Source organism: Halichoeres trimaculatus, unplaced genomic scaffold (genome assembly GCF_033239565.1).
Source record: "Halichoeres trimaculatus isolate MK-OKI-2021-1 unplaced genomic scaffold, fHalTri1.1 fHalTri1_scaffold_13, whole genome shotgun sequence".
NCBI classification, from domain to species: domain Eukaryota; kingdom Metazoa; phylum Chordata; class Actinopteri; order Labriformes; family Labridae; genus Halichoeres; species Halichoeres trimaculatus.
The window spans coordinates 4,197,025-4,269,113 of NW_027437191.1; positions in this window are offsets into that span (position 1 = coordinate 4,197,025).

Below are 72,089 nucleotides of genomic sequence, written 5' to 3' on the forward strand. Positions count from 1 at the left end.
GGAAACACACTCCTTATTTCAAGGGCAGGACTACAGGAGGACTACGATCTCTGTGGTGTACAGCACCAAACATCTGAACCAGCTCTGATCGATAGTCTGAACGCTGGTGCTTACAGGTTATCAAACCTGGCTAACCATGGTCCTAAGAGACAATGCAATGCTTGATATAATTGCTTTTAATGACTTTGATATAAAAAATATATATATATATATTTTTTAAGTATTTATTTTCTTATTTGCTGATGTCTGTTGGTGTTAAGGGTATTCCACCACATTTTTTTATATGTTCTTCTTTCTTCTTTTTGTTGACTCACTCCTTCACTGAGATTAATATCCAGACAGCAAAAATGATTTAATCTCATATCTTATATCTGATATATATATATATATATATATATATATATATATATATATATATATATATATATATATATATATATATATATTTTTAGTGCGGGGCAAGTTAACGTGTTATTTTCGCGTTAACACGTTAATCTATTAACGCCGTTGAATATTTTATCGCACATTAGTGCATGTTGCTCACATGCTTTTATTTTGTAAATGTCTGTTGCTGACCGCGGCAGAACTGGAAGTGAAATTGGTGGAAAAACATGATGAGTAACCAAAAGAAGCATGGAGAAGAGGGGAAACTTAAAGGCGCTCGCCGCTTAGTGTATCAGTCCGCGCCCGGCGTGCCAGATATAAACGCAGGTAGTCTGCCAGGATGAAGGGACACGATGAGAACTAGAGCCTTATTCAGCGGTGTTTCTGTGTGAAAGTAACACGCTGAAAATTCTCTAAATAAAGCGTGAATGCAGACAGATATCAGATTTGTTCGGTGGAAGTCCGTTTATTTGTGTTTTTGGTCAAGTAAAAAATGGCCCCGTCTGAGTGCAGAGGAAACCGGCAGAGGAGCAGGGAGGGGGTGTTTGGTGCGAGCCCTGATGCCCTGACAGTGGCAATAAGCTTTAATTTTGTATTTACATTTTGTAAATTTGATTTGCACTAAATATGTGATTTAACTATTTCTGTATAACAAGTACTGATTTAGTGTTTGCATGACAGATGTTATGGCACTTTCGTTCATATGGCAGAACATTCCAATAAAAGTGCACTATGCACTGCTTTTGAATTCATTATTAGATATTGAATTTACAATGCAATTAATTATGATTAATCAGGGAAATCATGATTAATTACAATTAAAAGTTTTAATCTTTGCCCAGCCCTAATACATACATATATATTACCCATATCCCATAAAAATAACCAATAATTGGTCAAATGTTTCATGATCCAGAGGTTGAGTTAATGAAATAACCCAGCTTTTTTAAGTGTATTCCACTTACAGGTTTGTGCCCTCTTGCCACTGTGTCCAAATGCTGTCACAGTCTGAGCTCAAGCCCCCCCCCCCCCCCCCCCCCCAGTCTCCACTCAATCACAGGGCTTTGTCATACCTCCAATTACGAAAAAGAAATAAATGAAAAAATAGATTTAACAAAAATTTAAAAATATTGACCCAATGTGAAATTTGATTTCAAAAAATAGCTTTGATAGTTCATAAACCCTTTGAAGTCAATTTTTTAAATTAAAAATAGTGTGAAATGTCACTGAATGGATCGGAGACTCAAGCGCAGAACAACAGACACACAGCAGACCAGAAGATTCACAATAAAGAGTTCATTTACCAACAAAAGATCACAGTGAATAGGCACTGGCAGAAAACAATGACTGAGAAGACAGGGCAAAACAACAAATACTCTCTGAGGGGATCGACCTGCCAGGAGGGTTGAAGGCAACAACTGAAGACTACAAAAACTACATAACAGGAGGCTGAATACAACTCAAGGTCTACAGAGAACACTAACCCAGAGTAGGTAATAATAAGCTGGGGGGGTAAGACCAGGAAACAGGTGCTACATGACATAGTATTTAGACTAGCCAGGCTAACAAGCACAATACATTCACCAGCACTACAAAGACCTTTCCTCACTACAGAATAAGCTGGCCCAGAGAGACAGGGCGAACCTTGGCAGACTGTCTGAATAAGGGGAGAGCTTGAGGGAAGGCAGGCTGAGGAGGTGTGCAGCATGGCTGGAGTAACTTCAGAGTTGTTGAAGGATCTGGTGAAGATTCAGATGAGTCAGGCAGAGCTGGTCTGAGATCTGAGGCACAGGAAACAGGTGGTTAGTATCCAAAGTTGCAATAAAAGAGATAAGGTAGAGCACAAAGCTTGGTTAGCTGACTGTGGTGTACAACAGTCCGGCGGGCGGATTGGCAGAGGATTTCAGCTGCTTTACGGTTCTCTTCCTTTGTCCTATTAATCATCTCATGATGCTCCAAATGTTTTTAATGGCTGAGAAGTCAGAGCTGCAGACATGTCTGTTTGTCCCCTTCCTGAACCAGTTATCGTCTGGGTGGCAGTATGTGGTTCTTTTAGACTCTTTGTTCTGTTGAAGTGTTTACAAATTTGTGATCAAGTGATCACGTGCAGAAGAAATGACTCAAACACTCTAAAATCCAACGTAAACTCCAAAAAGTATTCTATCACAACCTATAGTACACCACCTGTAGCATCACATTTCTAGAAGGACGAGACTCGAGAGCCACCTGACTTGGCATGTTAGCACAAGCTAATCATGAGTATTTGACACATGCCTGATTAGAAGAAAGCTAACTCGCATTGCCAACTCTCGTGCTGCTCTCTAGGTGTGTGAAAACGAGTGCATGTCGAGCCAAGCCTCACCCTTATTTAGGAAAAATCTTTAACTGTGTGCTTCATTTCCCTTTAGTTGTGTTTTTCTTGCTCTGTGCTACGTCCGCTACGTCCGCTATCGTAACCGCCAGAAACAGCTTCTTCCATTCGCTATCATCAACAGGCAAAGCCACTTGCACACTGGGCAATCTGTGATTGGCTGTGGGAACCACGTCTTCTCTCTGCCCAGAAACGTCACAACACAACCAGAACATCAACATACAGGCAGAGGAGGGGGTTGAGGACGACACAAACACTGACACACAAAACCCACTTTTAAAGGCTGGCTTTCATGTGATGCCGTCATTCGTCTTTCTTTTTTTTTTTCTTTTTTTTTTTTTGTAGCTTGTCTCTATCTTACTTTTTTAAGTCTTCCCTTATTTATATGTTTTTATCTATTTATTCTATGTTATTATTGTTTTTGTTATTATGTTATTATTATCTATGTTATTATATTAGAATAGAATAGAATAGAAAATACTTTATTTATCCCCGAGGGGAAATTCAGGAGTCACCGCAGCATTTAAGAAAACAAAAGTAAGAAAGAGTATAGAAAGTGCAAAAAAAGTCCATAAGAAATTAGATGACGACATCCCGTCCACCACTCTCCAGTCCAGCCAGTCTCCACCTCCACAGGGTCCAGGACTGAGCCTCCCCAGCAGTCTGTTCAGTCTCTGTCTCCTGGATCCTGTCTGCTCACAGCAGGTGAAGCTCCTCCAATGTGGCGCCGGCGTCCGATGTCAGCTCCATCAGCCACATCCATGAACAGCACGATGCCGCTGGGTTAGCACAGCTAGCTCGTCCATCCCCCGGGGCTAGATCCCACATTCCCAACAACGATGGATGGAAGGACAGGTCCACGTCGTCACCTCCCAGCTCACATCCGAGAACCAGCACGTCGTCCTCACCTCCTCCTCCTCAGCTCGAGGGAAATCATCAAGCCCTACACTAGTTAGCATTGACATGCTACAGGCTGCTAACAGCTAATTTCGCATGTCAACAATGCAGCCATGGTTAAATGTAGGATCTCCAGACAAACACAGGAGAAAAAGTAGTAAAAATATCACTGAAGCCACAAAAAGTTTGGTGTCCGTGACCGACAATGAACCATACAAAGTGATGATCCACTCCAAATACAAAGATGACGAAAAAGAGACAAAAAATAACAAGAAACGGACAAAGACGAGAGAGCTGCTGCAACAGGCAGCTACTTGGGTAGCGCCTAGCAACGGAATATTATATATTATTATTATTATGTTATTCTTTTCTGTTGCTGGGCGCTGCCCAGGTAGCGGCCTGTTGCGGCGGCTGTCCGTTTCTGGTGGTTTTTTCGTCTCTTTTTCATGGTCTTTGTATTTGGAGTGGATCATCACTTTGTATGGTTCATTGTCGGTCACGGACACCAAACTTTTTGTGGCTTCGGCGATATTTTTACTACTTTTTCTCCTGTGTTTGTCTGGAGATCCTACATGTAACCATGGCTGCATTGTTTACTTGCGAAATTAGCTGTTAGCAGCCTGTAGCATGTCAATGCTAACTAGTGTAAGGCTTGATGATTTCCCTCGAGCTGAGGAGGAGGAGATGAGGGCGACGTGCTGGTTCTCGGATGTGAGCTGGGAGGTGACGACGTGGACCTGTCCTTCCATCCATCGTTGTTGGGAACGTGGGACCTAGCCCCACGACAAGCTAGCTGTGCTAACCCAGCGGCATCGTGCTGTTCACGGACATGGCTGACGGAGCTGACATCGGACGCCGGCCCCACATTGGAGGAGCTTCACCTGCTGTGAGCAGACAGGATCCAGGAGACAGAGACTGAACAGACTGCTGGGGAGGCTCAGTCCTGGACCCTGTGGAGGTGGAGACTGGCTGGGCTGGAGAGTGGTGGACAGGCTGTCGTCATCTATTTTCTTATGGACCTTTTTGCACTTTCTAGACACTTTCTTACTTTTGTTTTCTTAATTGCTGCGGTGACTCCCGAATTTCCCCTCGGGGATAAATAAAGTATTTTCTATATTCTATTCTATTCTATTATTCTAACATTATTGTAAATACCATCTTCTAATCCTGACTTTCACTTTTAATCTTTTCACTTATACCCTTTAGGCATTTGATTGTTTCATTTTTTGCTCATATCTTTGCTTAATTGTCATTATTCTTTCATTATTCTGTTCATATTTATTTTACAATTTTATATATTCATATTTGATGTCCTGATTTTGTTTTTAACTGCCTTTTATTACCCTTTCCGTTGCCTTTTCCTTCTTTCTCCTACTGAGTTTTATGTGTTTTTTAGCTTTTATTTCTGTCCTCATGGTCTAATTTTATGTTGTATGGTTCTTGTGTTGTCTTGGTCCCTGACTTTGCTTCCTGATGTCTACATGCATGGTCTCTTTCTGCTCAAGTGCCTCTAGAACTGTGTGTTTTGTTTTTGTGTTTCTGTGCTTTGTTGTTGTTTTGTGTTCTGTAAAAGCACTTTGTAAACTTTTGTATTTTAAAAGGTGCTATATAAGTAGAGTTATTTTTATTATTATTATTATTATTATTATTATTATTATTATTATTATGTATAGAGGCGTGTAGGAGATGATTGACATTTTATTTTTGAAGAAAACCCTGCAGACTCTACCTTATTTGAGATTGACCCTGTTTATTGCTGCTGTTAATTATGTCCAGCAGTTGACGGGGGTTGAGAGTTTTCATTTTTTGGAATTTTTTCATGACTATTTCATTGTTAACAGCTTCCTGTGCAGGAATTATTGCAAAAGTAATGAGAGATACAAAAGTTACACAATATGTTAAACCCTGTTATCTGTTGTGTTTGAAAGGACATTTTCCAAGTGTAGGCTGTTACAGTAATTGCAAATCTAGAATAAAGAATCAGAAAAACTTTTATAATGTATTTTTTTTTAATGTGAAAGTGAAAATTTAAATGTTATTTCCAACAACAGCCAGCTTTTTTTTTTTTCCTTTATAAAATAAACACCAGAGCAGCAGTCTGAAAGCAGAGTGTGTTTTCTGTGTGCAAAGGTTGGGCTGGGGATCTATGATGTTCAAAAAACATGAATAACAACAGACACACACAAACACACACAAACACACACACACACACACACACAAACACACACACACACACACACACACACACACACACACACGCACACACGCACACACACACACACGGCGTCCAGTCCACAGGCTCCCAGGAGGTCTGCTTTGCACACCGTGTCAAACGAGTGGAAAATCACTCCTCAGCCTGTCATCTGCTGAACGATGGATGCTGCTTAATTTGCATACATGCTCTCTGACAGCCTAATTTAACACGGCTCTGTAATTGTCACTAATTGTCAGCGTGTGACAGATCAGACAGGAGCCGAAAAGAGCACAATGAGATCACACACTCAGAGTATTATTACCCTAAAGAAAGGGGAAACAGGGGGGCAGAGACTCGGAGCACCCAGGAAACACACGAGCATGGCTTTGGTTCATTTTCAACTTTATTTTGTTTATTTGTATGTTTTTGTTATCTCACTCATTGTATTTTCTAAGTGTGAATGGCTGCACTGACAGCTCCCCTGGTCTTAATTCAGTGTCTTGATGGGTCAAATAAAGGGCAGAGAGGTGCTACAGTTAAAAACATGACATTTGTATGCTGGCTCCTGTAGATTTTTCCACATTTCTGTGGACAACAATAACAACAAATAAAAGTTCAAGGTTTCTGTATGCGAGTTCACTGTCTTTATGCTCAGTAATAAAGTCTCAAGGCCCATTCATACTCCCTTTCTGTACAAAAATGCATACATCACTGCCGTCACTGCTCTCATACTTCCTTGCCTCCTTTACATTGCCGTTGCTGTTAACCAATACATCCACCAGGGGGAGCAGCCCAGAGTGAAAAAAATTGTAACAACAACTTCAAAAAGAAAGATGGGGATTGTGGAGGAGGTATTTCTAATGTGCGGCTTGCATAAAAGACAAAAAATGGAGGCAGTGTAAGAGGCAGTGGTTAGTAAGGCCGTTAAATACACCATGAAAGCACTGCCATTGTTGTTTCTTCTTTGTGTCTCACTTACCTCAGGCTCACGCTAAATCCGGTGCGGGTCCAGTGCTGCTTCCGCATGTAATCAGTATCGTTAAACTCACTGTTGTAGGCTCACATTAGCCCTGCGCGGTGTGAGTCCCGTTGCGGGAGCCATACAGCACAACGGAAAGAATCCGCAAGAAGTTTATCTTTCCCAGACGCCAGAGAGGGTCTGCGTCAAGCTGAATGAAATATGACAAGCTATATAGACAGTGAATTGCTGGGTGGCATGAAGATCCGTTGTTTTTTAAAATAAAATCAGTGTACACACAAATGTAACTTGTCTCTACTTTGACAGCACAGTCGCGCTAGTAGTAAATGTAAACATTACATCACACCCGGTGACACGAGGTCGCATTTTGACAACAAGGGACGACGAGAGACTCATCCTTGAAGTGGAAAGTCATCCCATTTTATATGACACATCCCATACTATTGGATAAGGATAATACAGGAAAAGAAAAAAGTAACATTATTAAAAATAGTAATCATTCAAGGAATAAAGCTCACGCGCAAGTCCAGACAAGAACGTGAACCCACGTGAGCTTCTACTCTCGAAAGTGCCCTTTCCGCACCCAGCACTGGAGCCAGCCGCAGCCTCTATCTGGAGCTGATGTGAGTGGCAGCTTGCAGAAAATCCGCACAGTATCTGGACTTCAACCGTTCCGGAGCCAATGTGAGCTTGGCGTAAAGCTACGTAATGGGTGGTAACAGCAACACTGCCCCCATGGATTCTGGTGGTACTGCTCTGTTTGGTCCGTATCCCTAAGCTTTGTGGAAACATGAAGAAATACGGCCATAATGAACGCAGGGCACGGACAGAAGGCCCTGTCTGGATGCGTATTTAACCTTGAGTACAAATGGGCCTTCATTCAGCAAATACACACAGGGTTAGAGAGCCTCTCTACTCTTGTGTTGAGCTTGTTCCTATGAGTCCACCTCTTTTTAAATTAGTTATAATGATCTTAACACTCACTCTGCTTAATACTCCAATCATATTTATTCTTATTATCTCATTAACCCATGCAGTCCCACATCACCTCCTCTAAGTAACACAGTGAGACGGCATTAATAACTCTGACCAAATGTTGTTCATTATTGTAGCCGTCCTAATCTCCATTTGTAATGAGAGAGAAGCCCCAGGTGTATTAAAGAAGACAGTCATCCAATAAACAAAAACCTCCCTCCACAGGGTAATAAACAGCTTCAGGAGACAGCAGGAGTGACCCCTAAAGCTCAGTGGTCACATCCCCTCAAAAAACATCCCAGATATTTAACTGGGCTAATACTGGAGTATCACGCTAAATCCTATTAGCTTCAATGCTAATCCATGAAACCAATAAGCAGCTATTAAAAGGTCAGGTTTTCATTTGCCCAAATGAGATCCACCAATAACAGGATTACTGATTCCAAAACAGAGACCCTGAAACAGCTGGTGCACAGTGTGAATATTGATGAGTCAACAAACGCTCAGTCAAACATCAATAAAAGGTGAATTCTTTTGTTTGATTTGATTTTGTTGAATAAAATGCTCTGAAAGGCACTGACTCAGATCCAGATCCACAAAGAGCTCAAACATTGCACGTGACAGTTTAAAAAAATATTAGACAGGTGTTTATTTATTATTTCATTTTTATTTTAAATAATATTATCTAAAGTAAAATCGTCTCCAAAGAATAAAACTACAAGGTGGATGTAGAATTCTTTCCAGTGTTGAGAGTAGTGTTAAGTTTTTGCCAGTACTATTACTAAAACCTTCATCTCTCTCCCACTTCATGAATTTTAAAATAGCAAACTCAAAACCCAAACAAAAACATTTCAGTATTTTATTGTAGGCTACCTGTAGGCCTGTAGGCAGATATAAAAAAAAAAAAAAAAAAAAAAAACTTGACATCATCAGATCTTTTGATATCTAAGAAAAGATGCTGCAGACGTTTTATGTGTGGTGGCAGGTGTGTTTTTCTATGCTGCAGTCTGCTGGGGAAGCAATATATAGTACAAGGATGCCAGACGACTGGACAAACCGGTGAAAAGAGCTGGCACTGTGTCACTGAATCACTGGCAGCTGTGGAGGAGAGATATACACAGAAGAAAGAAGAGGTCATTCTAAATTACACTGATCATCCACGTCACAATTCCTTGGTGGACCAGAGAAACAGCGACAGTAGATGACTTGTCTCTCTGCGCTGCAGGACAGTGGGGCCATTTACACGACAAGGATTTTAGTATGAAACGCAAAAGTATTGTTGCGTTTCAGCCTCTTGTTGTCACGGAAGTGGGGTTTTAGCCAACCTAAAACGGAAGTTTTTGAAAAAGGCCTCTGAGGCGCCAGCGTCTTCTTCCCATGTAAACACCAAGCCAGAGATTTAAAGGAAATCGCTGATGTCATACTCTGCTTTGAGCATACACCATACACAACGCTATACAATATATATATATATATATATATATATATATATATATATATATATATATATATATATATATATATATATATATATATATATATATATATATATATATGGGCTTGACATTAACTTTTTTGCTCACTAGCCACAATTTTGCAGTTAGATAATTATGTTTATATATATATATATATATATATATATATATATATATATATATATATATATATATATATAATATATATATATATATATATATATATATATATATATATATATATATATATATATATATATATATATATATATATATATATATATATATGGGCTTGACATTAACTTTTTTGCTCACTAGCCACAGTTTTGCAGTTAGATAATTATGTTTATATATATATATATATATATATATATATATATATATATATATATATTTATATATATATATATATGGGCTTGACATTAACTTTTTTGCTCACTAGCCACAATTTTGCAGTTAGATAATTATGTTTAATGTGATTAAAGTGGATGATGACATACCAAAGTGTACTTGAAACAGATTTACAACCTTGTAAAATGTAAAAGACCCCTGAGCAAACTGAAATAAAGACTACATAAATCAGGTATTCAGCTCTGAAATGGTTGTGCTCCTTTAATATGAAAATATGCAGACTATTAAAGCAAAATAATAAAAGGAGAAGTTTATTATTGCAATTCATGAAGGTTGTGAAGGTTGAAGATAAATTGAAAAAATAAAAACCAAACTGGAAAATCTAGCTAGAAACACTGTCCGTTAAAGTATTTATTAACATCAGTATTTTTTTAGTAATAAATTTAGTACAATACTTTCTGGACTTTAAGTCACTCTGGAGTATAATCATAGATTTTTTTTGAAGTCGTATCAGTCAAAAAAAACGGCCATGAAGAGGAAAACAACAGATATAAGTCCAATGGACCATAAGTTGTATTTATTTAGAATGATTTGGGTTGTCTACAGTATTTTCAGAATGAACTTTTTACATATAACTTTGATAAATGATCGTACATTTGGAGGTTTACATATTGTTCCTTCAGCTCCTCATATCTGTGACCAGTTTCTATTCTCTATGTGCGCTCCTCTCCTCTCCTCCTCCCGTGCCCCAGGTAAGTGTTGCCGGTTAGAGTAGTGCAGTGTGAGCTAAAATAAGCTCCAATCCTCACAATGTCCTTACTTTAAAAAAAATTACGGAAGTTTTCGCGCTAGTTTGTGACTTGGATCCCAGAATCTATTTGCAATAAAGAGCAAAAAAGACGCAAGTGAACCTTTAAATCATGTTATCAGATGCTAAACACCGGGAGCTGTCACAGTGTCCAAGACGGAGGCTGGAGACAAGCGCGTCTGGGCACCTGTCAGCAAAAGACTTTGGGAATGGACCAATGAGCTAGCACTGTGTGCAGGCAGTGCTCATGGGAGTTGTAGTGTCATAGTCTCATACTGCAATGGTTTAGTATTTCAGATGCCATTTCAGAAAACTACAATTAAATAATTCAACCCGCCAAAGTGGCTGGTAGGAGTGATGATGTTACCCGCCACAGCTGGAATTCACCCGCATGTGGCGGGTTGGCGGGTGTTAATGTCAAGCCCTGTCTATATATATAACAAATTGCTTTGCTGAATAAACCTTCATTTTATTGAGGGACAGAGGTCATTAACCCATTTACAAAATGTTTACTGCAGTATTAGACTGAGTTAAAGTTAGTTTATTACCATAGATCCCTCTGTCTCTGTAATACGGATTGTTCCCTCCTTCAGCCAGAAACTCCATGAGGCTATGATCTAATAAATAATCCAGAAACATTCTGTGTTTGAGGGAGGGGATGAGACAGACTCCCACAGACTGAGCCTTTAGTTTCCTCATCACTCAGGCTTTGTGATGAATTACTGCTTTAAGAACCCATCATTGTTTAAAAGACAGAACAAAGACTTTGAAAAAAGTTGAGTGGGGAAATATGTAGGGAAGCAGTTAGAGACTTTGGCCTTCAGACACTAACTACATGACCCAGATCCTCCAAAGTGTACTGAAACCTTAAGGGTAGTGAAAGTGCCCCCCTAAAGTTCCTGTTTACATGAGACCAAACTGTATAAGTGATGACACTCAGGCTGAACTTTAGAGGGCTTTCAATGCCGTTACGGCCCCATATAATTAGCTATCTGTTCGTTCTCACACGTCCCTCAGAGACGCATGTATTTGCACCCATTCCCCAGATGACAGCCAGTGACTTTCTGCTTACAGGACGGTCACTGGGCCCAGCAGGACTACCTGCTGCCTTACATACCTACAATATATGACTGCACTATTCAGTGTCTTCAGTGATTCATCAGAGGGGAAGTGGCTGTGATGTTCGTCTCCAGAGACAGCTGAATCCTGTGCCAGAGAGCAGAGTGATAATTCACCTCTGAAGCCATTTTAGCACAATCTACATGGCCAGGCTGCAAAGATTGCTGTGTCCGTCTTTGGGTCCAACGCACCCAGACAATTACAAAGGTAAGCCATGCATATCAGTCATGCGCTGGCTTGAAATAAAGCCCAGACACCACTTCCCTCATAATGCGGCGGGGTAACCTTGTTTGGGAGATTGGAGACTGTGGCAGTTATTTATTCCTCATCAGCTCTAACTCATTATAGAGAGGTGTCACCTCTCATTTCGCAGAATCTCCATATTCTGTCTCACAATGATGAGAGTGGGCAGGGGGTCTCTGACTCATAGACAAACACAAAATATTTCATGTCCACTCATTAGATTTATTTCCTTTTCTTAAAGCAAGGTGGAACACAGCACTTAATGAAGCTAGCATAGGATATAAGATATGAAGTGAAGAAGAAAAAAGGTAGCATGAAAAATGGACACTGATTTAAGACTCTGGGCCTGATCAACCAAAGGTTAGCGTGTATAAAAACATGCAGACTTAATAGCCCATATAAAGCTGATTTACTAACCGGGTGCATCAGGAATCGCGTCTGTCAAAAGAGCAAAATAGCATGTGCAATCTATTTAGCGTGGTCGCCCTCATGATTTTGCAGAATATATGCAGATCATCAGAACGCACAAAATTCTGGGTGGAGGAGATGCAAATGTAAACATTTGGATGTGATTAATGTGTTTTATCAAACCTGAAACTGTTAGCCACTGTTAGCTGTTTTTGCGTCTATGTTAAGCCCGCTAGAAAGGCAGGTGCAAACTAGCACAGCGTTGGCCACAAACAGCTGTGGCAAGAAGGAGGCAGAGGTGCAACGACAGACAAGGGATAGTGAGAATCTTCTGTTTGCGTATCAACATAAATAGAGACATATCGTTTATCCAGCGATGCCATTTTTCAGCTGCTGGCTGATGGAAAATGTCGATTCGTCACATGAGGACAGATTAATGCAGCAGGACTGCAGATGCGAGCCAATCTGATTCAAAGCCATTTCTCATGAGCCCTTTCATCACTTCTTGACCATCCATGGGACCAAGCACCAAACCTGGGGGGGGGCAGAGCCTTCTCTGCTGCTGCCCCCACTTTTCTCCTTTGAAACTCACTCCCACTACTGTCATGTCTTTGGGTTAAACGATTTGTATATTTCATAAGATAAATAAGTTAGTTAAAAAGTTAGAAATATGTTTATTTCATGATGCAGTGTGTTAAAATGTTTTGAGTAGAATTGTCAGAGTGACACCTCTTCACCTGTGAGGATTGTTCGGTTTCCATGCAGAGTGAGTGCTCTGTACGTATATATCTAGGAAGAGGATCTTTGACGTTTCTCCGGTAAAAAAGTTAAGATAGGGAAACGGTTGACGTTAGGTCTGCGAATGACTCATAAGCACGCTGAATGTGTTCTAAACGTTTGAACCTTGGAAAACTTTCGTCTTTGTAAGTATCTGTGTGTTCAGAGACTTTAGTTTGAGGTCAGAATTATATCTTATTTGAAAGCTCAATGTTAACAGGTGATCATTGATACAGCTATCTATGTTGTGGTTAGCATAAATAAGCTAGCTATCGGTATTTTGTACAATGGCGCATAGTGCACAGTGTAATGCATATTTTTTCTGTATCTTGCAGTTACATTAATTATTTACTTCAAGAGACCTCCATAAAAGCAAGAAAAGAACGCCTTGTGTACGGAGGTCCGCTGGCTGTCTAGCTTCACATAGTCATGTGTCGTGAGGACAGCACAACTACTGTGACACAGCTAACCCATGGACTGTAAAAAATAAAAAAAATGTCATCTCATCATCTTGCTCAGCTCAAAGTGAGATCTCTACAAAAACTGCTCCCCCTGGTGGCTGGCTGCAGTATAGGACAACAAGTCTGGCTCTCCAGTCATTCCAGATGTGCTGTGATCAAACATAAAAAAATTAATACACCTCGTAGAAATGTTTCTCACGTCCAATTGTTGTGGTGACTTGAAGATATTATGGGGCTACTTTGTAATCTGGTATTCTTTTTTTCTGAAGAGTTTCGTTTTCTTTAGTTACAGTGGTTAAAAATGAGGTTTCACGTCATGTCTGTGTTTGACAGCTGCCGTTCTTGTGTATTTCTTTCGGGGGTATTAAAGTATGTCAGGAGGTGGAGCCAAGAAGAGATTAGACTCAAAGGAAAAAAAATATATATATATATATTTTGTCACTTAGCCCCACTCAGATTCTCTCTGAGTCCCTCATAGCCTCTACTACCGAGTACCAGGGTTTGTGACAGATTTGTACCCCCTGGACAATCAAACTAATCTAAACAGATAGAAGTCCAGATCTCCTGTAAAGTCCTGCAGATGAAGCGCTAACATGATGTGACTGTGTATGTTCACCACATAATGTTTTAATTAAATGTGATATCGATCATTAGAGGAGAAGCGAGCACAGTTCAGCAGATACCACATCCTCGGTGGAAACAGCATATTCCCTCTCTCGTCTCCTCGGGACGCCTTTCTCCCAGGACAGATCTGGGCCGCTCCTCAGCCCTCTAAAGACAGAAGACGTCCCCGGGTTCAAAGAGCTTGGAGCAGTCAATGAGAGTCTCTGCTGCCTAATGAGGATTAATACCTTACACAGAGGAAGCATGTGGCAAAAATATCAGCCCCTCTGGGATATGGACTCAATATGACAGGCCTGAAGACTTCTGCAGGCCCTGCAGTATCACATGGAGAGATCTCAAAGGTTTTCAAACTGAGCAAGTGTGCTGAGGGGATCCATGAAGATCTAACACGCGGTTATCTATAGAAGCCTATTCCCAGTTGGAAAGTACACTCTGACTGCCGATAAAAGAAAAGGTACGGTGGAATAAAATTAAGTTTCTGTCATTAATTTGCCTCACTAAAATAAAAAAATGTTTTAGTCAGTTGATTCTGAAATAATGATCTGAAATAATGATCTGAAGTGTCTTGATAAGATGATTTTATGACTTACAAAGACTTCTTGAAGAATGGTGTGTGATTAAAGACAATATGTTGAGCTTTATAGTGCAATACACATAACACAGTCTTTCTCAAGCATTACCTTCATTTACTCCAGTGTGTATCTAGGTATGAGCAGACAAGCTGCTTGACTCAGTCCATATCTTACACCCTCCATCCCTTCCAGCCAACATCATACATCATTCAACGCAGCTGGTGCCTGCATTATCTTTGCAGTGTGGTCTGGGAACATGGCGTTAGCCACACTCCCAATGTTGATCCCGCCGTGTTCTCTTGCTGGCTGCAGAATGTCAATACAGTCAGAGTGATAATGAAGCTGAACAACAATAGCACGCAGTCGCTCGCCATCCCCTGGTTTGGGTTGGTGGGTCCTGTGGCACTTGTCCAGCAGTGGCTCCTTGTCCAGGCTGAGAGCTTCTTCACAATCCACAGTCCTGATGTCGCTACGGCGCGATCTAGCCTCCAGATCCTTGCGTTGTTTTATGATTTGGTCACGTTAGCAGAGAGGGAAGCAGTTATATCTTGAATCACAACAATGTTGACAGTGCAAGTCAATAAACTCAGCTACATCTCCTCCACTGAACCTTTTAACTTTCCCAGCTGTGCATCAAGTGCTGCTCTATCAATGTTTAACTGAGTCTTTACTGCTTGCAGCTCAGACTTAAGTGTAGTTAAGTTCTCACAGAGAGTAGCACATCATTTGGTTTGGAAAATAAGATGCTTATTGACATTATTATTTGTTTATAAGACTATATAACTGCTTAATAAGTGTTTAATAAGGTCATTGTAAGGGTTAGGCCCCACAGGTTAGGTTTAGGCATGGGGCCCTGAATGGTTAGGTTTAGGGGAAGGGCTGGGGTAGGGCTCATGAGACACAAAAGCAGAAGACAAAAAGCAAAGAGGGTTAGGTTCCATATAGCTTATAGATTAAGTTGTCTTGTAGTAACTATTACAATGACCTTGTTAAACACTTATTGAGCAGTTATATAGTCTTATAAACAAATAATGTGAATAAGTATCTTATAAGTACTTACAAAGGTCTTAATAATGCTTATCACAGGACCTTAATATAAAGCGTTACCAAATATTCGCTGTTTCCTTGCGTATCCCGACAAGGAGCTCAAGTTTCAGGGTAGAAGTATCAACAGGTGCTTGAGGCGGGGCAGAGGTGCACTCTGAGCGAGGATTAGTGCAACTCAGAGGCAAGATCCCCACCTGGGTACAAGGCCCAAGTATGGTTTGTGTGATCTGACCTCCACCTATGCTTCTGTTTTAAGAAAATTAAATCTCAACAACAAGCAATTTCTGGTAAAAAAAAAAAATTAACGGAATAACCCACAAAAGATGCAAAAGAAAGTGTTTAAAGCGAAGTCTGTGGGAGCCTCCTCAACCACCTCTTACTCCATAACTTGCCCAGCTGGAAGCCCCTTCAAAGACTTCTTAGATAAGAGGAACTTTGATTTGGTTTAAGTTTAGAAAAGTATGAAGCAGAGATTCAAAGAAGGAAACCAAGTCTTCTTTCAGCAGAGAGACTGTGGCACAGTTTCTGTGACCCTGGCAACAAACACACAATCGCTGGGCTGAGATTTTACTGCAAGTTTTGTGGCAGACTTTCAGTGTGTGCATATGTGTGTGTGTGTGTGTGTGTGTAGATTGTCCAAGTTGTGTGTGTCACAAATGAATGCTGGACACACAGCACTGAATCCTTGTGTGGACCGACTTCCAGGTTTCCATCATGAGTTGCCTCTGTTCTCCTTGCTGCCTGCCGAGGTCGGGGGACTGAAGCGGAGGTCAGGAGTCTGAGCAGCCAGCCGAGCTGCTGGGTCTCTCTTCCAACCAGCCGAGGCCAAACAGAGCGCTCCAGAGGAGGCCGCCTGCTACACAACATCACAGTCACAAGGCAGGAGAAACTGGCCGTGACAAAGCCTGGAAGCAAACACTCTGACCTGGTCGGGTGGAAGGACACTGCTTTGGTTAGGTGTGTGTGATTTGGCCTGGCTGCTGGCAGTCTTGCTCTGGCGCTCATTTACACAGCTGGATGACTCTAGAGGACACCAGGACCGCTGCTCTGGTCAGCCAAAGCTTCGACCTGCGGCCCCGCTTTGCTTTCCCTACAGGCTCAGCTGTGCGCCGCCGTTCTCTGTAGTCACAGTCCAGGCAGCGGTCCAAGAGATGTTGCTGCAGCAGCAGAGCGGAGCATCTCAAACACACTGCAGATGTAGGTGTAAACACTGACAAGGCCAGGTACAGGTGTTAAAACGCTGCTGTGATTTTTTAACCTGTATTTACCTGTGCTGTGTGTGCTGAGCACAAAGTTCTGCTTCACTCTCTCTGTAGTACACACTTACATCAGAGGCCTGTCAGCTTCAGCCTCTGTCGTCTTGTTCCCCTACACTCCTAACCCAAATTAGCTGACTTTGCAAGAAAATAGCGTGGAAACCTGTTGTCTTATAGCACTCTAGTTTTTACACAAGCTGATACTAAGAGTTTAAAGGGGACATATCATGCTGATCCCTGATTTAATACTTACATTTAATATAATAAATTTGAAAACAAGACATTTCACCCCCTGAATTTTCAAAAAATGAGATATTGTATTTTTTCTGATATCCTAGAACGAGATTTGATGCCTCTGAAAATAGGTCATTGCCAGTTGGCCGCGAGATTTCGACCTTCATGACGACATGAAGATCCTTTCTTTTTATTGGAGTAATCTGATAAAGCAGCCCCTCCTCTGTGATGTCAGTTAGTCAAACAACCACCACCGAGGGATACACCCACCAAGAGCCAACTGAGTGCTGGATGCAGGGACTCTGCTCTGCTGAGCAGCTCAGCTTTACATAATGAATTAGCAGTTAAAACACTGTAGTTTTAGCAGACTTCGTAATACTTGTGACACTGTGATATTTGCATGCTTGTTCTGACATGCACTGTGAACCTGGACCACAATAATGCTGCGGTAATAACATAGTGAGGAACTGACGGTAGAGGCGATCTTTAGACTACACTTTCAGCATGATGGATAAAACAGACAGAGAAAAGTGAAGGAGCAGGATGGAGCCCTGTTATAGAAATAGTTTATTGCTGAAGTCTGCCTATATTTCCACGTATAAACTATACATGTTACAGTACCGCTTTGACTCACCACACTGAAGCGTCCTGAGATGATCTGTGTCCAGGTGGATTTCTTCCTCCTGAGCTGCAGAACCGTCTGGGTCTGACTTGGGGTCCAATACAAAAGGACGTGTCCTACTCTCTGCCATTTTATTAGTGCTATCAATGCCTTATGGTGAAGTTTTGGCAAACAGCAAACTCGCTCGGTCTGCTCCATTCAATGTGGCGATTTTGTAAATACTGCCATTCTGCAAAAACCGCCCCCTGGCTCTACCCCCTCCGCCCCTCTGATAGAACTGACCAATCGGAGCACAAAGGGCTGTGACATTGCGAGGTTACTGGAGGTCATTCTGGAAACAGAGCGTTTCAACCAGATCTTCAGAACGGCCTAAAATGAGGATATTGAGAACACTATTGTGGGGCAATGAAGGAACTAAATGACTTGTACTGAGGGCAGAAATGCTTTACAGGCATCCTAGTCTGGTATAGTGAAAAGGAGAAACAAGCAGGATATGTCCCCTTTAAGTTGTTTAAAAGGAGAAGCTTAACTTTATGCAGTAATCGTATTAAGTGTTATATTTGCAACCTTTACTCAAAATCTTAAGTTCACATAGGTTTGTCGTGATGATGTTTGGTAACCATGAGTGAGGAGGGAATGCAGTAGATATGAGACCCTACTGTACATTGATATGTAGCACAGAAGGCACAGGCTGTCTGTACTCCAGTTAAAACACTGTCCTAGAAAGGGTTTTTAGAAGTTCACTCAAAACAATCGAAACTTAGTTAAAATTTTCTTACAGCACAGCACAGCTGATCAATACATCTCATTAACAAAAAAACATGAAGCACACTCTAAAAATGGTTGGGTGCATGGTCTGTACAGACAGCCTGTCCCCTCCCCTTATGCACCATATCTGCAGGTTTAGTATTCTTCCTCACTCATAGTTGAAAAAATGCAGTTACAACAAATTTATGTGAGCCAAAAATTTTGAGTCATCCCTTTTGGACCCAACTGATGCTAGTGCGAGGTCCAGGCCAGTGCCTGACTCTCCACTGTTTTTTGTGTTTCCACAGACAAAGCACTGGATCCAGGTGTGCAGAAGTGGTGGCACCAGCTCTTTGCAGGGCCAGAGTGAAACACCAACTATGTCAGGGCGGGGGGCAGGGTTACTGTAACCAATGATCAGCAGTGAGCGAGTCATCTGTTGTTTTGTTGGTGTTTCCTCATTCATAAAATGAACTGGAGGTGAAACTGAAGCAGTAGTGCCTTGTGTCTTAAAGAACAGGTCTTCACCTTGTTATTTTAACAGACTAAATGGCCTTATAACTTTAGCCTTATCTTCTTATGACAATTAATGATTGTGCATTCACATTTTTCCTCTGCTCTCTATTGCACAATGCGCAGGGCAGAGTTCTGCCCAGATGTGTTCAAAGACAGATACAGACGGAGAGAGATGAACACTTTCCATGGAGCAGACAGCAGGGGCTGTGGTATGGGTGGGTCCAAAGGTCCCAGGCCCACCTACTTTTCGACAGGCCCAGCCTAAACGTTTCTTGTAATTTTTATATGAGTATTTTTTTCAGAAAAGAGCATTGAAAAATGTGTTTACTTCATGTTTGTTTTGTTGGTGTCACATGCTCTTTGTAAAATGAGCAATGTTTGCCACCTTTTTAGCCTGTTGGACAAAAAAAAATGTTATGGAAAATTCAGCTTCATGTGGGTAGGATCATAACATTATTTTAGGAAAGACAGTAGATTTTTATTTATTTTACTCTCAAAACGTGCAAACGCGCCGTCCAGGGCAAATTAGGGTCTAAACCCGTCTTTGCATTGACTTTGTATGTAATCTTGCTGCAAATTTGGTGTGGCCATGCCATTGCAGCGCCAGTACCAGTACCATGAAGAGTGGCTGCAGGTAGCTTCGTCTCAAGCACAAAAGGGTTATAAAAATGTAGGAACCAAATCTGCTTTTAAACCACACAAAGTATGTGTAGTATATTGTCAGTAGTTTTTATTAATAAAATGAATGATCTACAAACTTTTGTAACTTAAGGCCCAGACAGAATTTGTCTGGCCCACCCAACACTGAAATCTTGGCTCTTTCCCCTTGCAGACAGTTAGGAAAAGTAACATAAAACAAACTGCTGCCTAATTGTACGCCCTCCCAGCGCCAACTTTGTAGTTGTCCCCTGCTGGAATCATCTGCTGCCAAAGCCGCCTCCCCCCAAAACAGCTACTTACGCACATGGGATTAATAAGACTACTGCATTAAATTAAGGTTCTGAAGCGCATCACCATGTGGGCCAGCTCCCGGGACAGATGTAATCTGTTCCTTTGTCATTAATAGGAGTACAAAATGAGAGACAGTTACACAGCTGGCTTATCCATTCAGAATACTTTTGATCCACCTGCACTCCTGGTTTGTCATCACCAAATAGCAGAACCTTTGGTGATATACTGTATACTCTCCCAGTGTCTCCACCTCATCCTCCTTACAATAATGTACTCCATCTTTTTAGATCACCTTAAAAATAAAGACTAAAACAGAGAAATATGGGAAACCACGTGTAAATCCTGAGTGACATACATTTATTTTGTCTCTTTTTTCTCCCTCTTTTCTTTGAATTAAATGAAATGAGAGAACCAGATATATACTCAGTATCAGATGTTAAGGCTGTTTATTGTTTAATTGTAAGATGTGCATCAAACTTCCAGCTGCCGTCAGGTTAACTTTCCATTATGACAAACGGCTTTAATCTGACATCAGATGTGACGGGACAGTTAATATAGATATAAATGTATATGCTGGTTCAGACGGTTATATTAAATAGTGATTGCTGTGATTGTTTATTGCATTAAAATGTGCCTGACACTCTGGAAACCTGCCTCCGTGGCTTTGTTGACATGTGCGCACATGTGCGCCTGTCACCAAATTACAGCTGGAGGGTGCGCTCCGCTTTGCGCCGAGGATAGACCAGGTTGGAGCTGGCAAGCTTTCTGCAGTGTTTTTGGCATGAAATTGTCACTGCGCCAACATGAATCTGCTGACACCTCCCCCTGGTGCACTGTCAACTCCCCCTGGCGTGCAGTCACACCCATCTCTGCGCAGACGGTCTACCAAATTGTCAAATTGGCAGCGCACGGTGGTGCGCCGCACAAAATTAGCATTGCGCTTGCGCCCCCTGCGCTGCGCCACGAAATTAGAGCCCTGTATGTTTAAGCTGAAAAAAACAAACAAACAAAAAAAGGACTAATTTCATTTCATATTTATGCCTTTTCAGAACGCATAACATAATTATTAATGATTATTAAACATCTATATTGCTTACTAAATTCAGGTTTTATGTGTATGTTGGAGTTATTCTTTCGTTAGCAGTTGGATGTTCATCGTCTTGTTATAAGAAAGAACTCACCCCTCAGACTGTGACTCTGGGAAACCAAACCAGCGCTCATTTGATCAAATACACCCTCGTCTCAGAGCTTCTGTTGTTTAAGGAAATTAAAACTGAGGCATGTTTCTTCTACTGCTCCAGCACAGGCAGCTAACACTTGGGTACACAGCTCACCTTATGGGGTGAACCTCTCCAATCAGAGGCAGACAGGTGAAACAACGAACCCTGCAGACTGATGGAAACGTGGCACTGTGGCATTAACTCAGCTGTCATACACACAGTTGTGTGTTAATTGTGTTTCCTTCCCACAAGTTAATTAGAAGCGCCGCAGATGAGGCAGTGGGGTCCACTCCCCTTTCCTCTTGTTGTGTCACATTTAATCTCATTTCACCAAACATTTAAATAGGTGCCGCACTTGTTGTCTTTGCAGCTTTGGATCACTGTCATTCTGCCAAATGAGCACAACAAATGCACTCTCCTCCCAGTCCCGACCAGCCCAAGCTGTGTTTCACATCGACACAAACTCAATTATTGTCAGTAATTACAAGTATCTTGGGGTGTTTGAGTGGAGGCTGAATTACAAAAGCTGAAAAACATGGATTAAATTGCTGGAGCGCCTGATGGGTGGAGAGGGGGCCGTTAAACTGTCTCTCAGATTCAATTGGCTTAATGTGTCCAAAGCTAGCGGTGAGGTCGGTAGTTTGGTTTATTGGAAATGTCTTTGTGGTCAGTTTGAACAAATATCTCTTAACCTCTTCACCCAGGAGGCGCGAGAGAAGCAGGTGTGGATGTGAGCTGCTGCCTGATGCAAAGATGTTCACATATAACACTCGCTCTTCACTTTGACAGATTAACAAAGGCTGTTAGTTAATCTGTGTCTGAAGTATTTTCCCCTCACGGTGGCAAAGCTACAAACATTTACACCTCAACTAGACTCATCACAAGCTGGAACTGTCCACATTAATATGCTTCACTTATGGTGGCGCTCAGAGGTAATCCACTGAGGGAATGACTCAAGACTTTTCACTCTGGACACACAAATTCAGATTCCTCATTACACTCTAAAAAAAGAAAAGTTGAGAAAACTCAAAATTGTAAGGCAACAAACTACTACTGCCTGTTGCAGCAGCTCTCTCTTCTTAGTCCGTTTCTTGTAATTTTTTTTGTCTCTTTTTCATCATCTTTGTATTTGGAGTGGATCATTACTTTGTATGGTTCATTGTTGGTCATGGACACCAAACTTTTTGTGGCTTCAGTGATATTTTTACTACTTCTCTCCTGTGTTTGTCTGGAGATCCTACATGTAACCATGGCTGCATTGTTTACATGTGGAATTAGCTGTTAGCAGCCTGTAGCATGTCAATGCTAACTAGTGTAAGGCTTGATGATTTCCCTCAAGGTGAGGAGAAGGAGGTGAGGACGACGTGCTAGTTCTCAGGTGTGAGCTGGGAGGTGACGACGTGGACCTGTCCTTCCATCCATCGTTGTTGGGAACGTGGGATCTATCTCTGGTGGGATGGGCGAGCTAGCCGTGCTAGCCCAGCGGCAGAGGGGGTGCCGGAGGGCAGAGTGGCATCGTGCTGTTCACGGACGTGGCTGCCGAAGCTGACATAGGACACCAACACCACATTGGAGGAGCTTCGCCTGCTGTGGGTAGACAGGATCCAGGAGACAGAGACTGAACAGACTGCTGGGGAGGCTCAGTCCTGGACCCTGTGGAGGTGGAGACTGGCTGGGCTGGAGAGTGGTAGACGGGCTGTCGTCATCTATTTTCTTATGGACCCTTTTGCACTTTCTATACTCTTTCTTACTTTTGTTTTCTTAAATGCTGCTGTGACTCCTGAATTTCCCCTCGGGGATAAGTAAAGTATTTTCTATTCTATTCTATTAGCACAAACAGTTTAGCTCCTGTGTTAGCCTTTAGCTTGTGCTCTGTCATTCTCCTGTTAAGTGTTCTTCTTCTTTCATGCCATAAGTGGGTTCATGTTCTTCAGGGGAAATCTGCCCCAACCATAGATACTAAGAAATGATATAATTTGTTAATTTGTGGATTATGAACAGACATATAAATAAAAGAGCGACTCATTCAAAGATAAGGCCTCATAGTGTCTTTCAAACAGACACTGTAAGGTTGAATTGAACTCAGAGATTTAGCCTACGCTGGGGGTTCAGTGTGCACTTAAACAAAGCAGACCCTGACAGAATAACTCAGCGTTTTCAAAGAGGAGGAAATCAGCACAGCTTGATTTGATGTGATCATATTAATGTCTCCACCAGCAATGTTTATGTTGTGATTTTATTCATTGTTCTTATTGGCAGTAAAAATCAAATCAAATCAAATTAAAAACAGCATGTCTTTGTGTATATAAACCAAACAGCTCAGCAACCAGTCAGTGTGCAGAGTCACTTCCTGGTACTTCCTGTAAGTCAAGCTGCGTGTCTCCTCAATCAACACCTTGTCTTGCTCATCTTGAGCAGCAGCAGTCCAATAACTCCCATACTATAAGTATTATTGAGATCCTTCTGTAATTTTATGGTCCAAAACTATGCCCATCAGCTTCAAAAATAAATTAAAAATTAGAAATAAAAATCGGACATTGTATTAACTCCCGGTGATGCATATCTAAAACTGGAGGAATATACTGTCAAGATTTTGCAAAATGGGTCACACAGCATGATGTAAGACCAAATATGTGATGAAACATATACAGTTAATTCTCTTTATATGATTCTCCAGTCGATCCACAGAGTCCGCTCTGAGGCTCTGAGAGTTTCCACTCAAAGATCCAGATCCTGATCGTATAAAAGGAGGAGTGTCAAAGCTGTTTCCATGATAACCAGCAGCTCTCCACATGCCATAAATATAATCTGTTAACACATCCAGCACTAGTTATTAATATTCAGTGGTGTCATACAATCATCATACAATCATCATACAATCATCATACAATCATCATACAATCACCATACAACACAAGAGACTTCATTTCCAGTTTTTAATCAGAAACATTTCCCTTAGAGCACCATACCAAAGCCATTTAGAGCCTGTCTCTAAATGGAGTAAAACAGGTCTTGTCTTTTTTTAATCATTTACTCAGTTATTTCAACTCCAATAGGAGTAATAATTAAAATGTAAAAAAAAATTGATAATGATAAGAAAAAAAAAAAAAAGTAAAAAGACCCTTCATTAAGCCAGCAGCAGGTGAAAACCAGGCAACTCAACTAAAAGTTATAAACAAATAAACACACAAAAAGATAAATAAAGATAACATATGATGCGATAAGATAAAATGAGATAGGATAAAATAAGATAATCCTTTATTCATCCCACAGCGAGGAAAATTAAGAGTCACAGCAACAAATTGTTTAGTGCAAAATATCCAAGATTATATAAATAGAATAATATAATAAGTGTTGGCTAGAAAAAAAAAATCCTTTGGGACCCAGACTGTATATAGGGCGGACAGCATGGTCTGCCATTTACCATTGTACTGTTTTGAAGCCACAATTCCCCCGTCACAGGCACAGCCATTGGTAGCAGTTGTGCAGCCAGAGTCTTCGCAGTAGAGACTGTGAGGGATTCTGGGAGAATCTAAGTGGAACCCGGTGACAAAAATAATAATATTATTATTTTCTTTTCCCCACCTAATCACTTCTTGACTCTACCTCTTGACATATTTTATAATCCCCAAAAGATACACAAGAATGGCAGCTGCCAATCATGGTTAAATGTGACGTAGAACTTTGTTTTTAACCTCTCATAACTAATGAAAATGAAACTTTTCAGAAAAAGAGGACCTGAATACAAGGCAGACAAATGATATCTTCAAATCACCACAACAGTCAGACGTGAGAAACATTTCTATGAGGTGTTTTCATTTTCTAAAGTTTGATCACAGCCCATCTGGAATGACTGGAGAGACAGATCTTTTTTACCTATACTGCAGCCAGCCACTAGGGAGAGCAGTTTCTGTGGCAACCTCACTTTGAGCCGATGAAGATGATGTCCATTTTTTTTTTTTTACAGTCTATATTCGGCGAAAACAGCTTGTCCATCATTCTCCAACCAGCCCCCACTTCCACAGGGACCAGGAATGAACTTCTCCACAAGTCTGTCCTGTCCCTCTCTCCTGTATCCTGTCCAGTGAAATCCTTCAATGTGGCGTTTTTGTCCGGTGTTAGCATTGTTAGCCATTTCTGTAAATAGCATGATGCTACTCTGTCCTCTTGTATTCCCTCTGTCGCTGGGTTAGCACAGCTAGCTTGTTCATCTGATTGGAGACATACCTTACTTCCTGTATAGGTTTAGGGTTATGTCTTCTTAGCTCACACCACAGCACCAGCATGTCATCCTCGCCTCCTACTCCTCAGCTCATGCAGAACATCTGGCCTAGCACCTATGGCATTAACATGCAACAGCGGATGTTGTGTAATTACTTGTAGGACACACACAGAAAGACAAATAGGTTATATATATATATATATATATATATATATATATATATATATATATATATATTTATAAAAGGCAGAGACCACATCCGAAGCGTCTTACCAGGGCACAGGAGAAAAGAACTGGAGTATATTTCAGTGGTCTAAAGTCCTCTTTTCAGACTAAAGTCAGTATATAATTTAATCCCTTAATCAAGGATCCAGAGTCAGGAGGTGTCTTAAAGTCAAGTGTCTCACTCCGTCACCTACAGTCAGTGATGGTTTGGGGGGGCCATGCCCTCAGCTGCAGGTAGGTTTTCTGAAGTCCAGAGTCATTATGGAGATGATGATTTTGTTTTCTAGCCGGACTTTGCTTCTGCCCTCAGCCCAAAATCTACCACTGAAGCAGACGACAAACTTGATATTCCTGTGCTTCACTGACCAGCTTACCGACCTGAACCCTGTGGAGAATCTATGGGACATTTGTGAGGAAGAAACACCTGACCCAAATGTATAGACCAGCTGCAGGCTGCGATAAAAGCAGCTTCAACTCAACCTCAGCAAAGCTACAGACCGACTCAAGAAGGCACGGCACAAGTTTAAGGTGAACAAATAAACACACCTGACACAGGATGGAAATTTTGGCCTTTTATATTATATTTATATGTATAATCTGGTGAAATATCCAGTTAAAAAAAAAAACAAGTTTCTCAGGTAAAGGTAACAAAACCAAACAGAAAAAGTCTTGGGATATATAACTGTGAAAGCAATCAATATTGTATTTGAAGGATTGTTTTCTTGTTTTGTTTTTTGAAAAAAGAAAACACACTTATTTGTGATTTAATAGTAGGTTGAGGTGCACAACAACATTTGTGCTTTCAGGGTCTTGTTAACTTCAGGTCTGTACACCTCCATTTACCCAGTGGATGTTGGTTAGCATGTGTGATTTGTCATAGATTTGTTGGTTTTGAATTTAAACAGAAGCAGAACACACCTGATTTTAGCCTTGTAGAACATACTGCAACTTGTTTATATGTAGACATACTTGTTCCTGTGGACAGCTTTTTATTGCTTCAGCTTCAGAGCGCCGTGGAGGGAATCTGTAAAGAGCCTGTGTGGAAGCAGGTTACAATTAGGTCAGTGTGCTGGAATTACAGAGATGTGAAATAAAGAAGAAACCCTGAGGGTGTGTTTCCTTTTGAGACTGCACCACCGCTCCGCTTCTAAAAACAGAGTCTCCTCCATTAGAGTGGAATGTCTAATATAATAATACATTATAATAATGCTTTATGGTCTAAAACAAAAGGGAGGTTTAGCTCTTCTAATAGCCCTCTTCAGTTTGAGAACAGAGTTAAAGTCGTTAAAAATAAGCGGACAGGAGACAGAAGATTTACAATAATGTACTTTCAGTCAAATATGCAAACAAACAGAGCACTTAGCAGCTGCAGTAAGTGTGCCCCTGACTGCTTGCTTTCCACATTATAAAGTATTCATTCTGAGGTGGTCAGTGTGTGTCTCTGTGTGTCTGTGTGTCTATTTCTGTGTGTAAAACCCACTGTCACCCATCTCTGACTCATGACTCTTCTCACCATATCTGCCTGTCACACACAAACATGCATGAGTCACTTCCTCAGAGGCGGATGAAAACATCCCAGAGCCAGCAGTCCTCTGCCTGGTCTCTGTGTTTCTGCTCCAGCTCCCAGCAGCAGCAGCAGCAGCAGGAAGAAGCTCTGCGATTAGAATACGAGGGTTTTTAATGTGACGAACACATGCAGGCGGTCCCCAGAGAGCAGCGTAATCTGATTTAGATTCAGCCGGCGGGGTTGTCATCACATGTTTAGCAGGCTGGGACTCCAGTGGAACTACATGCAGGTCAGATATAGATACATAGAAGCTTCCATGTACGCATGTAGAAATTTACTGTATATGCTTACACTAAGAGTTGCTTTTACTGACAACTTATTTTATTTCCCAGCTTCTCAAATTCAGCAGCTTGGTCATTCCTGGAGACCCATCTCCACCTACCTAGGAGATACTAGTCATTAGTTTGTTTTTCATTTTGGCTTTCCAACATTTATCTGTGAGGATTAATGGCATTGGAAACACAAGAATATTTGAAAGTTTAATCTAAATGCTGATGATACCATTTAATACTTCTGCATTTTGGCTGTTACAGACTGATTCTAACTTCTCCCAACACTCTCTGGTTGATTACTGACTGATGCTGAAGCCATCAGAAAAAAAAAAACAAACAAACATTGAACCTGTTAAAATTATCATGTCCACCTTACACAATGCAAACATTAAGCATACCCAAAAGTTTCAGTTCTTGGGCTTTTTTCGCTGGATCTGGATCTCTCTTTTGGGTCCCACAGACCTCTTGGTTTCCTTTATAGGAATGAGAAACATGATTGTGCAGCCACTATTCTGCCAGTATATGTATGCTAGTATGCTAATATGCTAATGCTTGTGTATTGAAACCACTAGATGGGATATTACAGAGCTCTTTACTTCATCACAAGTCACATGTTTTGGACTTCCTGTTGTGAATTATTTCCAAGGGGCAACATCCAGCAAGTAAAAATGAAGACTATGCGCTAAAAGTCACTGTCCTTCAAGAATCCGCGTGCGGCTGGCTGTAGAAAGACCAGAAGTCACAAACACACCAAGCCACAAAAATGGACTTTTACAATTAATATACAAATTTACAGCCTGGTTCAAAAAACAGCTTGGGTCTAAAATGTTGATTTTACTATCAGTGTTTGGTGAGTTAAGTTATTAGGATCGGTTGGTTTCCCAATCAGAGGCACAGCTCAGATCATGTGACCGGCGGGTGCCCTGTAGCTGCTCAAAGAAAAACTCACAGCTTCATTTCACAGTTTCAGGAACAGATGGGTGACGTCGCAGAGGCTACGTACATGTTTTATACAGTCTATGATTATATCATGCTCAGTATTCTTTTTATTTACAGGGTGCTTGCAGTTAAACTCCCTCCTTAACTACGACTACTACGACTACTACTACTCCTACTACTACTTATAATAATAATAATAATAATAATAATAATAATAATAATAATAATAATAATAATACTAAAACATTTGTTGTGTATGGGGTTTTCAAAGTTCTCAAAGACACTATAGCTTGCAGAACATATATAAAAAGACACATGAAAAACAAAACACGATAACACAATGATTTGAGCACCAACATTTAAAAGCAGTATGTAAAAGATGGTTCTGAGCTGGGATTGAAATGTGGTAAGGTCGGTGCAGTCTCAGATGTGTTTAAATAGGGAGATCCAGAGGGAAAGGGCAGTAATAGTGAACTATCTGTCACCCCATGGACTACAGGGCAGGTTGTTGGGATGAAGCAGGTCTGTAAGATAGTGAGGGGGCAGGTTATGGAAGGCTTTGAATGTCAGCAGAATGACTTTGAACTGGATGTGATAGGAAACAGAGGAGGTTATGAAGGATGGGAGTGATGTGACGAGCAGGAGTGGGTAAATAGACGAGAAGCTGAATTCCGAATGTACTGGAGTTCATTGAGAAATTTTGAAGAAGAACCATCATATGAGGCATTTAAAGAGCTTTGGTGAAAGATGCCCGAAGAAGAAAGCAGCGGTTGTTATAAAAATGAAAACACTTAGAACAGTTTAAGTTTGCATCTACGCATTTTGATGTCATTGGATCTGACACTAAGACTATGTTTTTTGTTTTGTTTTAATTGTGTTGCTGCAGGGTACTCCTGAAAAGGAGACCTCAGTCCTCTGTATGAATAAAAAGAAAATAGACATATAAATCATATCTACTTAAGTCAACAGAGTTGAACATCAGGGGTTGAAATCAATAAAAAGCAGAGGATGTGAGAACTTGTACTCTCAGCTCACCTGTTGCAGGTAAGTCACTGAGCCAATGCTCAGCTGCAGCACGTTAGCTCACACTGGCTCCACTCAGTTATGATCAAGCTCTCTTTCAGCTCCGGCAGGTCAGAGCCCTTCAGATGCTGCTGGGGTGACAACCCTTTGCGCACAGTGGATTGGGCTAGACAGAAAGTTTGGAAAACACAGTGACACATCCAGTGACACATCCAGTGGATGGAGTCATTTCAGCTCTATATTTTTTATGCAAAGCTAACAGCAAAAATGACCGGATGTCGCCATGTTTCCTTGTTCCTCTAAAGAAAGGAGACAAAAGCACCATTTTCACAAAGCCGTTCAATTCAGTTCAGTTCGGCTCAATTCGGTTCAGTTCAGTTCATCATCAAACTGCACAGATTTTATGGCGTTTCCATTGACTAATCCTGGGACAGGTCCCCAAATTATCTATCCGTACCGTCCCACTTTTTTAAGAATCATTACTTAGCATGCTACCATGATGTATTCTTTCTTGCGGCACACAGCCTTCTCTGAAACAAAACTTTGATCGCGCTTGATAACAAAGAGCCTCAAGACTATTACAAAGGAGACAAATCGGATGTCCTTAATCTTTGTTTATGGTGTTGCATTTTTCTTCTTTGTTGGATTTATTTGCGGGCATCACTATGTCGTGCTGCGATGGTGCCGTGCTATAAATATTAGGGTTACAGGCCACCTACCAAGAGGGGCAGGGCTAGATGTGGAAATTGATCCAACACGTACTAAACTGTACTGATCCATACCTGGCCGCTTGGTGGAAATGGGGTGCTAAACTCTGAAGGGACAGAGACTGTCGTAAAGCACCAAAATTCAACCTAAGGCTTGACTCTAGGGGCTCTAATTTCGTAGACCAGGCGTAGGCGCAGGCGCAGGCGCAGGCGCACCTGCCCTGCGCCGGCCTTCGCCGTGCGCACAGGGCGTGACCGGCGCACTTTGCAAGTTTCCTGTAGTGCCAAGGGATGCGCAGTCCAGGCGCAGTCCAGGCGCAGAGCTGCGCGTCCACACCTCCCTCTGCGCAAATGGCAGAGAGGGAGGAGAAAAGCCGTGAGTGGGTTTAACACAGCCGAGCGCTGTTTTCATCAATCAAATGAGCGCCTCTCCTCGCCTTTAAATGCCCTGCAGCCGCGGTGCAGCGTCTGATTGGTCTGACTGATCTTCAGCACCACAGAGAGAGTGTTGGTAGCGGAGACGGTCAGAGCCGCTGTCCCTGCAGCAGGTCAATGGACAGCGGGGCGCATCGGAGGACACGACCAAGTCACCGTGTGGGCCAGCTCCTGGGACAGATGTAATCTGTTCCTTTGTCATTAATAGGAGTACAAAATGAAGAGACAGTTACACAGCTGGCTTATCCATTCAGAATACTTTTGATCCACCTGCACTCCTGGTTTGTCATCGCCAAGCAAAGCCTCTGGTGATACACTGTATACTCTCCCAGTGTCTCCACCTCATCCTCCTTACAATAATGTACTCCATCTTTTTAGATCATGTTAAAAATAAAGACTAAAACTGAGAAATATGGGAAATCACGGGTAAATCCCGAGTGAAATTCATTTATTTTGTCTGTTTTTTTCTTCGTCTTTTCTCTCCCTCTTTTCTTTGAATTAAATGAAATGAGAGAAGCCAGATATATACTCAGTATCAGATGTTAAGGCTGTTTATTGTTTAATTGTAAGATGTGCATCAAACTTCCAGCTGTCGTCAGGTTAACTTTCCATTATGTCAAACAGCTTTAATCTGACATCAGATGTGACGGGACAGTTAATATAGATATAAATGTATATGCTGGTTCAGACGGTTATATTAAATAGTGATTGCTGTGATTGTTTACAGCATTAAAATGTGCCTGACACTCTGGAAACCTGCCTCTGAGGCTTTGTTGACATGTGCGCACATGTGCGCCTGTCACCAAATTACAGCTGCGTGGGGTGCACTCCGCTTTGCGCCGAGGATAGACCAGGTTGGAGCTGGCGAGCTTTCAGCGCACTTTTTTGGCACGAAATTGTCACTGCGCCAACATGAATCTGCTGACACCTCCCTCTGGTGCGTCGTCAACTCCCCCTGGTGCGCCGTCACACCCATCTCGGCGCAGACGGTCTACCAAATTGTCAAATTGGCAGCGCACGGTGGTGCGCCGCACGAAATTAGCACTGCGCAGGCTGCGCCAGGCTTGTGCCCCCTGCGCTGCACCACGAAATTAGAGCCCTAGAGGTTTTTCATGGCATTTCCAATGAGGACTTCCTCCAGCATCTGAGCATCTGAGCATCTGTCTACTGGCTGAACTGCTGAAATTCCTGGCTTGTGAAAAAAGAGACGTGTATAGACAGGACCTCCATTCACAGCAGCCTGTTCCTATTTTAAAATGCACATATCATGCAAAGAAGGCACTGTTAGTCTGCTGCTCTCAGTGTGTGAAGCGTCCCCTGCTGCAGCATCACATCCTGCTGTACAGGATACAGAGGCAGCCGATGAGCTGGAGACAAACTGCAGCAACACCAGCAGCTACACCAGGAGCTACATGCTCTGACCCACTTTACGGCTGACTCAGAGTGTTTTCTTCTCACGTGGGTCAGGAAATTGATCAAAAGTTTATGTGTTTTTTTGTTTTTTTTGTTTTTTTCTTTTATGCAACATGACAACAAATGTAATAATCAAGACAAGAAGGGTACACAAATGTTTCAATTAACGAAATCAAACTGGTTTTACAGTCTCAGGAGGAGGAGTGCTGATCTTACCTCTTCATTAATATTACAGTTCAGCATCACACACACGCACACACACGCACACACACGCACACACACGCACACACACGCACACATCAGGGCATCAAACAGTCCCGCTGCAGCAGCAGGACAGCGCTCTCTTTGAAGGCCCATCACTGTCACTGCTCCTCTCACTATTATGAGCTAATCACTTTGCTCGTCCATTACCCATCAGCCCCCTGTGCAGTTTTCTGCTTCTTCTCTGCATCTTCTCTTTGCTTTGCTCTCCCTTTCATCAGAGCGTTAAAGAGCTCCGTCCACAAAATAAGAATTGTGATAATTAATGGCACAACATGTTTCTCATTTAAAATCTAATCTAAAGAAGGTGGACACAAATTATCCAGCCTAATTGAAAAGCTAAAAGCAATAAAACAGCTCTCTGCAGCCTTAATGTGATTCTTGAATGGGTGGGGGGATAAAGCAAGGGGGGCTCTGAGACAGGTAATGTCAGTGGTCTAAAGTGGACTACCTACCTGAGTCTTAGTGCTGACACACAGCTCCTGAATCACCGTCTGCGGACACATTGTTGGCCAACAAAATCACTGCTGAGGTTTTGTGCAGTGGGGTTGAAACAGTTATTAGGTCTTATTGATAAAATATGGAAACAGAAAACAATAAATAGATAAACAAGATGTGTGGTTGAGTGTGTTTATAATGTATTTAAGCATCTGAAGTGGTAGAAATGTTGACCAAGGTCTGGGGAGCCTGGGGGATCTGAAACCACATGAATTTATTTGTGGTGTGCTTTAAAAGATTTTTTACTGCAGTGCAGTATACTGAAAATAAATAGACTTAAGTTCTCTCAGAGTCACATAAAACATATTCCCCAGGTTTTGTTTGAAGCGAGCCCAGACCGTGAAATGCAGGTAAATTTCAGCAGTGGCTGGTAACATCACCACTCCCTCTCGCCACTTTGGCAGGTTGGCTTATTTACTTGTAGCTCCTGGTGTTTAGCGCCTGATAAAATGATTTAGGGAAATAAAAGTTTGACTCATGTAACTTTAAAAATGAGGATGTTTATCCGATGGTGATGATGTAAGATGTGCATCAAACTTCCAGCTGCCTTCAGGTTAACCATTATGACAAACGGGTTTGATCTAACATCAGATGTGACGGGACGGTTAATACAAATACAAATGTATATGCTGGTTCAGACGGTTACATTAAATAGTGATTGCTGTGATTGTTTATTGCATTAAAATGTGCCTGACACTCTGGAAACCTGCCTCTGAGGCATTGTTGACATGTGCGCACATGTGCGCCTGTCACCAAATTACAGCTGCGGAGGGTGCGCTCTGCTTTGCGCCGAGAATAGACCAGGTTGGAGCTGGCGAGCTTTCAGCGCACTTTCTGCACTGTTTTTGGCACAAAATTGTCACTGCACAAACATGATTCTTCTGACACCTCCCCCTGGCGCGCCGTCACACCCATCTCTGTGCAGACGGTATTCCAAATTGTCAAATTGGCAGCACAAGGTGGAAGCAAGATCGCCAGGCTTGCGCCACAAAATTAGAGCCCATGGTGTACAATTTGGAAGCTTTGTACATCTTAAAAACACTGTTAATAGAGCTGTAATGGTCCTATGGTCCTATGGTCCAATCTACTCAATATAAAGACCAAAAAAAACGAAAAAAAATCAATTCAGTACATCTGCTGCAAAGCTGCATACTAGTTGACCAATCCAATCCCCTGTCTCCCTTGCTTTGCACCGTCATGCCCATGGTCCCACCTCGTCCTTCCCCACTACCCCTCTCACGTCAGCTAGCTGCTCAGCTACTGAAGCGTCATGGAGCCAGAGAAGACCAAAACCAGGAAGCTGTTACTGTTGCACTGCACAGGGAAGGGAAGAAAACAAAAAAAGTTTCAAGGAAAAGGCTGAAGCACGGAAGAATTATGAGTCATACAGGTGCCAACAGAGACTGAATATTGGAGAAATGTACGACCGGTGGAAAAAGCTGCAGAGGGATTTGGGACTGAAGACTGACACAGAGACAGCTGAGTTTCTGTTGAACAGGTAATGACTTTGTTTACCACAGTGGGAGATGTCAGCTGAATAACTCTGGTTAGTCTGTGCCTGTACTGGCTAATGACTGAACGCTGCTGGTCGGAACGGGTCGGCTCTGTCAATAGATTTCAGCATGAGCTAGCCACACATCTTTAGCATTGTAAACTGAGCTGGTGAAGACACGCCGAGAAAGGTAAAGCCTCGCCCACAGTCGGCTCTGCTCTGATCAGCTGGCAGTGGCAACGCCAGACCTGCTTCGTCGGCTAATTCATGGTTTTGATCGCGCCGGTCCAACTGAAAAAGCTACCACTGTGTGTTACAAGGAAAAGGACTGTCTTGTTTGTTACATTTTCTGATGGCCTGCTTCTTGCTCTTTCGGGTCGGAGGGGTGAGTGAGGCTACGTTTTTCAAATGTGTCTCCTCAGCCAAACTGGGTTTCAGATCATAGACCATAGCTTTAAGCTCACACTGCACCTGTCTAACCGGCAACACTCACAGCAGAGCAGAGGACAGGAAGAGGGGGGGCGTGGGAGTTGAGGAGCGCACGTATAGAAGAGAAACTGGTCACAGATATGAGGCGCTGTTTATACAATTTTTAAAACCCCCTTATATACAAACACTTATTAAAGTTATATGCAAATAGTTCACTCTGGAAAAACTGTAAACAAACCAAATCATTCTAAATAAATAAATGAGATTTGTAGCCCAGTGAGAACTGAGCTGTTCTCGTGTGCTGTCTTCCATAATTTAAATATACGTTAAGATCTATAAGGTATCCAGTATGAGCCTGGCTCTAAAAGGACTTAGATCTCATGTTGCAGGGGAGATGCTGAAGAAACTGTATGTGCTGAAGATCTGTTTATTTGCTGAACTGCTGTTTCCCCTTTAAAGCATTTGGTTTCATGTCTAACAATCTGACTACTGAGCAAACATTTTCCAACATTTGGGATGAAGTGTAAACAGCTGCTGGATAGACGTTAATAATGTAACATTCTGTTGGTCTCCTCTTTATAATGATTTGATTTTGTTGTGCAGATTTTCCTCTGCTCCACCACGATGTTCGGATAAATAGGAGAGGAATAAAACCTGATGGTGATGTGTGCCTTTGATTCCAGGCTGCCTTCGTTCATCCCAAACCCCAAATTAATGAGAAGAAGTTGTGCTGCTTGGCTTTGAGCCAGGCTAACCCAACAATTAAGGATGAAAGACCGTGTTAGCAGAATAGCTCTGAGTAGGAAGGAGCTTAAACAGATTTTAACAGAGTGTGGTTTTTCTTGAACACTGCTTGCAGAGCTTTTAATCGCTGCCAAATCTCCGGGCAGACACAGGATTCTCAGGAAAGAAAGAGGAAGAACAGGGGGGCACTTTTTGACGTCCTGGAGAGGCCTGGAAGCTGGGGCACAAGAAGCTGACCCCTGCTATTCTGCTCCTCTATACACCCTTTGAGACATGGTGGACGTGTCTCTCACAGCCGGCCCGCTCTCAGAAAGCGGACACAGAGAGAGAAATCTGCAGGCTAATTATCCCTGACCCTGGTGGATTTGGAGAACCTGCCAGTCTTCGTCTGATTGGTCCTCTCACCGCTTGTCAAGGCTGGGATTAGTGAGGTGGTCAAACCCCTGCGGTGAACCAGTCAGACCTCTACCAGCCCTGACAAGAGCACCAACAGGAGCTCCAACAGGCTCTTTATCAGGGTGCAGATGGAGATGCCTGTAGAGAGGGCTGAGTGTGGGATGTGGCCGTCTATTATACTCGTCTTTTGTTGAGAGAGCGCTCTCGGTGGGAGAGTGATGAAGGATTCAAGCTTTGCAAGTTTGAGTCGAGACTGATTTGAGTCCCACAGTCTCCAGCTCTGAGGCCTTCAAACGCCTTTGCTGTCACCTGTAGGCTACAAGGGACAGACGTCATCCATCTTTCATGTCTGTATTTACTCAATCAGAGCTGGAACCGAACTGGAACTGTCATGAAAAGTTTCAAATTAAAGGTGTGCTTTTAAAGGTTCATAAAGAGTTCTCATGTTGAGTTAATTTTGGCACCCCCTTTGGAAAAGGTCAGCTGTGATTTTCTGGGTTGAAGACTGCATTTCCCATGAGCACTGTCACCCACTGTGGTAAAGATGAGTGTCATGTGCTGTTTAAAAGGGACATATCATGCTGATCCCTGATTTAATACTTACATATAATATAATACATTTGAAAACAAGACCTTTCACCCCCTGAATTTTCAAAAAATGAGATATTGTATTTTTTCTGATATCCTTAAACGAGATTTGATACCTCTGAAAATAGGTCATTGCCATTTGGCCGCAAGATTTCGACCTTTGTGACCACATGAGGATCCTTTCTTTTTATTGGAGTAATCTGATAAAGCAGCTCCTCCTCTGTCATGTCAGTTAGTCACACAACCGCCACCGAGGGATACACCCACCAAGAGCTGAGTATATATGTATAAACTATACATGTTACAGTACCGGTTTGACTCACCACACTGAAGCGTCCTGAGATGATCTGTGTCGAGGTGGATTTTCTTCCTCCTGAGCAGCAAAACCATCCGGGTCTGACTCGGGGTCCAATACAAAAGGACGTATCCTACACTCAGCCATTTTATTAGTGCTATCAATGCCTTACGGTGAAGTTTTGCCAAACAGCAAACTCGCTCGGTCTGCTCCATTCAATGTGGTGATTTTGTAAATACTGCCATGCTGCAAAAACCGCCCCCTGGCTCTACCCCCTCCGCCCCTCTGATAGAACTGACCAATCGGAGCACAAAGGGCTGTGACGTTGTGAGGTTACTGGAGGTCATTCTGGAAACGGAGCGTTTCAACGAGATCTTCAGAATGGCCTAAAATGAGGATATTGAGAACGCTATTGTGGGGCAATGAAGGAAGTAAATGACTTGTACTGAGGGCAGAAATGCTTTACAGGCATCCAAGTCTGGCATAGTGAAAAGGAGAAACAAGCACAATATGTCCTCTTTAAACTCCAATGTAATGACTGAACTTTTTAAACTGACCTTTTATCATCAGTCAGCAGACAAGGGTGAGTGGATATAAAAAAAAAAAATTATTGCAGGATCTGGATTTTATCGGGATTGTTGTGATATCCAGACTAATTCAATAAAAACTGTGGGCTGTATGAAAATGGACTTGAGGCCAGGATTGGACCTGGGCCTAACTTGCGACATTCCTGTCATTAAAGCAGTTTTTAACATTTCCTGAGGAGTAGAAAACTGATGACTGTACATGTGCTCCATGTTTGGCTGCTACTCTTTGTAAAAATGTAGAAAACACCTCTTTGCTGAGGGAGCAGACGTCCCTAAAGCTCGGTGTGTGTGGATGATGAACAGTGGTCTGTCATGGAGGATGCTGGGAAATTAAATCTAGCTCCAGTATTTTATTTCTTATTGTTAACTGTGATGCACTGCTCTCTTGTACAGACTGCTTTAATCTTAATGTGAGGTATGCCCTCCTATCAATATGCTGACTTGGGTTACAAGCACTGACACGCATCAGTGACCATAACAGACCACAACAACAATCTAACGTTTGGCTCAGCCTCATTCAAAATTATAACCTCACTAAAAGACAGGAAGTCATCTGTTATGATTATGTCAACGTGGCAATGATTTAGAAGTGCCGCGGTCTCACACAGAAACACCCTGCTGCAGCTGTCAAATTTTCTCATCACACAGGTACAAAACAGCTGAACTCACATCCACATGTGTATTGAGGTAAACAAATGATGTAAACAAATATTTGAAAAAAGATAGCCGTTCATAAAGTTCCCTCGTCCTCCAGTTCCAACAGGAAGTCCCTGAGGGTCAGAAACTCTGTTCACTTTAGAGATGAACAAAGAGAAAGTTAAGAAAAAAAAAAGGCTGCTGAAGGGGTTTACTCCTCTGCGTTCCACTTTTAGAAGAATGGTACTGACGTGAACCATATAAAGTTCCTCAGCTTGCCATCATAGAAAAACCCCTTTTGGTCCCCATTAGAACCCTCTACAAAGGTTCCACCTGGAACTCTTCTGGAGGGCTCTATACCTAGAACCATCTGTGGATCATCCATCTTTGTAACCATTGGTGAGAAGTAAATGCTGCGGATATGGTTCGCTGCAGAACTTTGAGATGTTGTGCGGAGGGGAACAGGCTGTCTGTGCTCCGTTTTATGGAGTCCCCCCCAAAAACAACATACCTCAGTTAACCTTGTTTACACTTATTTTAAAAATTGGCCAACATAGCATCAAGAAATCTTATTTGTCAACAAAACACAATGATAAAATCATTGGGTTCATGGTCCGTGCCACATGGAGCATAGACAGACAGTTTTAATGTTCATGTCCAGTGGAGCACAGACAGCCTGTGCCCACAGCCCGACATCTCAAAGTACAGCAGAGACTCATAGCCACGGCGTTCTCTCCTCACTTATGGTTGCAAAACGCTGTCACAACATCAGCAACAACAACAACAAGATAAGATTTTAATTATTTCTACTCATTTGTTGTAGTGGTTAGAACTTAGACAAAGACATTTAAGGACATGCCAGAACAAATGCAGTGAAATGTTAGCGGTATCCGAGATACATCTGAACTAAAAATGATATTTGAAACATGGCTGAACATATCTGAGAGGGAAAATCTTCAAATACCCATGTTTCCAACAGCCTTTGAAGAACCCGTTCTTCCAGGGTTCTTCAAGGAGTTCTCTGTATTGAAATGGTTCTTACAGGAACCTCTTATTTAAAAAAATAGGAAAAGAAAAACAAAAGTTTTTCTAGAAGGAATTGGTTCAGGGTAGAACTTCTGCCCTTCAAGAAGAACCCTTCAGAACTCTTACTTCTAAGAGTGTACTGGTCTGAGGCCTGAACCACACGTATATGGATATTTTTTTGATCGGATATTTTTGTCCTTGTTTAAAAAAAAAAAATCTCTGTCCAAACCACAGAAATATCTCTGTCCATACGAAGAGGCCAAACTGAAAACAATCGCCTCTGAAGCCTGCAATGCCATGCCTGGCCGATAAGTGGCAGGTTAGCAAAATGTGAAAACCGTAGAGGAAGAACGTTATGAGCATGCGCAGTCAAACACAGGATATTAACCGTTGCTACAGTGACTTGTTGCTAGACACTTGACGTCATCGCGTCAACACCAGCTCCGTTTAACACCGCTACACGGATCCACTCAACCGGATATTTTTTTATTTCTTCACTTTTTTATCCGTTTTTCAAAATCTCCGTATATGTGGGTGAAATCGCCTCGTTCATGTGGTTGAGAGGCCCAATTGGACAGAAAAATGTGTGTTTAGGAATATATCCATATATGTGTGGTTCAGGCTGGATAACGCTTGGAGAAAAACAAAAATAAGGTATGTACTTCTATTGGCTTTAGGTTTGTATTGTGATTTTCTTTGTTTTATTCTTCTTTCACTTTAGATTTTTGATTTTCCCACACACACACACACACACACACACACACACACACACACACACACACACACACACACTGTAAAAAATTACCAGGATTTCACAATATTTCACTGTATTTTCTCACAGTAAATTGCTGTATTACAACTTTACAGGACTTAACTGTAATAATTACAATATAAGACTGTAATTTTAAAATGTACAATAACAACAGTATTACTACAGTCAACTGCTGTGATATTTGCTGTTTCAATTATTACCAGGATTTTACAGCATTTTATTGCATTATTTCACCATGAAATGCTGTATTAAGACTATCCACTGCAAAAACACAGCAAATTCCATGAACTGAATTGTGGGACGTGCAGCAGATTTTCAACATTTTGAAGGTTGATGCCACCAAAGTAAGTTTAACATATTCTGTCAAGTTATTGTACCCTTGTTTTCCACCTTTGCTTTATCTACATATTGTCATTTTGAACTAGTGTGAAGTTCACCATATTAATTCCTCTTTTCTCTGATGCTTTTTTATTTGCTTTTCTGATGCTTTTTTATTGCGGCAGAGGCGCAGCGACTGCTTGGTCTGAATGATCCATGCCAGCGCGGAAAAAGTGTGCTGGAAAGACCCGGTAGTGGAGACGGTCAGAGCCTCTGTTACCTCAGCAACCGGGAGAACAGACTGACCATCGGGGCGCGCGTCAGAGGCCATGAAGCGCGTCACCGTGTGGGCCAGCTCCCAGCACAGATGTAAACTGTTCCTTTGTCAATAATAGGAGTACAAAATCTTTTTTAGATCACGTTAGAAACAAAGACTGTATGTCAGCTTACACTGTAAAAAGGGAATCTCTAGTCAGTTGAGGTGATGTAATTTTTTTAATCAGTCGAACTCAAAATTTTTAGATTAAGGTTTCCAATGTATTTTTGTGGATCATGTCAACTTGAAATTCTGCGTTAGTACAACTAATAAAAAGAAGTAGTTGGACCAACTTAAATGAATTGCTTCAATTGGTCACACCTAAATAAATTAAGTTCTTTGAAATGAAATAAACTAGTTCATTTAACACAACTTAATAGGTCAAATAAACTAAATATTTTAATTCTTCTCAAATCAACATTTTGCATCAATCCAACTTAAAGTTTTCAGTTGTTTCAACTGAAAAAGACAAACCATGGGTGAGGAGGCAACACTGTGGATATGAGGCCCTGATGCACATCAAGATACCACACAGGGCCAGTGTGTCTGTGCTCCGTGGCATGGACCAGCTGCCTGTCTGTGGGCCACTGCGCTGGCTGGCTGTGTGTGCTCAACAGCATAGACTGCTTGTCTTGGCTGCCTGTGCTCGACAGCAGTGAGGGCTCCAAATACTCTTTCAGTAAAGGAAATTTGAATATAACTGAAGACAAAACCCAGTTTGTCATTTCTGATCAAAATTTTAGCCCATCATCACATCTCATTAATTATTACTCTTAAAGGTACACAGTCCATGCTAACCGTGAATTAACAGTAAAGTGTTGTTGTTTTAATGTAAACTACTGTGAAACAATTACAGTAAACTACTGTGAATTACTTACAGTAAATTGCTGTGAAAATATTAACAGCAACTTGCTGTGAAAGTAATGCAATTATTAACCAGTAACTTACTGTAATTTTACGGTGAAATTTTTTACAGTGCACATACACCCCCTAAACAATGGAATACAACTCAGGAATCAGTAAACAGAACCATCATTAGAACCTGTATTGATAAAATTAAAATGGTACCCAACCCTGCCAATATATGAGATGAATTCTGTGACAAAAGCCACTTTCTGCTCTATATCAACATTTTTTTCAGCATTTTAAACTTGCTTTAAAAATTGTTAGACTATTTTTTCTTGTTACACAAGTATTCATGGGTGCAAAAAAAAAAAAAAAGGATGGAGTAGGAAACTATGCACTAACTTTTTTCTTTTTCACTGTTTCTAACTAAAATAAAACCTGTTCACTGAAAGTTCAACAATGTTTTGCATGGCGTTCAGTCATGCTCAAAGACAGGAAGAAAGTCCTCTCTTGAAGAGGTGCAGTATCTCCTGCCAGGGTAATTACAGCCAAAGTGGGCACTCTTCCTGCAAGTGCAATGCATTAGCTGCACAATAAATGATTTATAAATATGCAACCCACTCGCCCCTGTGATTACAGGACAATGAAAAATAGAAAGAGCACACCTCTCCGGCTTCCCCATCTCTGCAGTATTTCTTTTACAAATGGGGTAAGATGGACATGTTCAGCTCTCCGACTTGACAGGTGGGATCCAGGGCTGAGCTCAGGCTGTAAATGTACATGGGAAGGCTGTACTGCAGGGATTTCTGCAGTGATGGAGTAAGTGGCTTCTGCTGGTGTTAAAGCATACAGATCAGCTGTCCCTTAGACAATACCCCCAGCCCCTGAGCACTAAGATTTTTACTCCCTCACCTCCCTCCTCTCCAGATAGAAGCTGATAAAAATAGCTCCATTCATTCAAACAGCAGAGCCACTCTTCCTGGAGAAGAATGCATTTCCTCCGCCTATTATTCTGAAGTATCAAAATGGACAGAGACGACTTCCAACCAAGTACATTTGTGTTTAAACTTTAAATCATCCATTTACTCTCCTGTATTCACTACACCTGCAAAACTGAAAACATCACTTTTTTCCCCTCACTGATGGATGCTTTAGAAAGAATAAAATGTTTTATTGTTCATTTACCCGCCTGCATATTCAGTATCCACTTCACTCCATGAATATTTATTGTAATAGCAGCCACTTGTAGGAGAAATCCATCTTTATGATGAAACCACATGAAATAAAACGATGTGAAAAACATGATTCTGTAGTGAACAATCGACCGTCTGTTTCTGTTTCAGTTAGAGATAACACTTCATTTGGAAATGTCAAAGACAGGATGAATATGGATGTTTGTTAAGTTTCCTGAAAGAGATGAATAATATATAGCACAAAACACTTTCTACAAATTGTGCTTTAAAATTTCATCACTGCAAAAAAAGTCTCCATCGTTACCTGCACAGGATGAGTCCAGCGCTATGATGGGGCGCCCTCTAGTTCAACACATCTATGCCAGTACTTTTCTTACTTGTTGGCAAGTGTAATGTATGTCTTTATATGTAACAAGTAGACTCTTACAGTGCAAAAAAACAAACAAAAAAAACCCGGAAATCTTTCAAAGTGAATAAAAATGATCTCATCATGCTTGATTTGAGCCATATATAACTGATCAGTGCAGAAAACATCCTGTTTTAAGTTATTCAGAGAAAAAAATGAGGTTTAAATTACTTGTAACCAGTGAAAACATCTGCCCATGTATTAAGAAAAATTTGCTTGAAAATTTGTTGGAAACTAGAATAATGTCTTAATATAAGTTACTTTTCTCTTGTTCCATTTACAGTGTTTTTTTTTTTTTTTTTTTACAAGTAATTCAGACCAGACCATTTTTGTCTTTACATAACTTGGAATAAGACATTTTTCTTGACTGGTCAGGTGAATGCAGTTCATTTTAAGTTTAAAAAGACATTTTCTACTGAAAATATGACAAAAACACTTGGGTACTTGGCGCTGCCCAAGTAGCTGCCTGTTACAGCAGCTCTCTCGTCTTTGTACGTTTCTTGTAATTTTTTTGTCTCTTTTTCGTAATCTTTGTATTTGGAGTGGATAATCACTTTGTATGGTTCATTGTCGGTCACGGACACCAAACTTTTTGTGGCTTCGGTGATATTTTTTACTACTTTTCTCCTGTGTTTGTCTGGAGATCCTACATGTAACCATGGCTGCATTGTTTACATGCAAAATTAGCTGTTAGCAGCCTGTAGCATGTCAATGCTAACTAGTGTAGGGCTTGATGATTTCCCTCAAGGTGAGGAGGAGGAGGAGATGAGGACGACGTGCTGGTTCTCGGATGTGAGCTGGGAGGTGACGACATGGACCTGTCCTTCCATCCATCGTTGTTGGGAACATGGGATCTAGCCCCGGGGGATGGACGAGCTAGCTGTGCTAACCCAGCGGCATCGTGCTGTTCACGGACGTGGCTGACGGAGCTGACATCGGACGCCGGCGCCACATTGGAGGAGCTTCGCCTGCTGTGAGCAGACAGGATCCAGGAGACAGAGACTGAACAGACTGCTGGGGAGGCTCAGTCCTGGACCCTGTGGAGGTGGAGACTGGCTGAACTGGAGAGTGGTGGACGAGTGGTGGACGGGATGTCGTCATCTAATTTCTTATGGACTTTTTTTGCACTTTCTATACTCTTTCTTACTTTTGTTTTCTTAAATGCTGCAGTGACTCCTGAATTTCCCCTCGGGGATAAATAAAGTATTTTCTATTCTATTCTATTCTTTTCTAAGATTTCAGTTTTTGCAGTGTAACCTGAATTATTTTGACTTGACAAGAAAATTGCATGGAATCCCATCGCCTTGTACCACTTCAGCTTTAACACAAGCTGATACTAAACAGGTTAACTTGTTTAAACATAGAACCTTAATTTTATTCAGTCTTCATATTAAGGGCACGTTAGCAGCCTTTTCTCAAAGTTGTTAGTTGTAACCGTGAGTGAGGAGGGAACACAGTGGATATAAGACCCTGCTGTACATATCAGTTGCATTATGGGCACAGGCTGTCCCTGCTTTTCTTGTTGCTAGGTACCACCCAAGTGCCTGTTATAGCAGCTCTCTCTGCTTTGTCCTTTTCTTGTATTTTTTCAAACTCTTTATCGTCATTCTTTCATTTGGAGTGGATCATTACTTTGTATAGCTTATTTGTTGGTCATGGACACCAAACTGGTTTTGTCTTTTGTGATATTTTTACAATTTGTTGCTCGTGTGTTTGTCCGGAGATCCTACATGTAACCATAGCCACATTGTTTAAATGTGAAATCAGCTTTTAGCAGCCTGTAGCAGCCTGTAGCATGTCATTGCTAACTGGTGCTAGGCCTGATGTTTCCCTACAAAGTGAGGAGAAGGACGTGAGGACGGCGTACTGGTTCTCAGGGTGTGAGCTAAGAAGTGACGACATGGACCTGTCCGTCCATCCATCATTATTGGGAATGTAAGAGCTATCTCCAGTAAGATGGACGAGCTAGCTGTGCCAACCCAGCAACTGAGGGAATACCAGAAGGCAGAGTAGCATCATGCTATTCATAGACATGGCTAAAGAAGCCAACACCAGACATGAACACCACATTGGAAGAGCTTCACCTGCTGTGAGCAGACAGGATCTAGGAGACAGACACTGAACAGACTGCTGAAGACGCTCAGTCCTGGACCCTGTGGAGGTGGAGACTGGCTGACTGGACAATGATAAATAAGCTGTCATCTGTTTTTGTTGTTGTTGTTGTTGTTTGTTTTTTGTTTTTGTTTTTTTTGTTTTATTTTTTTTTTCTTATAAACCTTTTTACGCTATTGCTTTCTTACTTTTGTTTTCTTGTATTGCTGCGGTGACTCCTGAATTTCCCTTTGGGGATAAACGAAGTATTTTCTATTCTATTCTATTCTATTCTATTTTCACATTTTTTATAACACAACAGTCATATTGTCCTCTCAATTACCCTCCTAAGATATTTTGAGCTTCTTCTAGATGATATGTTTTGTAATTTGCCTGGGATAGACTCAGAGAGACATCAGTGCCTCATGTATTACAGTAACTATCATCACAGAGAATATCACTTAACTCCCATTATTCTGTCTTTATTATAGAGCCATGAGCAGTGGACTAGATCTCAGTCCTGCTCACAGGCTGGAGGGTTTACAGCAGAAGCCACTGATCAGTGTCATGAGTCTTCTCTGTTGTGTGTTGCTCTGTTGTGTAAAGCGCTTCATTGAACACAGCTCTCATTCCTCTCCCATCATTCTCATATTAAAGACCCTGACTGCACTCGAGGACACAGATCTTTATTGAGCTTTTATTGAATCGTCTGATGCAGGAAACTAGGCAGAGCAGCTCCTGCCTCACCCAGAGGAGGAAGCAGCACGTTTGTGTTTCACAGAGCAAAGGCTGACCTTGATAGAGCCGGGCGAAGGTGAAGAATGAAGACACGCAGGATCTCCCTCTCCCTTTGCTGTCCAGGCACTCAGGTGCGGCTCGACAATCTGTTTTACTTCCATGGTCATTGTCCAGCCATGTGTGAAACTGGCTACAGCTGCACAGTCTTCAAGGCCAAAACAAGCCTTAGACCACTCAGAGAGGCTGCCACGCACTTCCTGTCAGAGCCGGAGGCCCTTTCCAGTCACTTGTCTGGAAACTCCATTTAAACAGAGAGCATACCTGTTTGCTGTTTACTGTGCACAGAGCTATCAGACGAAACACTCCCAGAATGGAATGTTCCTCTATTGTTTCTGCGGTGCAGCTGCGTCAGGTCGAATAATAACTCCATGCAGCTCTGTATGCTTCATTCACACTCATATCAGACCATTAAGCAGCTCACAATTACATGCAATGCTTCCTTTATGTGGTAAGGTGGAAGGATGTCGAGGCTGGTTCATGGGAACGCTGGCTCCAGATCTTATTTTAGAAAGTTAGACTTTAGTTGATCCAGAGCCCAGCAGTTAATCTTCAACCATGTTATTTTATTTATTTATTTTAAATTATCTGCAAACAAGATGACATTGTATCATTTTTATGCGAATTTTGACAGGTTTAAAACAAAACACTACAGATAAAGACAGCGAAAAAAGTTCCCACGCCTCCCAGTCCATTAATAAGCCTCTCTTTATTCAGGTCTAATAAATAATAAATCTTCCTGAAACCCGATGAACTGAGTTGTATTGATAAGTTTCAAAGTTCACGATCAGATGTGCTCCAGATAAAGGCTAAATAATTCATAAATAATCTAACAATTACGCATTTTACCAGTAAAGTGATCCATGAGCTTCTAAACACACAGAATAAACAGAGAGCAGGTTTTCTTCATGGTAACGTGTGTTTAACTGGTTAAAGGAACATACAAAGCTCTGTTACTGTTTCTGTTTGATCAGAGTTATTACAACGCACATGTGCAGAAACACCAACAGCTGTTAGAGCTGACTGACAGATGATCCAGAGGTGATCAGCTGAAGCCGACATCACTGAAATACCTCACTTCATGTGACGCTCCAAAAGAGAGGATGTCCCATTGCTCTAAAAACAAATCTCCTCCATCCTCTCTCCTCTCTTCATTTCCTCGCGTCTCTCCCATGCATCTCCAGTGGGAGGGACTAAGACACAAGTGAACGATGCAAGTGGAGGAAGGGAGGATGGAACTTTGGAGCTTTGTGACCCACCCTGAGTGGCAAAACTAATCCCACTCAGCTATGCTGAGGGCGGCAGTACAACATGGCGGAGAAATGTGGAATGTGAAATTAAGAATAGTTGGACTCGACTTTGATTTGTAAAAGCTACCAATGAACCAGGGGTCCACAAACATCAACATGTGGCAAGAAATCACATCCTTACATTTATTTGTACTTGATTTCAGTACTAGGAAAACACACAATGTAAAGCCTGAAAGCTACGGAAGCCTCTATATGATTCTTCAGTTTACAGTGTACAGTGGATTGACCCAAGTGAATACTCGTATCATCTGTTTGTACTTATCATAGACTCTATTATTTATAGACATACAAGGCTCTAATTTCGTAGACCAGGCGCAAGTGCAGGCGCACCTGCCCTGCGGGAGAGAAAAGCTGTGAGTGGGTTTAACACAGCCGAGCGCTGTTTTTACCAATCAAATGAGCGCCTCTCCTCGCCTTTAAATGCGCTGTGGCCGAGGCACAGCGTCTGATTGGTCTGACTGATCCCCAGCACCGCGGAAAGTGTGCTGGAAAGAGCCGGCAGCGGATACGGTCAGAGCCACTGTCCCTGCAGCAGGAGAATGAACAGCGGGGCGCATCAGAGGACACGAAGCGCGTCACCGTGTGGGCCAGCTCCCGGGACAGATGTAATCTGTTCCTATGTCATTAATAGGAGTACAAAATGAAGAGACAGTTACACAGCTGGCTTATCCATTCAGAATACTTTTGATCCACCTGCACTCCTGGTTTGTCATCACCAAATAGCAGAGCCTTTGGTGATATACTGTATACTCTCCTGATGTCTCCGCCTCATCCTCTTTACAATAATGTACTCCATCTTTTTAGATCACATTAAAAATAAAGACTCAAACAGAGAAATATGGGAAATCACGGGTAAATCCTGAGTGACAAACATTTATTTTGTCTCTTTTTTCTTCATCTTTTCTCTCCCTCTTTTCTTTAAATGAAATGAAATGAGAGAAGCCAGATATATACTCAGTATCAGATGTTAAGGCTGTTTATTGTTTAATTGTAAGATGTGCATCAAACTTCCAGCTGCCGTCAGGTTAACTTTCCATTATGACAAACGACTTTAATCTGACATCAGATGTGACGGGACAGTTAATATAGATACAATTGTATATGCAACATGAGTTAGCCTTTTGCTAACCAGGTATGTGTCAAATACCCGTGATTAGGTTGTGCTAACATGCCAAGTCAGGTGCATGGCTCTTGAGTCTCTCCCACATAGAAACACCATACTACAAGCGGTTGCTGGGCTAGTGAGTGTATTCACGTAGCTTTGGTCTAAAGCTTTGGGTGTGCGCTGCTGCTGGCACTGATCCAAGGAGGAAGAGCCCAGTTTGAAAGTTGTGTTAACAAGTAACAAAAATGCCAATCAGAACAACTTTAACTAAGGGAACTCAATGCCACTTCAGATCAGATTTTCCCTATAGGTTACCTTTGCAGCTTTTTCAAGCTGTCTGAATGCCTGTTTCACCCAGTGTCTAAGCTGTCTGACCCTTCAAAGAATCACTGAATCAGGGGTCCAATGTCAATGATTTAGTCTAGACAACAAATATTGCTGTGCGGCTGACATTACAAAGCAATCCTGCTGACTTTCTGACTTCTACAGGCCTCTTTTTGTGAAAGTTATACTCTTTAAGATTTTCAGAGAGAAGTGATGGTGAGCTGACATTAGAGACCCCTGTTTTACCTCTCACAGATAGAGCCGTATTGATTGGCAGCGCTGCTCATGATAGTACATCTGGAGAAGCTTTTCTATCACAGGGAAGATGTAGGGGGGGAGAAAAAGATAATCCTAACAGCAGCCTCACAAGCTGTGCTGAACACATCCTTCTTAAACCTGCAGGAGCTGCCCTCTTTAGTTCCAGTGGCAGCTCCGGGAGAATTGTAAAGTGCTGCGCAACGTGACAGCCACTCACAAAGTCGGACACACTTAAAGACAGCTGCATTGCTAGCGACAAGGTTATCAACACCTCGTGCAGATTGCCGCCAGCACTTTGGCTTCCTATAAGGCCACGGCGCTGACCTTGCACTGACCACAATCTGAAGGGGTTTTAAAGCGATCAGAAAGGAGGAAACAGGCTAATGGTTGCTGCACATTGGCGAGATGTCTCCCTGTCACACTTCATCTAGCCTGATGCATCAGGATCGTTTCACCGCTCAGGCCGGGCAATTACTGTCCTATTCCAATCTACTCCTCAGCGCCACTGTAATGAAAAATAATTAAGAGGCTGAAAATGAGTTTTCTCATGAAATGGTTTCAGTGCTTGAACACAATCGTACTTGGCAGATGGCTACGCGAGTGTATTCTAATACCACAAAGATAGTTAATCATGGACGAGGTGTGTTTGGCAACAAACTTTAAACGCCACTCCTGTCAAAGAGAAAACAGCAGATTTATTGTTCTCCTAAATGTTCAGTGGGCAAGCATCCATGTTATGGTTTGATTAATACGAGGAGCTGCAGTTTATTTAAACAGAGCATGTTTGTAAGCAAGATTTTCATTTAGGGACTTCAACACAGAGATGGTCAACGTGCAGGAATTCAACTTTTTGCTTGGTCTAAACTTGTGGATGAATCATTCATACTTTGGGACATTGCATTCACTGCAAGAGAAGAGTCTAATGACATAAAGATCATTTTTTGCGGAAAGTCAAATTTAACTGCTGAAATACTATAAGATGCGTCTGCAGTCCGCCGTCACTGTGTCATGGCAACAGATAACATAGGCTTCCTTTTCGAGTCGATGTGTCAGCTTACTATGGATCTGTTCTGTTGCACTCTGTCTGGTTGCTGGTCTGTCAAACCTTATCAAGTCTTTTTTTTTTTTATCTTATTTTTTTAAGTAAAATTTGTCTTATTATACTCAATATGATTGTACTTATTAGTCCAGATTAATGTACTTTATACGAGTTATTTAAAGACAAAAATGAGGTCTGAATTGCTTGTAACAAGTAAAAAAATCTGTTAATTGAAAAAGAAAAAAAAAATTCTAGAAAATTTGCTTGAAACTCAAGTAATGTGTTAATACAAGTAACCTTTCTCTTGTTACATTGGCAGATTTTTTTTATTATTATAATTATTATTATTTTTTAGCTTGTTACAATCAGTTCAGACCTCATTTTTGTCTTTGAATGTGGCTCATATTAAGTCTAAAAAGACACATTCTACTGAAAATAAGTGAAAATCAATTGATAAGATGTCAACTTTTTGCACTAATTAGATGCAGCCATCCTATTTTTGCCGGATGAGGAGCTGTGAGAAGTGGGCGATACTGGCCATTTTTGTATTGATCAGTTACCAAGTAAATACAGGGCCAGTATCACTGATGCTGATTCCGATACAGATACTTTTTTGCTATATTTAAGGTTGATGCATCATCAAACTGCAGACCTTTAGGTGTTTTTGTAATTTTTTCACTTTTGATTATGTTGTTAAAACCTAGGACAGAATTTGGGCAAAATTAGACTTTGACTACAAAATACTTTAGTGTCATGAGAAACGTTTTTGTTTAGAAACAATACAACAGTAACAAAACAGATGTTCCCCCAAAACATTGTTCTGAGTGGAATCCTTTTTTTTAAGAAAATTAAGTGCATAAAATGATCACTTTAAGGTAAAATTAAAATATATATATATATATATATATTTTTAGGTACAGAGTTGAAGACTACGTCACTAAAAATAAATAAAAGTTCTCCCATTATTGCTCTCAGCTACATATACACAGACACAGTCAGGTCCCCACTTTTATAAAGAAAAAAATCAAACTAGAGTATTGATCTTTTTACCCTGGTATCCATCTTTATGAATACCAACAATGATATCGATATTATCGATATTTGGATCATTTGAGGTTTTACAGCCCAACATGAATGAAGAGAGGCTTATCAATGGAGTGGGAAGTGCAGGGACTCCTTGGTCTGTGACTCCAGCTGTCTGTCAGCCATGCAGCTTGTTGGACTGAACATGCAGCTGGTGTGAGTTGACAAACGCAGTCAAGATGCAACAGAACAGAGTCAGACAACAGACTGGTGTATTTGCGGCGTAAGCATGTCAAGTCAAAATGATATTCTTCCATTTATAGACTTAGATTATTACTGTAATAGTTTCAAAACATCACAGAAATAATCTCTGAGATGTACCTTTTTGTTAAGTATGAGGATGCTTCATTGAAAATTTTAATTCTGGGGGCTGTCACAAAGAACAGTATGCTAGTAGCACCAAGAATTGTGCTTTCTGCCTCATCTCAGGGTTCAAGTCTCAAAGCAGGATGCCCAGATAATACACAAACACCTCCATAGAGTTCTTTAGCTCTGTGCAGTTTGCTCCAAACTGTGCTCATTAGTATAAAGTGGAATCTGCGTAACCCACCCCCCACTAGTGAATAAAGGCTCATTCCAACATTTGTAAATGATACTAGCACATAGTGAGACTATTTGCAGTAAATGATCATTAAAGAGGGGGAATTGCTATTTTTCAGTATCTGTTCTGTTCCTCTGATGACCTGTAGTATGTTTGCATGATTTACAGCTCAAATAAATCTCCATTATTTTCTCCCTGGTGTTTTGGAAAACCTTTATTTAAGCCTCTGTCTGACACACTTCAAATTAGCCACTGTCTCTTTAAGGCACCCTGCTCATTTAACCCCCTTCACTCTGATTGGACGGCTCCCTGAAGGCCCGTAGGGGGTAGAGCCTTGGATATTTTGTGCAAGTCTTGTGTAGACCTCGTGATACGTAGAGATTTCTTCCATGTATGAGTATGTAGAGGTTTCAAAATCTGCACATGCTCAGTCTGACAATGCAGGATTGGTCTTTTAGATCCATGATTAAAATATGGGAAGGCAGAATACCCCCTCTTTAAGGTGAAGAACATGTACTACTACATTTAAGGAGACAGCCTTAGACCTGGCAATGTTGCACATTAAGTGTAACACAGATTGGCTTTGCAATATGGACTGTATACACACCACATATTTGTAGCAAAACACATTATTTAATGCATTAAATGTGCAGCTGGCCCTGTATTATGTCCACCTTATGTACATGCCACAGTGTTTTGAAAGATTGACAGCTCATCTCGGTGCATTAATCAGGTTATGCTCACTCAATTTCATCCTATATAACTAACATAACCTCGTTAGGTGTTTACATTGCACCTACAATAATAGCAGCACAGGCGTGATGTGGGTATAATCAAATTCTTAGTGTACCTGCTGTGTTTATTGCACCTCGCGCAGCATGATGAACACCTCTGGCCAAATCTGGGAAACATGGAGGAACGCTGAAACACACAGATTTCCTTCTGAGTGTGGTTTGATGTTGAATGACTTTACGAGCCGGGTATTTTGTGCAGTAATAAAAACCTGACATTTATCGGTTGTTGCTTAGTTTTACAGGCTAATGAGGCACAGTACAGCCCTGCTGATTTATCATTTAACCAAGAACAGAAGACAGTGTAAACATAGAAGATGTACTGTTTTGTCTCACAATGTGCCATCTTATTTATTAAAGGCATAGTTCCGTTTTTTTGAAGTGGGGTTGTATGAGCTCTATGTGACCACTAAGGACATTAGATACAGTAGAAAGTTGTCTCCTCTCCCTCAGTAAGACACAGACTGTAATCGCTGGTGACGAGAAAATAGACGCTAACAGGGAGAGACGGTACCAAATTCAAAGGCTATTTTCTCTGCCTACAAGAACTAAAATCAAAGAGTAATACCACAGTTTAAGAGTACGTTTACTCCGTCCCCTCTCCTCCTTCCAGCTGTAGGGAATGTAAACAAGCTGTGCTTCGAGCGCCGGTTTTAGCCTCGTGTAAGTTTGATCAAGTATCGTAATTCTTTTGTTTGTACTCTAAGGATTGTGAGGCAGCGTAGGAAATTCAAAATGAGTGACTATGACAGCGACGATAAAGTTTCATTCACTTTGGAACCAAAAGGATACCTGTATGAACCGGAGCACACAGAAGAAGAGCTGCTACAGATGGCGACTGAAAGGAATACAGGGGAAACATCCACGGACACTGGACATCAAGATGCTGAGTGTTACTGCTGCCACGACTGTTATTGTTGTTGTTGCTGTTACAGGACACTCCAGAATTCAGAAGAGCAAATAATTCAGAAGAGTGTCTGTGGATGTTACCTCTGTATTCCTTTCCTCTGTATTAGTTCTTGTAGGCAGAGAAAATAGCCTTTGAATCTGGTACGGTATTTCCCTGTTAGCGCCTATTTCCTCATCACCAGCGATTACAGTTTGTGTCTTACTGAGGGAGAGGAGACAACTTTCTACTGTATCTAATGTCCTTAGTGGTCACATAGAGCTCATACAACCCCACTTCAAAAAAACTGAACTACCCCTTCAAAGTTAAAGTGACGAATGCATGGAAACTTGTGTATAACTGATACCAACACATGCTTACAGGAACATTTCGTGTGACCTTAAAAAAGACCCTGTGGTTTCAAGAAAGACGAACAATAACAAACACAGGGGCAGTTATCATTTTTACTCTTTGACATCTGTTTTTGATTGAGTGATTACTGCCATGTATGAACAACTGCAAACGTCTGGCCTGGTCCACGTCGGGTACAGGTGGATGACATGCAAGGAAAGAAGTCAATTGTTTGAATATCCCATGCAACACTTTCTTGTGTTCACAATAAATTCAGTGCTCACTAGCAATTTTGGTATTAGGAGTGCACAGGAAATGTTTTCTTCCCCCCTGCCAATGTCATCTTGGGGCTCCGTAGAAAAACAGTCCAACAGCTACTGGAACTATTGCAACATGGTCATTTTGGAGCAGTAGATTTGTGATCAATACCAAGACAAAAAACTAGACATGCAACACATCTCACTACAGAGACAGGTGAGGCATTAAATGTCATGTCCCAACTGAGGTCGAGGGGTTGAAAAATGATCTTTAATATTTAATTGACCTGTGGCTTAGCCACGCCCCTTCACCCACTTAGACACAGTATGAACATTTAGTAACAGGTACTACGGCAGATGTCACAGTGGGAGACCTTTTAACAGGAGGCTGTTGATAATTTTTGGATACAGAAAGATCACATATCATCTTTCAGTCACCAAAAGGCTCTGAAGTCCACATTGGAGGGATATACGAATAATTTTCTTGTTGAGAAGGTCGATAAAAACCTTCAGTTACAGACTAAATTTACATCTCCCAGAGAAAACCTGATAAACAGCATCTGGTTAGCATCAGCATCTCAGACAACATGATAGAGGATCAGCATTGGTCAGGACAAAAATATAACCTCTGAAAGAATATATAGCCCATGTAGACATGTTTTTATTAACAATACTATACAGATGTGCTTTTACTAACTTGGTTGTACACATGTGCTCATTGTTGTTGGTATGAATTGCAGGACACTTGAGGGGGGCTGGGGATTCCTGGGATTTTATGGAGCACCCAGAGAAGAGAGTGACCACAAGTGAAGTTAATGTTTATACCCAATAATAAAAAGAAGTAACTGTGTAACACGAATAACGCAAGTCGGCAATTACTTTATTAGAGTTGAGGTGTTTCAGTCGAAGTGAGGAAGGTAAACAATTAAAGGAAGGAAGGAAGCGAGATTTGTGTGTCTAACAGTTTCTCCACAGATAAGTGAAGGGGGGCTGATCACCCACTTGATGAATGCCAGTCACAGACAGAGCCAGAAGACGGCCAGCAGCCAATCAGAGGGGGACAACACCTGAAGAGCCAATAAGAAGATGACTCAACCTACATTCTTTAGAAAAACTCTGTTAGTGACTATATATTGGTGCTGAGAGAGAGAGTCAGGGTCAGTCTCATGAACTGTCTCTGCAACATGTAGGGAACAGGGAAATGAGGCTGCACCAGAGATCTCTGTAAATGCATATTCTTGACATTTTGTTAATAAATTTGTGTTCAACTGAGAACCAGGACGTCTCCTGATCCTTCCCCATGAACGAACTACGCGGAAAGAGGTGAGAGGAGAATGGAGTCAGATTAATCATTTTAGTGTATTTTGGTCAGATTGATAGCGTCACATTTCCAATAAGAAGTAGTTTAAGTATTTGAGGAATTAAGAACAAAGACATCATTTGAGAGTGACAAACTATCTGTGAGGTACCCTGTCAGGATCGCAGTATGGGAAACTAACTGAGGTGAACAGTAAAAGGTACCCTGTAAGGCAGTGTGAAAATGTACCCTGTCAGGATAACAGTGTGGTAACATGACTTAGTGCACGGTTAAAGGTACCCTGTAAGGCAGCGTGGACAAAGTAGCTCTGTCAGGATAGCAGCGTGGGAAGATACTGAGCACCCAGTTAGAGGTACCCTGCAAGGCAGTATGGGAAAGCAGAGTAGGAGTGACACTTAGATGTATGTCATACAACTCACCTCATTTCCAACACCTCCTTTTTAACATCTTTACCATGAGTGTTTCTGTTAGTTTGGAGCGTCAGTATTTACACTTACTCATTCAGCACAACATAAGCCAACCTTTGTTATCTCAGCTATTACAGATAAGCTAATGAAGCTAAGCTCCAGAAGCTAATGTTAGTTGAACTAGAGCCCTTTGGACAGCAGCTAACGATGATGGACGGTCGCCAAAGAACAAAAACTAGAACAAAACAGGCCAATGAACTCCAAACAAACAAAGAGACATGGTGAACAATGCAACTTAAGGCTAACTTTAGCTAACGTAAGAGAAAATCCCAAAGCATCCATCAGACTGCAGTGGTGGTTCTAGTGTTAAAAATAACTTTATATTTCTACAATCTGCCTGAAATAAGATGTCAGCTTACCTTAGAGCAGATGGAGACATCCTTCTTCATTTGATTCACACAGAGCTGATGCTAGTCTACTGCACAACTTAATCCTAAGAAAACACTTTACTCTGATCAGATGTGGCTTAGGAAAGAGTAAAAAATACACCCTGTCACCCAGCCTCTCAGGATATCTTGTGTCGGTGTTGCATGCACCTCATGAACACCGTTTGACCATTTTGAAACTTAAAATCTCTGAAAAACTTTATAAAACTGAACAAAGACAGATTTTCTGCATTGCATTTCAATGGACGCCAGGGCAGAGAATGCCAGATTGTATGGGACTTAGCCATAGGTCATCTGTTTCTTTCCCAGACTAGTATGACATCATGCAGTAATTTCAGTGTTTCTATGCTCTCCAGAAATGTAAACTAAATGACTGCAAAGCTAATCATTCATGCTACCAGCGTTACAGTTTTCAATTTAGAAAAAAAAGAGCATATTTTTGAATTGTACAAAAAGTTTTAACTTACGATGATGTGTCACAGAGCAGCTCTGTCTCTCTTATCTACGGGAAATGTTTTGTGCGTAGCTTGTTATGCTAATTGGAATTCTGACAGGGTGAGCAGGACTCCAACGTCAAAATCAGCATTTCAGATATGCTCCATCCAGCTCTGCTGTTGTCTGGATAACAGGAAGAGGATGTTGCTCCTCTTTTTTTAAACACTTTTATTGGGTTTTGACCAGACTGGAGTATTTAGCTGCTGGGTAATATCTGTATTTTCCTCATCCTCAGATAACAAATAAGCTTCACTAAGTTTATGTTTGGACGTGTTTGTTTCTTTATGCCTCAGAGCAAGAGAAGATTAAAATACCACAAAAAAATTGTGATTCCATGCGTTTTTTCTCATCGGCCGGGTGACTCAGCGAATATTTAGCCATGAACAGCTCACTCCACGAGGCTGGAAGCAGAGCGCCAAGACAGTAATCTGTGATTTCATACAGAACTAATGCACAGCTTGGACCTGCTCCACTGACACGAAGAGGAAACGGACCCTTCTTTCAAACATGCAAAACAAGCCTCATCCCCTCAGCCCTCCCCTTGCCATGTCAGCGATCTGCTCCAGCGTTTGTCCTGCTTTCCTCTGATACAACTTTCTGTGACAGATTAAAGGAAAAATCCTCTCACAATGGGGAAGACAGATTAACTCTTCCTACAAACTGAAGGAAAAGGGGAGACGGTCATCTCCTGAGCTTTCAATGTCAAGAAAATCCTTCTGTTGTCTTCAAACTAAAGCTGCACTCATCTTCAAGTTTCCTTTATGTACTGGAGGACGCAGGCTCTGGATCACAGTCACAGTTTGAAAAGTATCACTGAGGATACAACAGCCAAAAAAATAGCCGAAAGTTGTCTGTTCACACCTCCAGGCAACAACATCAGTTTTAACTTTAACAAGTTAAGTTTCTCTCCACTCGTTAAGGTTAGTGACGGTATTTACTCCTCTTTTAGCTCTTCCATGGCCTACACACGCGCCAGAGGAAAATATCCCGCTCATTATCTTCCTGCCGGTCCACCTCTTCACCTGCTGGTTGCTAACTCTGTAAGATGATTGCCTCTCAGTCGGCGGTGTTTGGCGGGTTTGTCTCAGCCTTTTTATGTGAAAACAGCTGCCTGCTCCTGGAAATTACCCAAAGTTTTCAGTCTGCAGGTTTTGAACAGTTCAGTCGTGGGTTAGTTGAAAAGAAACACCTTCCAGCAACAAATCGGTGTGGAAAGACAGCATGTGGTGGAGAAAACATGTTTACTTATTACTGTCTGTGGGCTTGTTTCCCAGGATTGATTTATTTATATATCAAACATAGTCCACAATACACAAAAAATTACTTTTGTGTCAACACGGATGATGGTTTATGAATTATTTAGAACAAAAAACAAAAAACACAGTACGGGATCGTGCAGGTAAATAATATCTCAAACCTGGTCTCTCAGGTAAATACACCTGATTCAAGCTTGTTCCCCCAAGGCTGAGCACACAACACGCAGGTTTATGTCTTTTCTTTTTTTTTTTTCGTTGCTAGGCGCTGCCCAAGTAGCTGCCTGTTACAGCAGCTCTCTCTTCTTTGTCCGTTTCTTATAATTTTTTTCGTCTCTTTTTCGTCATCTTTGTATTTGGAATGGATCATTACTTTGTATGGTTCATTGTTGGTCGTGGTCACCAAACTTTTTGTGGCTTCAGTGATAGTTTTACTACTTTTTCTCCTGTGTTTGTTTGGAGATCCTACATGTAACCTTGGCTGTATTGTTAATGTGTGAACTCAGCTGTTTGCAGCCTGTAGCATGTCAATGCTAACTGGTGTAAGGCCTAATGTCTTCCAACAAGGTGAGGAGAAGGAGGTGAGGACAACGTGCTGGTTCTCAGGTGTGAGCTAAGAAGTGACGACATGGACCTGTCCTTCCATCCATCGTTATTGGGAACATAAGCTCAATCTCCAATAAGATGGACAAGCTAGCTGTGCTAACCCAGTAACTGAGGGAATACCAGAGGGGAGAGAAGCATCATGCTATTCACAGACATGGCTAACAGAGCTAACATCAGACACCAATGCCACATTGAAAGAGCTTCACCTGCTGTGAGCAGGATCCAGGAGACAGAGATGGAGCATGACTGAAGAAGCTCAGTCCTGGACCCTGTGGAGGTTGAGGCTGGCTGAACTGGAGAATGATGGACAAGCTGTCAGCATCTATTTTCTTATGGACCTTTTTGCACTTTCTATACACTTTCTTACTTTTGTTTTCTTGATTGCTGCTGTGACTTCAATTTTGTTGTACTTGCTACGATGACAATAAAGTTCTATTCTATTCTATTCTAAATCATTGAACCCACAAAAAGGACATTTTGAAACAGTTTGACACCACAATCCTTTGACCACAAACTTATTCATTGCACAAGACAGCAAGGCAACAAGTTATCTGCCCCACTCCAAGCATTTCTCTGGTGAAAAGGGATGTCTATTTCCTCTTTCATTCTTAAAGTTCAGCAGAACTGGAACCAGCATCAGGTGAAAATTAAGCCTTGTTTCCACCAAGCGGTCTGGTTTGGCTCAGTACAGTTTGGAACAGGTTAAATGGGTAAAGCCTGATCCTGTTTGCATTTCTACAGCCAACCCTGCCCTTCTTGGTAGGCGCCATGTGAGCCAGATGCCGATAGCTGTGTCAGCTACATACATAGCGTGTTGGCATAGCAGCACGACAAAGTGTAACCCACAGCTGTAACAAGAGAGTGATTTCTCTCATGAAGCTGACTGCAGATTTAAATATTAAAGGATTATGTTTTGTTCTTTGGTATTGCTGTTGCACAGGAAGTGACAATCCTTTTGGCCAATCAGTGGGCTGCAGTGTTTTCAGTTTCTTGGGTCGGATCGTATGTCTGACACCGGAAGGGTACCAAAAAGTGGGACAGTACGGGTCGGTAATTTGGGGACCTGTCCTGATTTTAGTCTAAAGGAAACACCACGAAATGCCACGAAAAGTACCCCTTGGTGGAAACGGGGCTTTAGGTGATATACAGGGTGGGCCAGAAAGATTTACCCATTGTTTTTTCTGCACTATCCAAAAATGCTTACAGACAAACATAACAAACCTTGAACCCGGTTTCTATACTTTATTCTCTGCCACCAAAAAGCTTATATCTCAATGTGGCCACCCTTTGCCTTTATCATAGCCTGGAGACGACCTGCCACTGCCTGGGATGAGCGCTGCACTGTCTCTGCATCAAGTTTTGACCATGACTTCATCAGAGCTGTCTTCAAAGCGGTGACACTGCTGTGAGATACTCTTGAGACCTCCCTCTCCAGGATAGACCAGATCACCAAGTCCATTGGACTGATGTCCGGACTTGACAGAGGCCACATGCTCTTGTCCCAGAAGCCAGGAAAGTGCTGCTTGCACCAGACCTGTGTGACATTGGATGTGTGAGCTGGTGCCCCATCTTGTGTGAAGACATACTGGTTTCCAAACGCATCGGTACACCAAGGCAACACTTTTTTTCAAGCATATGAAGGTACACCTTGTTGTTCACTGTCACACCCTCCTGAATGAAGACCAAAGGAGACTTTGAGCCATCAGATGCAACAGCAGCCTCACCATCTCAACAACCCTTTTGGTCCAAACTGAACTCGAAATTTTTTTTGAGGTGCGTGCCAATTTTGGTGAGTTTTCGAGCATGTTTAGGGGGTGTAATTTGCGTTCTCGGGGCGGGTGGTATAATAAGAAAAAAAAAAAAGAAACGCAGCAGGAACAATAGTGCCCTCGGCCTTCGGCCTTCGGCCGAGGGCACCTTCTAGCCCTGCTAGAAGGTGCCCTGGCTCAGGCCGAGGACCCTAATTAAAGCTGCAAGCAGCATTAGACGGGTCCTCGGGCTCCTGCGGGTTTTCCCTCCAATGTGTCCGACAAAATAAGAGGAACATTTCGGCGTTGGTTTCATCTGTCTACGACATTCCTAGCCCCAGTTAGGGCTGTTTTGGTGTGCATAGGGTGAAAGTGAGCCTAATGCAGCGGCCACACCAAACGCGAACACGCGAATTTACTCGCGCGAATGGCCTGTCACGCGCCGCGTGAACGCCCGAGTCTCGCCGCTGGACTTTTTTGACAAGCTGAGGCGCGAACACGCGAACACGCGAATGCGCGGTACTGCGCATGCGGAGTAGAGAGTCCGTTCATTTAAAGACCGAAAGTCCAAAAGAGCAGCTGAAAAACAATGAGCTGTGGTTTCCAAAGCATGACAGGAGAGTGTGTGAAAGCTTTGGAGATCACAATCAATGCCTCTGCCTCTCCCTGGTAATCCACCAGCCCTGCTTGGCTGTTCCCTGCGATCTCATCCCCGATCCCCCGAACCTCCGACCCCCCGTACCCCCCGTACCCCCCGTACCCCCGACCACCCGAACCCCCGACCCATGTTCCCGGAGGTCTCCCTGGGGATAATGAAGGGGAGGAGGAAAGAGAGGAGCACAGAGAACTTCCATCTTTTCCCTCGCTCTGCCCCTGCCCCACTCTTTCCTCCTCTCTATCAGGCTTAAAACTCCGCTGAGGAAAACACAGTCGGACTCAGTGATAGCCCGTGCAGGCAAATCCAGCTGGGAACAAATGTTTTCAGAACTTACATTCAAAACCTGTCTCCTCAGAGACTTTCACCCAAGCCTGCTCCTGTTTTTCCGGTCTCTGTAGAGTACACACGTCGTATCGTATAACTCTGGATGATGACACACCACACAGATTGTTTTCTCCTCCATCCTCCGGCGGAGTTGGAGCCTGAGCAGGCGGCAGTTGCCCCCCAACGTTGTCATAACAATGACGTCGTGGGGGAATATTTTGAACTCGAGCGAATTCGCGTCTACCGCCTAAACGCGTGAACGCTCCAAACTCGCCGCGCCAAACGCGCGAATCGCGCCGCGAGAGGCGAATCGGCGGCTAAACGCGTCTTTGCATTGACTTTGTATGTAATCGCGCCGCAAATTCGCGTTTGGTGTGGCCACACCATAATGGCTCTGAGAGAATATTATGGGATGTCAGGGAGTCAGTTGATACCATGGCAACGTATCCTCTGCTATGCTGAATGACATCACCAGCTGCATGCTTGGAATTCTAATTAGCGTGACACGAGTGTGATTAGAGTGTAGAGGGAGAGTTTATCAGCCATCTAATGTAAAGAAACCCTCACAGAGTCCACATTTTTACCCCAATCTGTGTCAAAAATATCATATTTGATAGAAGGGCTTGTGATGAATCCATTTTTGGCATTTTGAAAGCTGTACGAGTTATACTTTTTTTCTCTAGAAGCACAAATGCGTCACAAAACCGCTGTAAAAGTGCTAGAAATGGATTTTTCACTTTAGAGAAATGGCCTAACTACTTGTCCTGTAGGCCACAATGTTGGCTCAATCTGTGAAAAAATATTATGTTGTTGTAGGGGATTTTGGTTTCAATTCTTCCAGGGATTGGCTTGCTGGTGGTACTGCCAGTCTCCTTGTACCGTTTCATGACATTGTAGACAGTCATACGACAAACATTTACCTTTGTCATGATTTGCATTGTTGTCAGTCCAGCCTCCTTCAAGGCCACTACCTGGTCACGCTTACCCTTCCATGGCATACTCCACAATCATTAGGAGGAAACAAATGAATGAGATACATCAAAAGCTATGCCTTTTAAGAGAAACTATCCAAAATTTGACGTTTCTAGGACATAAGCTGAGCAAACAAAATAGAGATATACGATGGGTAAATATATCTGGCACAACCTGTAACTTCTAAAATATAAATATAAATTACAATCTCAAAAGAATGACAAAGTAAAGTTTTTTCTGATGGTTCAACAGATTCACACTACCTCTCTAGGTAGTCTTCAGGTTTTCCCTTGAAAAATAAAATGTCAACTTTTACAGGAACAATCCTGCTCAACCGTCTCCTCTGGGCCTTTTTACATGTGTGTCAGTGTCTCCTCCCCTCCTCTACCTGTTTATTTGTGTTTTGGTTGTTTCAGGACATTTCTGGGTGGTGACTAAGCGTAGTGGTAGTGGCAGTGAGTTGAAGAACTCAGAGCAGCTACAATAGTGGATGTAGCATGGAGGAAAAAAACACAACCGAAGTGAAACGAACCAAACAGATGAAGCTTTTTCCTAAAAGAGGGTGAAGCTTAGCTCAACTTTCACTCATATTCGGGTTGAAGAGCAGCAAAGAGAGTTAGCTTTTTTGCCTACCAGGTATGTGTCAGATCTTGATTAGCTCATGCCAACATGCCAAGCCAGGTGCACTGCCCTTGAGTCTCTCCAACGTAGAAACGCGATGCTTCAGGTGGTTGCTTGGAAAGTGAGTTTGGTCACGCAATCACAGTTAGATGGTGTGGGTGTGTGCTGCCGCTGGCACTGATCCAAGGAGGAGGAGCCCACTTTGAATGTTGGTGTTTACTACAGTTTAAAGTGATCCTCCGGGATGGAACAAGTTGGGTCCTATCACAATGTTTATGGCAGAAATTACCCCTACAGCAGTGTTTTTGTGCAGCAGAAGCCCAGGGCGCTCGCACCAAACACCCCCTCCCTGCTTGTCAGCTGCTTTCCTCTGCACTCAGACGGAGCATATTTTACTTGACCAAAAACACAATTAAACGGACTCCCACTGAAAAAATCTGATATCGGTCTGCATTCACGCCTTATTTAGAGAATTTTTAGCGCGTTACTTTCACACAAAAACACCGCTTAATAAGGCTGTAGTTCTCATCCTGTTGTAAAACGGTGCTACCTCCGCTGCAGAGCCACAGCTGGCTACGAGGCGCTAATGAGGTGATACAGTGTACTCCTATTGTCTGTTTTCTTCAAACTCTCCAGTCAAACAGCAGTTGGTCAAACAGGACACTTTGAGCTCAAGTGATCAAACAGCTGGAGATCAAATGTTTCTCATTGTTGCTGTTTTAATCTTGATTTTTGATGCTCAATCATGTGTTGCCTCAAACATACAGTAAAACACCAGCAAACTCCTTTTAAACTCCTGTGGAACAGCAAACTTGCAGGTGGGAATCAATGTGAGCTAATCTTGGATAAAAGATGCAGAGGCAGTGTTTTGTGTTTGCAGCAGGTTGTACAGATTCATGGAGATTAATATGACAAGTAAATATAAGCCTGGGCTGCTGAATGCCAGGAAGTAAAACACTGTACACAACAGCAGTGTTCTCGCCTCAGGGAGCTGTGGATTCAGGAGCCCTGCATCAGCCCCTGCAGTTTTTTTCTCATTTGGAGCTGCTGATCAATACCAGTGACTCAGCTTCTGCTTCGGTGCCAGAAATGTCAGGAGCTGAGATTTCTGTATTTCAGAACTCTCTGTACAGCTGCTGCAATATTTTTCTCTTTTCCACTGCTCAGCAGACTTCATGATGTAAATCTGAAGCGCTCAGGAGGAGACTACAGGGCAAAAGAGAACACAGGTCAGTAGAGAGGGGACTGAAGCTGCAGAGCTGCAGGTTCATTCAGGTGCAGGGACATGTTTCAACATTTACACCGAGTCAGTCAACAGGAAAGGGCTCTCTCATTGTCAACACTGGGAAATTCAAGTTTATTTATTTATTTAGTTTCAAACTCACGAGCTAGCCCCTGCTTCTCTCTCTCTCTCTCTCTCTCTCTCTCTCTCTCTCTCTCTCACACACACACACACACACACACACACACACACACTGCTCCTCTAATAGAGCAGCTTGATTAGCTGTCCAAAGCTTTAAAAATGAATCCCTGTCTGGCACATGCAAAGCTCCAAGAATCAATATGAGAGCTACAATAAACGTTTCAAAAATTCAGATTAAGCACTAAATTCAGTTAATCCTGTTAATTATATGTTTAATTGCTCATCTAAAATAGTCTTATTTTGCATTTAAAGGCTTGATGAGGGCTATTTGTTTGGCACAGGTTGCAGTGACACCTTTGGCTGAAATTGGTAGTGTTTTTTTCAGGGTTAACCACTCTGTTTTCCAGGAGCACCATCACCCACTGTGGTAAAGACATGACTCTGGCCAAGGTGTAGATTTGTTTTGGAAAGCAGATCTGTAAACTTTTCTTTTCTTTGTTCAAGACAGCTTTTTAGAAGAGGTGTCAGCGTGCACGCTCAGAATGTGGAGCTAGTTTTAAGAAAGTGCTAGATGAACAAAACACCCATAGCTCCAGTGACTGAGGAACATGAGGTAAGACCGACAATAGCCACTAAACATTATAGGGGATATATCATGCTCGTTTCTCCTTTTCACTATGCCAGACTAGGATGCCTGTAAAGCATTTCTGCCCTCAGTACAAGTCATTTAGTTCCTTCATTGCCCCACAATAGCGTTCTCAATATCCTCATTTTAGGCCATTCTGAAGATCTCGTTGAAACGCTCCATTTGGAGAATGACCTCCAGTAACCTCGCAACGTCACAGCCCTTTGTGTTCTGATTGGTCAGTTCTATCAGAGGGGCGGAGGGGGTAGAGCTAGGGAGGCGGTTTTTGCAGCATGGCAGTATTTACAAAATCGCCATATTGAATGGGGCAGACCGAGCGAGTTTGCTGTTTGCCAAAACTTCACTGTAAGGCATTGATAGCACTAATAAAATGGCAGAGTGTAGGATACGTCCTTTTGTATTGGACCCCGAGTCAGACCTGGACGGTTCTGCAGCTCAGGAGGAAGAAAATCCACCTCGACACAGATCATCTCAGGACGCTTCAGTGTGGTGACTCAAAGTGGTACTGTAACATGTATAGTTTAGACGTTTATACTCGGCTCTTGGTGGGTGTATCCCTCGGTGGCGGTTGTGTGACTAACTGACATCACAGAGGAGGAGCTGCTTTATCAGATTACTCCAATAAAAAGAAATGATCCTCATGTCGTCATGAAGGTCAAAATCTCGAAGCCAAATGGCAATGACCTATTTTCAAAGGCAACAAATCTCTTTCTGGGATATCAGAAAAAATACAATATCTCATTTTTTGAAAATTCAGGGGGTGTAAGGTCTTGTTTTCAACTTTATTATATTATATGTAGGTATTAAATCACTGATCAGCACGATATGTCCCCTTTAATCACTTTAAAAAAAAATGTGCATGCTTGATGGGGGTGTTTCCATGAAGCTTTTGGGAACATTGCTTCAAGTGGTGAAGATGGCTTCATGAAGGGCATGAACTGTCTGGAACTGACGGCCATTTTTATAAACTTCCCTCGCCCTCTGACCCCAAATGTTCTCTATTGGATGTAAATCAGGGGAACATGTGGGATGGTCTAAAGAGTGATGTTATTCTCCCTGAAGAAGTCCTTCATCAAGCCAGCATTGTGAGCTGAAGCCTTGTCCTGTTGAAAAAAACAGCTGTTCCCACACAGACCAGGGCCCTCAGTCATGAAGGATGCCCACTGCAACATCTGCACGTAACCAGCTGCCGTTTGACCACCCTGCACCACCTGAAGCTCCAGTGTTCTTCTAAACAAAAGAGCCCCAGATCATGATAGGCCCCCTCCACTGTGCTGGGTAGAAAACATCTCAGGTGGGATCTCCTCATCATGCCAGTAATGTTGGAAGCCATCTGGACCGTTAAGGTTCAATTTTTTCTCATCAGAAAATCAAACTTTTTTCCACCTTTCAGTGTCCCATGTTTGATACTCCCTGGCGAAGTCAAAACGGGCAGTTTTGAGGCGTTGAAGGAGATCTTTGGAGGAGGAGGTCCTTGAATTGTTTTTTTTGTTTTTGAAACCCCTTTCCCACAGATGTCGATGGTTATTGCTCTGCAGTCAGCACCAGTAAGGGCCTTGATTTGGGTCGAGGACCACCCTGTGTTTAGACAGACAGACAGCCAATCAGATCCTCCGGCTCAGCGCAGGTAAATTTTTTTGGGGTCTGTCTCTTGACTTTTTTGTTCCATAATGCTCAGGATCTTTCAGAAAATGTAGAATGACTGTCTTCTTGCGTCCAACCTCAGCAGCAATAGCACGCTGTGAGAAGCCTTGCTTATGCAGCTCAATGATCCCACCACGTTCAAGAAGAGACAGCTTCTTAGCTTTAGCCATTAGGACAGTACTAATGTCCTCCAGTGTTAAGTGACACTGTTCATTTCATAGTTTAGAAGAAGACCATCATTTTTTATTATTATTATTATTTTTTTATTGTGGGAAATCAGCATGGTGAAACACAACAGAGACTTCGTTAAATGTGGATTTATAAAAGACAGGACAGAGACAGACTGGGGACAGGTCTGGAGTGACATCTGATCTGGTGACAAAGCTGACTGAATTGTTTTGATACCATTGCTTTCATTTCTGTCACACCTCTTGAACATGCCTCTGGACTGCACTGACGCCGTCTCCAGCAGGATGTGAGCGGTGAGCCTCGAACCACAGCAGCAGGAGGATGTCGTAGCTGACTGGGCATCATCTGAAGGAAATATCTGCTCCTCCTCTCATCAGTCACACCTCTGACATCTCCCCTTGACATGAGCGACGCCTTGCAGGGCGAGAAAGTAAATGGTGTGCTGCGGCGAGATGAGGGCGAGCGTGACACGAACAGGAAGCAGTCTGCTGTCAGGGCCCAGAGCCCCTCACCTCTACCCTCCTCTCTCCTGTGGCCCTCTGGTGCAGATGTGTCTGCCTCTTTCTCAGAAATAAGCAGCCTCAGAGGCAGCCGGCCTGTTTGCTGCGGCCACCTGTGGGTCAGAAGTGATTTGAACTCTTCTGTCATTTCATTGGCTCCTCGGTGGCTTCAGCCCTCCAGACATAAATACTGTATGGTCGGAGAATTCCAGATAATGCTGTCTCCAAAAGTTAAGCAGAGAAGAATGCATGCCTTTATAAGATACAAATCTGCTCCATATGTGTTTAGGTTGGAGTGAAAGGTCGCTCTGCTTTCCTTCACATCGCTGTAATCATTCAGGAAGTTGCAGCTCAGCACTGAAGAAAATCCATCCAAAGCTGCTGGGTCGATGTTTCCTCCACTTCCAACAAATCAGCAGAAAGCTGCAGTGCTGCCCTCATTCTGGACAAAGTGCTCAGAGGTCGAAGGTCAAACAAACCTGTGTCTGGCCTCTGATCTGCTGTCTGACCAGGAGTTAACCCTGCTTGACTCCGACTGGAGCCTTTCCAGACTCCGTATGCTGCACTGTGTGCTGTGCCTCAGCAGTATGGGGCAAGGACTGATAGAGACAGACAATGAATGCACCCAAAAGTACACGAGCCTGACTACATGATGCAAAAGTTTGTTACAGGAGAAGCAAACTTCACCTGAGCATCAAGCCTGAGGTGTGCATGTGTGTCAGTTAGGGATGGGTACCTTTCACATTTGAAACGATACGGTACCGATGCCCGGTACCTGGCAATCGGTACCAGTACTCAGCGGTGCCAATTTATGGTGCTTTTTTGTGTTTCTGTGGTAAAAAAATATCAATTTATTTAGTAATAAAATATATGTTGTTGTTTTTTTTTTGACTACACATATTCATTCTTCATTAAATAACATTGCAGTGCTGTGTCCATGTCCAGCATGGAAAATTGGCTACCCTTCCACTCCCTCACAGTCACAAGTATGCATTTCGTTACCTAAACATGGTACCTTTTGATTTTAAGCAAATCGGTACCCAGTACTTTTGACAGAATTTGATCGGTACCTATAAAAGTACCTAATTCGGTACCCATCCCTAGTGTCAGTTGTTGACTTTCAGGTTCCAGCTCCTCGATAGTTTGTTAGTGTTAGGCCACAAATCACATCATGAACTTTAACAAGACTAAAGCAACCATTTAAAGCTGAACACTTCAGGCTGAGTCTGTGTTAGAAACAGCCTTTCTTGTTGTGTTTTGGATTTAAACAACCATCCTCACTTTATACTGTGTTTAATCTTCAAAGCATACCTGACACCATGGCCCCCATTGATAAATCTGACGTGGACATGGGCACTGATTCATTTGTAAAAATTAGCTTACAGCAAGGTTCATGTGTGATGTATAAAATGTGCATATCACGGATGTATTTCTGTTCATTTGGATATTTCACCAAAAACCCTGTTGTTTTTTTGTTTATAACTTTTCAGGGCTTTTATTTTGAAATGAAATGGTTTATGTTCAAAATTTTGGCTATGTCATTTCCACAAAATTTGTGAGGTTCTCATCAGTTGATAGTATGCGTTGAAGAGAGGTAAAGCAAAACAACACTGAAATTATTCAAAGTTGGTATAACAAAAGAAGTTGTTGTGATAACAGAAAATTATCAGTTGAAAATATAAAGTTTTTGCAACTTGTTTCAATGTAAAATTTTGATTTAAAGGGCTGCCTTGAAATTTTAAGCCAGGAAAAAAAATAATTCAGTTGTTCTAACACAACAGAAATTGGTTTGATAAAATGTTTTGTGTCGACCCTTGACTTAGTTTGGATGATTTAAACATATGAGCTAACTTAGCTTCTTCAGGTAGTTAGTGAAAATTATTAATCAATTTAAACTCAATTGAACTTTTCAGTTATGTTTACTTTTATTTTATTTATTTTTGAATTATATTTGTTTGTTAAATTAACTTCTACACTGCAAAAGATTTCACTACTCTTTGACAAAGTAATGGTAAAATGTCAGCAGCAGGGGCTGGTAGTCATTTTCAGTTATTTTACAGTGCATGTGCTGTAATGTATTTTTACAGTATAATACTGTAGGTTGAATTACAGCATGTGAATGTGAAATAACAGTAAAATACTGGCAACCCTATTTTTAATGTTAATGAGTGAGGATGGAACACAGTGGATATAAGTCCCTGCTGAACATTGAGTGGGAGCATGGGGGTGCAGGCTGTCTGTGCGCTATATGTCACAGACTGGATGTCTGTGCTTCATGACATGGACTGGTTGTCTATGTGTCTCTGTGGAGTTCACTCTGAATTTACACTACTGGGACAGTATTGTGCTTGGTGCATACTGTAGAACACCAGATGTCCATCTGTAGTGTGGAGCACAAACAAAGTGCCTAACGATTAAGATATTAATACATGTTTTTTTTTTTTTTTTTTTTTTTTTTTACAAAGACCCAGCTATACTTGAAAATGTTATTTAATTTAGTTGTCCAGATCTGCTTTAGTTTTTTATGGTTACATAAGGCAAATAAAATTATTTCACAGCTTTCAAATTTACTTTACTTTACCTGGTAACTGTAAAATGTTACACAGGTTTAAGTGAGGGGAGTGTATACCTTTTAGAGTGCAAAACACACACAAAAAAAATGAGTTATCACAAAGCATGACCTAAGTTGCATTAACTGAAAAAAGGACCGTTTGTGAACTCAAACTAATCTTGTTGTATTTACTTATTATATATAAGTCATCTTAACTTTTTTTTTTTTTTTTTTTTTTTAGGCAGCAAGTTTCCATATTTTTTTTGAGAAATGTCAACTTATATATCTTGCAGTGATGTACAACATTTTTAAAATTACTTAACATTTTAATTTGTAACAAATAAGAACCAGGTTTATTTGATTGAAGACATTCATTAGAATTTTTTTCCATAATAACTGTAACTACTTAAGATAAAGGGCTCTAATTTTGTAGACCAGGCGCTTGTCATCCATCGTTATTGGGAACGTAAGATCTATCTCCAATAAGATGGATGAGCTAGTGTTGAGGATTCATTTAGAGTGGACTGCAGAGCAGCCTGCAGAGGTCTGGGGGCCTGCAGGGGCTAACCTTTGACCCTTGGACAAGTTTAGCCTAACCGTGAACTTGAGATGATGACTTCATTTTGCCAGGATTAAAAGATTTAGTGCCCTCAGCTGTCCTGACCAAGGTCTGCTCAATGACTGCAGGCTACAGCTAAAAAAACTAGAGACAGAGGGCTCTAATTTCGTGGCGCAGCGCAGGGGGCGCAAGCCTGGCGCAAGCCTGGCGCAGCCTGCGCAGTGCTAATTTCGTGCCGCGCACCGCCGTGCGCTGCCAATTTGACAATTTGGTAGACCGTCTGCGCAGAGATGGGTGTGACGGCGCGCCAGGGGGGTTGACGGCGCACCAGGGAGAGGTGTCAGCAGATTCATGTTGGCGCAGTGACAATTTCGTGCCAAAAAAGTGCACTGAAAGCTCGCCAGCTCCAACCTGGTCTATCCTCGGCGCAAGGCGGAGCACACCCCACGCAGCTGTAATTTGGTGACAGGCGCACATGTGCGCACGTCATCAAATCCTCAGAGGCAGGTTTCCAGAGTGTCAGACACATTTTAATGCAATAAACAATCACAGCAATCGCTATTTAATGTAACCGTCTGAACCAGCATATACATTTATATCTATATTAACTGTCCCGTTACATCTGATGTCAGATTAAAGCCGTTTGTCATAATGGAAAGTTAACCTGACGGCAGCTGGAAGTTTGATGCACATCTTACAATTAAACAATAAACAGCCTTAACATCTGATACTGAGTATATATCTGGCTTCTCTCATTTCATTTAATTCAAAGAAAAGAGGGAGAGAAAAGACGAAGAAAAAAACAGACAAAATAAATGTATGTCACTCAGGATCTACCTGTGATTTCCCATATTTCTCTGTTTTAGTCTTTATTTTTAACGTGGTCTAAAAAGATGGAGTACATTATTGTAAGGAGGATGAGGTGGAGACACTGGGAGAGTATACAGTATATCAACAAAGGCTCTGCTATTTGGCGATGACAAACCAGGAGTGCAGGTGGATCAAAAGTATTCTGAATGGATAAGCCAGCTGTGTAACTGTCTCTTCATTTTTTACTCCGGATAAAGACAAAGGAACAGATTAAATCTATCCTGGAAGCTGGCCCACAAGGTGACGCGCATCGTGTCCTCCGATACGCCCCGCTGTCCATTGACCTGCTGCAGGCACAGCGGCTCCGCTACCAGCACTCTCTCCGAGGTGCTGGAGATCACTCAGACCAATCAGACGCTGTGCCTCAGTCGCAGGGCATTTAAAGGCGAGGAGAGGCGCTCATTTGATTGGTGAAAACAGTGCTCGGCTGTGTTAAACCTACTCACGGCTTTTCTCCTCCCTCTCTGCCATTTGCGCGGAGGGAGGCGTGGACGCGCAGCTCTGCACTCATGTGCGCCTATACTGCTCCTCTCTTGGCACTGCAGGAAACTTGCAAAGTGCGCTGGTCACGCCCTGTGCGTACGGCGAAGGCCGGCGCAGGGCAGGTGTGCCTGCGCTTGCGCCTGGTCTACGAAATTAGAGCCCAGACAGTCCATTGGCCATACAAGGATAGCATGCATGCATTTAGGGATGCCCCAGTAGTATAAAGGAAGGCTAGGACATCAGGTTTGAGAGAGGAGAGGAGGGTTTTGTATGTGTGCCATCATTGTGTCAACTTCAAGTAAAGATGTTGGACTGAAGCTGCCATTGGATCTCCTCCTCTTCATTGAACACCATCTCTTCTTCCTGCCAGTATTAGAAAAGTAGCCCACAAAGTTATTACGCAGTCAGATCAAGAGGACCAAGAGTAAATCTCTCTCTAGGAAAGACACATCACTAGCTGTGCTAACCCAGCAACAGAGGGAATACTAGAAGGCAGAGAAGCATCATGCTATTCACATACATGGCTAGCGGGGCTAACATCAGACACCAACGCCATGTTGGAAGAGCTTCACTTGCTGTGAACAGACAGGATCTAGGAGACAGAGATGGAGCATGACTGAAGAAGCTCAGTCCTGGACCCTGTGGAGGTGGAGGCTGATGGAGAATGATGGACAAGCTGCCATCATCCATTTACTTATGGAACTTTGTGCACTTTCTTTACGCTTTCTTACTTTGTTTTCTTGATTGCTGCTGTGACTTCAATTTTGT